Source organism: Microcebus murinus, chromosome 3 (assembly GCF_040939455.1).
Source record: "Microcebus murinus isolate Inina chromosome 3, M.murinus_Inina_mat1.0, whole genome shotgun sequence".
Taxonomy (NCBI): Eukaryota; Metazoa; Chordata; class Mammalia; order Primates; family Cheirogaleidae; genus Microcebus; species Microcebus murinus.
Genome location: NC_134106.1, coordinates 90,295,456 through 90,367,544, shown reverse-complemented (window position 1 = coordinate 90,367,544; position 72,089 = coordinate 90,295,456). Strand labels below are relative to the sequence as shown.

Below are 72,089 nucleotides of genomic sequence, written 5' to 3'. Positions count from 1 at the left end.
GAGAAAGGTATGACGCGGGTTCACTGTGCACTGGTTGCCCACTTGTCTGAGTCCAGTGAGACAGAACACATTTATACATAAGTTACATGCAGCCAGCAGGTTTATTACCTACACATAGACAACAAGGGACAACTGAAGCCTGGGATGCATGGCAAGCTGTTCCCCTGTGGGTCAGGAAAGCTGCCTGGAGTGGACAGAGTCTCACCTGTATATGCTGCACCTGCACCGCAGCCCAAGGACCCCAGAAAGCAGCCCACCCTGGGTTTTATTCCCCATGGTCACATGACATGCCAAGCTAAAGCGTTGAAGGACACCCTATTTCTTGGGATGGGTTTGCTGGGACAGAGCTCAGGATGTTCCCGCCATCTCCTCCTTAACTCAAGGTGCCTCATTCCTAGCACATTCTACAGGTATTCCTGAGAACAAGGGGAGAACTGGGTTGGTGCAAGGCCACCTGGAGCATTGTCCTGCCAATAGTAATTCATTCCTCTCCGGTTTGCTGGAAGGATGCAAGACATAACACATGTAAAAGTGCCTACTGCTATCCTTATGCTCGATAGCTATCCGTTTCTTCTAGTCAGATTTCACACTCTAATAGTTCTGACTTCCCCAAAGCAGAGCCTGTGCCAGTGATGGCAAATGTGTGACATTTGTGTTCCCCGCTGCCCCTTCCTGAGCCTTGGCAGACATAGCTAATCAACTGTGACACCCTTCCCTGCTGACCCTTAAAATCCATCTCAATGCAGCACTCCCTAAGGCTACACCACTCCATGAGAGTTGGCACATCAAAGAAAACTTATTTGCCATCCTGACCTATGTCATATTCATCTTTGCCTTGTCTGTAGTATCTAGAGCAAGCACTTGTCAAGCTTGCAAAAAAATAAAAAAAGAACTGATATTTATTTAGCATCTAAAACTCAACACACTCAGGCTCAGGATTTTTTTTTTTTTATGTTGCCTCAAATCCTCACCAAAAAATCCTGGAGGAAAAAGCATAATTCTTGTTGAGCTATCAAAGACTCGAGCTTACTTAAGTCAGAAACACCTGTCCACAGATCACAGGTGGCTAAGCTGTTGAAATCCAGGTGTGTCTGCCCCAACGTCCAAGGTCTGTCCACCATGGCTTGCCATGCTTCATCAATTATGGACACTGAATGCAAATCTAACATTAGATAATATTAATAGATACACAATACCTGTGTACCAATACACAATACCTCCCTCAACAATCATGGACAAATTAACCAGAACAAGGAAAACAGACATGTGTCATCCTATTAGGAGGGAGTTAAAAAGAGAATATAGGAAATGGTTTCGTGCCAAGAAGTAAATAAAAATAAGTGAAGTCTGATAGTTAAAAAGGAGCAAGACAATCAACAGTCTGCAAGTCTAACAATTTATTACCTGATAATCCTGCTGATTTGTTTTTTCAAACATGAGCACATTAGGTAATCTGCTAATGAAGCCAAAAGAGCCTTCTCTAATCCCAAATGAAGCAGATATGCACTCTGCATAGCCTTGTTTTTCTTACTTTCGTTTTGGTTTGCTTCCTGCTGGTTCCGTGTACCTCATCAGAAACTGGAGGCAGAAAAATGGAGCTTCCTCCTGACAAAATAGAGCTCTCTTGTGGGGAGCAGCAAGAGAACACCCTGTGTGCAGATTCTGTGCTTGTCGGGGCCACTGTTTTGAATCTGAAAGTACACATAGTGGTAGTAATGCCCTTTCTCCTGAGGAGGACACAACCACAGAGATGAAACAGGAGCAGGAGGAGAAGAAATGCTTGAATATCAGAGCCAGGAGGGCCTGTGAAGATCACTTTGCCCATTCTCCCAAATGTCAATCACGTTGGCCATATTCCTACACCATCTGCCCTATTATTTACTTATTCTCTTCCTTCAAATAAGCCCACTTATTTAATTACATTTAGCCCCATCCTAAGCAATATATCAATGAAATCATACTAATGTGCTAGTTATACTTTTCCCTGGTAGACATTAAAATACATATGGTAACTATGAAGATTAAAAATGCCTCATCAGGCTGGGTGCTGTGGCTCACACCTGTAATCCCAACACTCTGGGAGGCCAAGCTGGGAGGATAGCTCAAGATCAGGAGTTCGAAACCAGCCTGAGCAAGAGCAAGACACCATATCTGCTAAAAATAAAAAGAAATCAATTGGCCAACTAAAAAACAATATATGGAAAAAATTAGCCGGGCATGATGTCACATGCCTGTAGTCCCAGTTACTCGGTGGGCTGAGGCAGGAGGATTGCTTGAGCCCAGTAGTTTGAGGTTGTTGTGAGCTAGGCTGATGCCAGGGCACTCTAGCCTGGGCAACAGAGTGAGACTTTGTCTCAAAAAAAATAATATAAAATAAATAAAATATAAATGCCTCATTCACGTATCACATATCCATATTACACATTGAAAAAGGCTGGATTCAATGGATTCCTGGCTTCTATTTTTAGCAGTGGGAATATAGTGGTAATAGGGGTTTTAAAGGAACCCCAATCTATCTAATAGATAAACTGCTCTGACAAAAGCTGGCCACAGTGGCTTGGCAATCCAGGCTCTTACCATCTGCATTGCTACCCACACCACCCGTGCCCCCAGAGGTCCCTTGGCTCAAGGTTCAACAAGAAGCATTTGGAACTGTTTTTGAGCTCCAGCTCTTGTTTTATAGGGAAAAATAACTAAAGCACAAAGAAGAGAAATGATGACAAGAGGTTACACAGGAAGTTATTGTGGAAATAGATCTAGAACCCAGCGCCTCTGAGGTACATCTGAAGATCTTTGTACTTTGCTGTGCCCTGGGAAACTTTTGACCTGGACCAAAAAGATGGCATGTAGTTGCCCTCCTCCTCTCTCCCTCTGCACCTGCTGGTTCAGAGCAATGTTTGAGGTGAGAGAAGAGAAAAATCTGTGGCTAGGAAGGAAAGCAATGAAGTGAAATCTGGGCAATTACAGCTAGGGTGCTACTTGGCATGAAAGATCTTTGCACGGAGAGTATAAGACCCTTGCAGGGGAACCTCAGTGGGATAGACATGACTCAAATGCACATGGACTATCTGGGCCCCTTTGTTTTCCCTTGAAGGAAATTTCAATAGGTCGAAGCATCTAGAAGCATATCCCACATACCCACATCTTGCCCCAGAAGCAATGGAGAATAATTTGAGACAACTTCCACACCGCTGGCCCCACCCATCCTCGCCTGCAGCTCCTCTCTCATACCACCCTGTCCAGTCATGCCCCACTGGCACCCCTTCTTGGGATATTTCTCTCTAGGGGCACCCAGAGTGTGTCCCCACATATCTCACACTGATCCACACACCACAGGCAGCACGGCCCACCTGCCGGCAATGAAGGCTGAAGAAGGAGGCATAAATAATAAAACTTCAGTGGTTTTTCTTGTCCACCATATTTTACCTTGATGTAAGGAATCACGGAATCACTTTCCAAGAGCTAGAATGTCCCACAGAAAGGTGAGTGGGCCACTTCAGGCAATGGGGTGCCTCCACCACTAGGGGATTATTTGAGGAGGTGTCATGGGGATATTCCGGTCCCAGATGAGGAATTGCACTGCCTGCCCATGAATACCCACTTCCAACCCTCATGTTCTCTGATTCCACAGTGAGGAGAATAATGAAAGTTGGGGAAGTTTTGGGAAGCATCTTTGACTCAAGAGCAGGAATCAGGAAACTTTTTCTATAACGAGCCAGACAGTACAAATATGTTCTCCATTGCAATTATCCCATTCTGTCGCCGTAGCATGAAAGCAGCCATAGACAATATGTAAAGAAATAAGTGCAGTTATGCTGCAATAAAATGTCATTTCCAAACAAGTGGCAGTTGAGTCGAATTATTTCAAAATAAAAGTTAAAAACAATTGCTGTTGGCAGGCTAATTTTGACCTGCTGTCTGTAGTTGGCCAACCCTTGCTCTAGAGGAAGCCTGTCAACCTGGATACCTCCCTCTTCCTCCCTGCTTCATCCAGCCAACCACTGAGCCTAGTCAGCACCATCTCCTGACTATTTCTCGTGACCACCCATAAGAGAGACAAGCCAATGGGTCCCCTTGGGTAATCAAACCTATGTCATCCACGTTTGGCAACTGAGAAATCTCAAAACTGACCTTCCCTTTGAGGGACATGCACAAATATCTTAAAATGTCAATGCTCATTTAAATCCCAAGGTGGAAGTGTTTTAGGCTTTCAATCAAGAGAACTGTTGTAGGTTCAGGGGTACTAAGTGCAAGACTCCTTCCTTCCAGATTCCTGAATAATTGAGACCAGTCCCAAGGAACCACACGAGAATCAAGACACAGCTTTCCTAAGGGGAGACAAGTACCAAATAATTCTAATGTTTGGTGCTTTGTCTTTATTATGTTGGAGAACATGGATTAATATATATCTTTCCCTTTTATTCCTAAATCCATGGAGACCTTTAGGTCTGTCTGGAGAAAAACCAAAGCTCAAGAACCAACCTGAAGTCCCCCTAATCAAGAGCTACTCTCTTGAGTTGCTCTCATAACCAGAGCAGGAGAGAGAAAGAGAGAAAATAATTCCACAGCCCTGGATTTCAATGCACAGTCCTCATTATCCTAGTTAATGTGACTTATCTTATTGGTGATACAGTGAGAACCTGGAATCAAATGGATTGCATTGACTGTATTCAGCATAGGACCACTACACTGTACACAGTACTGGTGCAGAAGGATATTTCCAGCCCAAAGGGACAACTCTAATTAGATGCTGATTAGCATAACTAATTAGTAACAGTGACAATAATAAGCTATTACAAAATGATCTTTCCGCATCTTATCTCATTTATTATTTTCAACAACCTTGTGAGATTGGCATTCATATCACCCCCATTTATATGTAATGAACTGACCAGTGGAGATTAAATCCTAAAATCTGTTGAAACTAACAAAACTTGAGTGTTTTATGTGTTCATGGTGAAAACATAAATGTATCTTTGGAGCAAGTTGTCCCATTGTTCTGGAAATAATCTCTTCAGTAGTCCCTTTGGGTTATACCTATGCAAAGTAAGTTTCTTCCTACCCATTGGTTTTGTAACAGGGACTTTTTATTGGAGACAGAGCTTGGAAAGAGCCTGGGTTCAGAAGAGGCTGATAGGTAAATGGATCATAGATCCTCTCTCATATACCTTTTTTTAACATATGAACCTACACATGTATGTAGAAGGAACCAAGGAGTCTTCTGAGAGAAGAGGGTTTTGTATTTATCTATTTATTACATTTAACATATCTGATGGATGGGGTGAACCTACATGAAGACAGGTGGTGAGAAGAAGTAGAAGAATGTCCAAGAAGAAAATCCAAAAGGAAGGAATGTGGACTGGGTAACCCAGGCTTAGGTTGTTAGAGCAGGGTGCTGGTTCTGGGTGGTAAGTAGATCATGCTATATAACTCATTGTGATGCTGCTCCCTGGGTTCCAGGCTGTGCCTTGGGAAGCATGGTTGCACTTGTGTGAAATGGAAGAGTTGACCCTCTTATGGGCTGTGGCCTTGGCAACCCAGGCCCACTGTGGAGGAGAGTATCCTTAACCAAGGATAACCCAAGAGAAAGACAAGTGTCTAATATTCTCTGAGAAAACTCTGCAAGGGCTGGCATTCCTGCAGACCACCAGGGCTGCCCAGCTTCAGCAGGGGGACAAGGACCCCAGGAATTGTTCTCATCTGTAGAGTACCAATGGGGGTTCTTAGGCATTTCATGAAAGGGCTCCTGAAGACAAAGGATAAAGGGTACCTGTTAATCTGAGCAGGTGGAAGATTGGAGTCACAAAGTGGCTGACAGCAAAGGAGACTCATTTTGTATTTATGTGAACTGTTGAAGTCCAAGGACTTCCAGGAAATGAGCATGTGGGCCAACTGAGGGTCAGACAGGCTTAATAAGAGGAGCTTACCAGTTCTTAACTTTCAGTATACAGAGATCTTCTAAAACAGATTAATGTTTGAGCTAAAACCTAGTCCAATTGGATCAGTCTTTTGGAGTGGAGCCCAGAAATTAACTATTTCTGAAAAGCTATCCCAAGTGAATACAATGTGTAGCCAGGTTGTGAAGTATAGGACTAGCCTGTGATAGATCGATTAGAATTGGTTGGGGAGGGGGGGCGATTTTGTGTATTAGGAAGCTGAGGATTGGAAATTCAAATGACTCTCCCAAGAACCAATCAGCTGATAAGTAGCAGAATCAAATGTCAAATCCAGATCTGTTTGATTTCTAATCTCTTATTGATTTTACCCTATGATGTCTTCAGGATTCTGGAGAATGAGAAAGAGGAAACAAGATGGACAAAAAAGAACAGAAAGACAATCCCCTCCCCTTCCAAAGACCTCAGCTTCTTGCCTGTTAAAAACATCCTTGTGGCTGGGTGTGGTGGCTGACACCTATAATCCTAGCACTCTGAAAGGCCAAGGTGGGAGGATCACTTGAGCTTAGGAGTTCGAGACCAGCCTGAGCAAGAGCAAGACCCCATCTCCACTAAAAATAGAAAGAAATTAGCTGGACAACTAAAAATACATAGAAAAAATGAGCCGGTCGTGGTGGCACATGCCTGTAGTCCCAGCTACTCAGGAGGCTGAGGCAGTAGGATTGCTTGAGCCCAGGAATTGAGGTTGCTGTGAGCTAGGCTGACACCATGGCACTCTAGCCCAGGCAACCGAGTGAGACTCTGTCTCAAAAATAAATAAATAAAAACATCCTTGCAGTGAATAAAAGTGGAATCTTGCACAAAGACACAAAATTACTCTTTCTGCATCTCAATAAAAAGCCATTCAGGCCAAATCAATATATTTTAAGGAAGGTTTCTTCCCTTACCAGCACTTTTTGTTGTTGTTGTTAATTTGGAAAATTGCATTCTTTTTTTTATTTCTGCATATTATGGGGGTACAAATGTTTCACTGATTAACACCTAAGTGCACATATAGGAATAACATTTATCAGGCATCAGGCAGATGGGAGGGGGAGGAGGGGATGGATATATACATACATGATGAGCATGATTCTCACCATCTGGGGGATGGACATGCTTAAAGCCCACCACTTCTTTCTAGCTGCAAAAGTTGTCAAGCTTTGGTGGGGTGGTGGGGGAGACTGTGGGGGGTGGGGTGGAGAATGGTGTCTCAGCCTATAATCCCAGTACTTTGATGAGGTCAAGGTAGGAGGATTGCCTGATTCCAGGAGTTCAAGACTATCTGAGGCAACATAGCAAGACCCTGTCTCTACAAAAACGCAGTGAGCTATGATGATGCCACTGCATGAGCCTGGGCAACAGAGTGAGACCCTGTCTCAAAAAAAAATAAAATTTGTTAAGCTTGATACACTTGGGGTATCACTGGAAGCCAGGCACTGAGTGAAAAGGAGAAAAGCCACACTGGCTGCTTGGCGGGAGTGGCTTAGACTGTACTGAAATCGCACGTGCCAGGACTCCCAGCCCACCTGAGAGAGAGAGTCTATGACCACTTAAAAATTATAATTACAGGTACCATTTATGAGTGCTTGTACACCAAGTCCTAAGCAAAGGCTTTAATGGGAATCATCATTTACATACAATGAGGCTGGCGGTATTATCCTCATTGTAGTAACAAGGAAACTGAGGTCTAGAGACACTGGTAATTGACCAGCCCAAGTCCCAGAACAGGAGTGATGGCTCTGGGATTCAACCCCGGGGGCAAATGATAGTGAACTGCATTTGCTACTGGGAACGTGGGGTCTGTTTGACTACGGAAGTCTGGAAGTTGGTGACTGGATCAGCCAGGTGTGGGGGTGGAGAGTTGATGCAGGTGGGAAACTGATACCAGCCAAAAGCCTGTCCAGTAGCCTCCTCTGTCTTCCCCTGTCCACTCTTTGCTCTGTAACTAGGAGGAAAACAGGGAGAATCTGAGGGGCACTTGCAGTGGTGCACTACTAAGTGTCTAAAACCTAATTATATGGGAAAAGAAAATCCTGATTTGTGACATTTGCTAGTTTCTGTGATACAAATATGCCCATGGTGACCATTTGAAGCTACCAGGTTGGCATCAACTACTTCACAAATTTCCTTAAAATATAACATGAGTTGATTGAACTGGCTCTAGTACATCTATGGAACCAACTCCATTGCAGGAAAATAATGGTTGTTAGTTAGAAGTAGGGACTCCTCCCATCCTCCCATTCAAAACAATCCAGATCGTTCTAGCATCCCTCAGTGATCTCATTCAGGTTGTTTCTCTCAAAGGCTAATGAGTAATTTAGTTCAGCACAGCAGACCTACACGGTCTGGTTGACTTGATTGGCATGAGTCACAGACACGAAGGAATTAAAGCTCCGGGCCTGATGGACTAAAGTTCCAAGTAATCGACATCCTAGATCATAAGAATAGGTTTAATAGATCTTAATAACCTAGAGAAGAGGTCCACTTAAGTTAGGATTGAGTTCAATGAATAGAAAGAGAAAATTAGGACTTTTAAAAATCAAAAAGCAGTGAGAATGGAGACAAGCTACATATATATATCCTGGGGGGAAAACAAGGAGGCCTTAATAGATCATAGAATACCAGTCTTCACAAATCAATATAAAATAAAAGAGATAATAATGAGATTGTAGTAAAAGAAGGGTGTGATTGCTGGGGATTAAGGCCTCTTGGGTTCAGATTTGCTGTTGCTTCTTAGAATGTTGGGTTAAATTTGGTTTTGGGGTGGGGGAAGTACAGTGGAGTGCTGACATGCAACAGCTTTGGATGAAAATCTGTGTCATGGATCAACTTCCTTAACATTTCTAAGCCTCGGTTTCCTTGTCTGTGTAATGGTGATAATGATAGTGTCAAAGCAGTTTCTCAGATCAATTGCATGGGAACATTTATCCACATTTTATTTCAAGCTTGTTGTAAGGGAAAAGACTTCAAAAAAACGTAGTTCAAAGATTTTCTTTTGGGAGAAAAACAGAAGTGACTTAACAAATACTACTCAACTAGAGTTTAAAAAGAGGAATGTCTGGTTTAAAGATTATTAGGATAGCCTAAGGCTTAAAAAGTATTGTACCTTTGAATGTCTGGTTAAAGGTTATTGGACACATTTAAAGAATAACAGCAGAGTGGAACCATCTAACTTCCCAGGAGGATTCAAAATCTCATTAAAGTTTATCAGAAAAATACTCCAGTGCTTTATCAGGAATGCAAGATCTTTCCCAAAGGGGCTGCAAATCATGTCAGCCCACTTAGTTCTCCTTTAGCTAAGGTTTGGGATGATTTCCTTTCATAGTAACCATCACATAGGGCTGGTGTGAGGATTAAATGTAATGGCAACAATAGCCAACATACACTGAGTGTTTTATCTTGTGCCAGGACAGGTGGTGAGCACTTTACATCTGTTATAAAGTCATGTCATTCACCAGTTTAAAATTCTCTAGTGGCTTTGCGTTGTACATAGAAAAAAAACCCCACATTTCCTATCCTTGTTTTGAAACCACTACATCTAATTCCATCTGCTACCACTCTATCCCTTGCTCAATATCCCTGAGCAACGACCTTATTGCTGTTCCTTAAACATATAAAGATGATTCCTGCCCCAGGACCTTAGCACTCGCTCTTCTCCCCATCAGGGCTGTTCCCCAGACTTCACCTATTCATCTTCATGCCTGTAAAAACAAACTTCATTCACCCCCCCTGCTTTATATATTTCACATTTCATCTGAGAAATGAAAATAATTCTAACTTTGCTTTAGAATTCATTTAAATTGATTCTTCTGCCATTCATTAATCAAAGAGCTAGCTAATGTGTTCTGCAAATTGAAATTAAGAAAACGGTCCACTTAAGGAATAAATATACCTATGAATGTATGAATGTATCTTTTCTATGGATGATCTTGAAAATTAAGCTGCTTATAAATTGTGTATGCCTTCCATCCCCTCTGCCCATCCAGTGTCCATCATCTCTTTCAAAAGCAGATTAAAGGCCACCTTCCTGAAGAGGGCATCACTACTTAATTTGGCACATGTCAGCCACCCTTCCATATATGTATGCACACATCATTTTCTACCACTTGGTCCTCATTTCTACTTATCCAACCAATCCTGTTTTATTTCATTTATATTGTATGTGTAACAAGCATGTTTTACCCTGATAATTAGCATGTTGGCTCCCTGAGACTGGGGTCCATGCTCATTGGGCTTTCTATCCTAGGGAAACTTACGTGGGGCCAACAAGATGGTATAGAATTTCTGTACAGCTGCCTATTAACAGAAAATGTGAGGCCGGGCATGGTGGCTCATGCTTGTGATGCTAGCACTTTGGGAGGCCGAGGAGGGAGGATTGCTTGAAGTCAGGAGTTTGTGAGACCAGCCTGAGCGACAGCGAGACCCTGTCTCTATAAAAAAATAGAAAAATTGCCAGGGCATAGTGGGGCATGCCCGTAGTTCTAGCTACTCAGGAGGATGAGGCAGAAGAATTGCTTGAGCCCAAGAACTGGAGGTTGCAGTGAATGTTGCTGCCACTACACTCCAGCCCAGGTGACAGGGCAAGACCCTGTCTCAAAACAAAAAAAAAAATGTGAATATATAAACAAAAGTGCATTTTCTTCTCCCTTCCTTCATTGTTGAAATGCTTTTTTTATGCAAAACTGTTTAACCACCATTGTAATTTGTTCAATATACTTACCATAAATTCAAATTATGTTCAATCAGGAAGAATCTTGGCTGTTAGCCTTTTACTTTTTTTTTTTTAAAACTTTTTTGGCTTTTGATTTCAATAGATTTAAGAATACAAGTATTTTTGTTACATGGATGGATTGTATAATGCTGAAGTCATGGCTTTTACTGTACCCATCAACAGAATAGTGTACATAGTATCTGATAGGTAATTTTTTATACTTCACCCCTCCTTCTCAGTTTCCAATGTCCATCACACCACTTTATGACCATGTATACTCATCAGTTAGCTCCCACTTACAAGTGAGAAGATGTGGAGCTTGTTTATCTAATGCTGAGCTACTTCACTTAGAATAATGGTCTCTAGTTCCATCCAACTGGCTGCAAAGACATTACTCATTTCTTTATATGGCTATGTAGTACTCCATGATGTGTATGTGTGCGTGCGTGTGCGTGTGTGTGTGTGCGTGTGTGTAAGCATCTTCTTTATCTACTCATCAGTTAATGGGCACTTAAGTTGATTCCATATATTTGCAATCATGAATCGTGCTGTGATAAATATTTGGGCACAGGTGTTTTGACATAATGACTTCTTTTCCTTTGGGTAGATATCCAATAGTGGGACTGTTGGATCAACTGCTGGATCTACTTTCAGTTCCTTGAGAAATTTCCATCTGTTTTCCATACAGGCTATACTAATTTACATTCCCACCAACAGTATATAACCATTCCCTTTTCTCTGCATCCAAACCAACATCTATTATTTTTTGACCTATTAATAATGGTCATTCTGGCAGGGGTAAGGTGGTATCTCACTGTGGTTTCTTTTTTTTTTTTTTTATTTCGGCGTATCATGGGGGTACAGATTTTAAGGTTTCAATAAATGCCCTTTCCCCCCCTCCCCCCACAAGTCTGAGTCTCCAGCATGACCATCCCCCAGATGGTGCATTTCTTTAAAGATTAGTGATGTTGAGCTCTGTTTCATGTTTCTTGGTCCTTTGTATATCTTCTTTCAAGAAAAACCTGTTCATGTCCGCCTTTTTAATGGTTATCTGAATCTCTTAATCATAGTCTTTTACTCTTGTCCCAGAAAGAGTGGTGAAAAACATTTAAACACAATCTCCTTACTTAAATCCAGAAAAGTACAATTGTCAATTTAGTGTTTATGGTCTAAAATAATTACTTTACTGATGAATATTTTTATTCAATTTTCTTTCAAGAAGTAGGCATATCTTCTCTTTTTCCAACTAACTCTACTACCTCTGGAGGCATACAACTCCATGGAAATTATTCTTGAATCAAATCTTCCTAGCAAGAAAGTTCTTGTTTTTAAACAGTTGTCTTCTCTATTCCATGGCCTCTCTGGAGTAACTGAGGTATAAATATGAAAAGAGAAACCCATCTGGCTTGAAGAATATCAGATTTGTATTTACGCTCTGACACATGCCAGCATCAATTAGTAGGAAGTGCCAAACCAATGTTCAATTTGTTTGCAATGGGGTAAATGTTGGTATTCATTAGACTCCTGTGCATGCTGTATAATTTCTAACAATCCCTTCCCATTTGAATTTCCTCCAGTTACCATAAAAATGCACATTCCAAATTAAACAATAGGACTTTTACTAGTTTTGGAATTTGTTTCACATAAGCAAATGATGGGCTGGGCTGGGCGCAGTGGCTCAAGAACAAAAATAAAATAGCTACGACCTTGGAGTTTGCATTTGAAAGGTAAATAATACACCGTCTCTTCTCCTTCTCCTCTTATGAAAACTATTAATGGGGTGCTTTAAGCCCTGCCTCAGACTGTGTTCTGTTATCACTGAGAAAAATAAACTTTCACAGTTTCTACTAAGCTTTGGGCTGATGGACAGTCATTTAGGAAATATCCATTAGCCCTTTCATTATGAAAGGTCTGGGGAGAAGTGGCCTGACTAGCCCTGCCAAGGAGCGGGGATGCCATGGGGATGCAAGGGAAAGGAAACAAACAACTCTGCCTAATAATCAGATGAGCTCCCTGGGGATAGATAACCAATGCTTTACTTTCACTGGATAAGCCCCCAGAAACAGACTTTGAGGATTGGGTGGGGTAGGGGGCAGGCTAGACTATAGAAAAGAGAGGAAATCCCAGGGGCCAGCCACTTGGCAGGAATCTAGTGCCCAAGGATACAAATGGCTAACAGTAATGGCTGCCATAATAACCCACCATTGCTCTTCTCATTCCCAAAGTGGTTGTAAAATTTGTTTAATTGTCACCTTAACATCGGACTTGGGGAACAAAATGAGAGTCAATTATGTTGAGGGAGAAAGTATTTGACTTTTTTGGGGATGTTCTGAATTCAGATATATACACAATGGGGTAGAAGAGTGATGGTAATTTTTTCTTGAAGACCACACCTCTTCCATGTTCTAACTATTGTCAGCAACTATTATATATATTCTTTCTAGAGAGACAATCAGGAGGAGAAAACAAAGCAAAGAGGTCATTGGTAAAAAATGTTGACTCCTTAAAACAGCTTTTTAAAAAGACTTAAATGTATGCTTTTTGTTGTTGTTGTTCAGGTATTTGCAATACTCATCCTTAGGACCAGTCTTCAAATGGAAAGAAAATCACTTTTGCACAGCCAAAGCAGTAAAGATCAGCGACCCAGATTCTTTTTAATGTATCTAGAATGTTTTTCAAGGCTACAAAATTGTTCAAGTTACACTGTATCCAATATAATGTGGCTAGTTAGTATAACTTGAACTCAGGTATGCAAATATTATGTTATTTCTTTTAGATCAGATTCAATAAGGCAATTAGCAAACATTTTAGAAAATTGTGAATTATCTATTTAAATTATAGTCAATCTCCCCTTACTACATTAAAAAAAACTATTTAGGATTTTCTAAATGCTGTTCACAAAACAAAATTATTTATTAGCCACTGACCCAATTTCTTTTTAGCAGCAAATACCTTGTTTCATTAATTTATTTTACAATGTGATCATTATGTCTAATTAAATTTGTGGAGTTTTTCAGAGTTTTCATGGATGACTCTTAGTTCTTTCCAAAAAGGTGAATAAATTTGATAAACACATCCATATGTGTCAAAGAAAACCATGCCTTTTGCCATACTACTCACTTAATAATATAAATTTAGCAACATGTTGTATTGTATTGTTAATAATTAACAGAAACCTGTCATATTCTAATCTAGCTTTCATAACTCATTTTGAAAATGGATAAAACAATTATATTTTACACCATTTCAATTTTGACTGCTTTTAGTAATAAATCTTTTAAGAGTCATTGCATGACTTTTTTCTTTCTGCAGTCTTCATTAAATGCCTCAAAACACAGCACACTTTATTTAAATTGAAATAATGAAGTTAAACTGTTTCTGATGGAAAGTAAATCTGATTTGGCTAGTTTGACAATGAAAGTAGTTCTGTTAATTAGGTTATATGATAAACATTTTCCATACTTAACAAACATTTTCAACTTGAATGACCTACATCTGCAGTTGCAAAGTTTTTTTGTTTTTGTTTTTTTTTTTTGAGACAGAATTTCACTTTGTTGCCCAGGCTAGAGTGAGTGCCCGCGTCAGCCTGGCTCACAGCAACCTCAAACTCCGGGGCTCAGTGATCCTACTGCCTCAGCCTCCTGAGTAGCTGGGACTACAGGCATGCGCCACCATGCCCGGCTAATTTTTTTTTTTTTTGTATATATATTTTTAGTTGGTCAATTAATTTATTTCTATTTTTGGTAGAGACGGGGTCTCGCTCAAGCTGGTTTCGAACTCCTGACCTTGAGCAATCCGCCCGCCTCGGCCTCCCAAAGTGCTAGGATTACAGGCGTGAGCCACCGCGCCCGGCACAAAGTTTTGACAAAAATATAATTCAACCACTTGTTAATACTGGATTTAAAAAAATTTACCCAAAACTATTGATGAACAATGTTTAGATATTCCCCAAACTTTTTTTTTATATCCAGTTTAAACTACATCGCATTGGGGAAAAAAAAAAAAAACAGATCTAATTCATAGTCGCTTGATATCTTGATATTAAGCCTACCTGGTATATTTCCCAGAAACCGAAAAAGTAAACAAATAAGAACTAGGCAAATAAATTCTTTTGGCAAACAAGGTGGTTTTTAGTTCTTCGTTTTCAGTAAGATTAGAGGGGAGTTTAATTGAAGTCAGTTCATAGATCATCAAATCTAATTTTTTAAGGTCAAGAACTAAATGACACTTGCTACAGCAAAACTCCATTCTAAGGCACAGTGCTTTATACAAACAAAGTTCCTCAGGCCATACAGCTATAAAAAGAAACAGGAATACAATCGATGCTCAACCCTTCTCCTTCTCGTATTAAGACATTCACCCACAGATGTATGAATTTTAGAAAGCAACACTATCCATTCCCCTCAGATGCCTTTCCCAATAAAATTACATTCGATCTAATAATTGTGAAAATTTGTAATATTTATGTTGCTTTATGTACCAATAATAATCTTAAGGATAACGCAGTCCAAAGTCAGGCGATTTGCTGGCTGTATAACTTTACACAATTTACTTAATCTCTCTGGGCCTTAGTTCCCCGATTTGCAAATTGGGGCCAGTCGTCAGACCCAGCTCTAGTGTTCTTCAAAAGGTGGAATGTAAATACATGTAAATGTAACACATGTAAAAATCGCCATACCTGACACATCATGCACAATTCTATATAAGATTTACCTGCTATTATAGTACTCAATAGCAAAGCCCTTAAAACTAAAAGCCTGTTTCTCTTCACAGACAGGAAAAGGGGGTTGGAGGGAGCGGGGTCTAGTCCGCAGGCAGTCTGAGAGCAACAGGGATGCCCAAGGGAGAATGGGACGGGTGGGCAGAAGAGAGACAGGAGGGCCCTGGAGCTACCTCTGGGACGCAAACTGGACAAGATGATAGGCTGAGAGCGAAGAGGGCCGGCAGAGTTTAGAGTAAGCCGTTCCACGTACGGTTCACATTATAAACGTCTATGATCTCGACTGCTCCGTGAAACTGGAGCAAGGACGGGAGGCCTAAAACGCCCTCGCGAATGGAACCCGGCCAGCGCCTCACTCGCCCGCTCGGGCCTGCTCCGAAAAGGCGCCCAATCGGACCTAGGGCTCCGGGTATCGCGCGGGTCTCATTCCCCCACCTCCCGGACTCCAGACCCCGCAGCCCAACGCCCGCTCTGCCCTCTGGTCTCCTCAGCCGCCGCCGCTTCCGGCGCAGCCCGGCCTCGCGAGGGCGCCCGCGCCCGGCGGCGGCCGGAACTGGCCCCTCGCGGCCTCCGTTGCCGTACTTTCGTTGCTCTCGTCGCCGCCTTTTCCTCCCTTCCCCGGGTTCCCTTTCACATCCGGGGTTGCTTTGGATCCGCTGGTTCCGTAACAACATCCCGTTGGCTTCCCTCAGGCGGCGGGACTAGTGCAGCCGCCGCCTCCCAGGAGCGCCCGCCCGCGCGGGCCCGCGCCCTCCACGGCCCAGGCCACCATGGCCACCAACCCGCAGCCGCAGCCGCCTCCTCCGGCGCCGCCGCCTCCCCCGCCTCAGCCGCAGCCGCCACCGCCGCCGCCGGGCCCCGGGGCTGGCCCTGGCTCGGGCGGGGCGGGCGGCGCGGGGGCTGGCGCCGGGGACCCGCAGCTCGTGGCCATGATCGTGAACCACCTCAAGAGCCAGGGGCTCTTCGACCAGTTCCGCAGGGACTGCCTGGCAGACGTGGACACCAAGGTTCGGGGCGCGCGGGGCTGGGGGGTCTGCGGGGGAACGGGAGGACCTCAAGGGCGCTTCTCTCACCGGGGTCCTTTTGCGGCCGCTTCCTCTTTGAGCTGCAGCTATGTGCCATGCACTGTGCAAGGCACGGTGAGTTCATTCATTAGTCTGTCCTTTCGTTCGTTTAACCGATTAGTGCTTAAGTACCTACTACGTGCCAGGTACGGCTAAGGCGCTGGGGTCACACCGGTCTGGGAAACAAGGCTAAGTCATTGTTCTTAGGAAGACTGGTTTGGAAACAATAACGCTACCAGTGCCCAGTTTTGTATTCATTCTCATCTCTGATGATTTTTCCCCTGGTTTACTTTGTATCCAAGTTATTTTTGCTTTCTCTCTTCAAGGTTCCTTCCTGGGCGATAAGGGCAATGTCTTTGTCCTTTGGAGAAATCATTAAATGACAATTGAATCAACTCCTTTGCAGTGTGTTTTGCTGGACACTGCGGGGGTGGGTGGTGTGCAAAGATAAGGGCGCAAACCTGGGCAGTGGAAAGATGAGTTAAGAGATCGGGACTTGAGTTTGGTTTCTAGCAGTGACTGCCTGACTTAGGTAGCTTAGGCCAAGTCACTTTTCTGAGGTGGAAAGGGAGAGGGTGATGTGGGTAGAAGGAACTGCCATTCAGCGGGAAAGGTGGAGGAGAGGTGACGGCAGATACTGAAGTAGAGGAAGGACAGGAAAGTAGAGCTAGTTCAGGAGAGTAGTGAGGAGAGGAGTAAGGTCAGCAGCTAGATTCCCTGTTCATAAAGAGTTAGAAGCCAGAAAGCAGAAGGGGCATTAGCAGGAACAGGTAGACTTAGGCGGATTGGCAAAGAATGAAAAAAGGAAACCGAGAAGGAGCCCTGAGATGTATGGAAAACCAGTTGAGTCTGGAATTTTGGAAACAGGTGAAGCAGGAAGTATGTTAGAAAATTAATTGGCTTTTGTTCTGTTTTTGGTTTTGGCTTAGATCTGGGTGGGTCTATTGGATTGGAGTTTTGATAGAGTGAGGGTCTGTCTGTTTTCTCTACGTGGCTATTCTCAGGAGCCTTATATCTTTAAGAAAAAGTTGTTTGCAGCATTCACAGATTCTTCCCAGGCTTTGAGGTGAACTGCATACAGTTCCCCTGTCTCCTCTGGGGACACCCTCCTGAAAATCTGGGGACATCTTCCATTTTAAGGACTCTGATACTGGACCCACTATGTAGCATTTCCTTTTTCAGGTACTGGATTTTTTGCACCACAGAGAATTCAGTTTACTTGGGAGTGCTCTTCTATTTAGGAAGTATTAATATTATTTTTCTTACTTTGTTTTAGGCAATATGCACAGCCACCTTTTTAAAAAATAATGACTTATTACCCTATTTATTACTGTTATGTAATGGGAAAAGATTTGACATGGCCAGGTAAATGTTGCCGAAATAAAGCTGGTTATTTGTATCTAATAAGTAGAGATTTCACTTTGCCATTCTCAGAAATCCGTGAATCTGCGTGTTATCATTGTGTATGCAAATTGAAATTTTTAATATACTGATTGGGAGACTGCAATATCTAAGATTCAACTTTGTCTTAATCTCATCCCGACTGAATGTTATTGCTCTGTGTTGTAATATTCCTGCTAGACCCTCTCAAAGTGGAGTATTAAAACCTTTTTGGGGGAGAATGAGGGAAGCACAGTTGCTTTGACAGTCGAATGAAGGCTAGGACCTTCTCCCAAGAAAAATGCATGTATACGTGTTAACATGTTGTTTGTATTAGTTCAAAATGGTTGACTATAGACAATTTCTTATGGCTCTACCTAATACTATATATAATTTCAGGGAGTTCAGGTATCACAGAATAAGATTCCCTGTTTTAATGCTTGAGGCTAGAGAAAAGGAGAACTGAAATGGCATCCTCTTCCTAGACAGAAGAGAACACCTGGATATGGTTGCTCACTCAAACTCTCCCATGATATCTATCTCTATCCCCCACCCCCACCACTACCACCTCTGTACCTTCTTCTGGTTATGTTACAGGTTATGTTCCAGCCTCTCCCTTAACTAGCAATTATGTAGATTTTAATTTAATTTAAAATATTTGTTCTTATTGTGTAGCATTTTACATTCCATTTTCTTATTTAAAAAACAAAAACAAGAAACAGAGTAAGCCTAAAAGTCTCCAAAAAAAAAAAATACAAAAGCCAAAATTTTCTTCATAGGAGCTTAACATTCATATCAATGTAATGAGTGAGCCAAGTAGAAATAAGATTCCCTGTACATGCAAAGGAGCATCACTCTAATGTCCCTGGGTTTCATCTGCCACTTATGGTTTGGGTGCTTTGATACTTGAACCTCAAAGACTGACCTGCTCCCTGTTAAAAAGTCTTATCTGTAGCATATAGGATAGTAGCAGTGACTGGGTTATGTCAGTCGCATACATATTTAAGAATCAAGACATTTGATATCTCCTGGGTACTCTCCAAGAGCAAAACTGTCATCCAGCTTAGTGTGTTTGAACCAGGATGAGAAATACCAAACTCTGCTGCTACTCCTGAAGACCATAGAATCCCCCAACCCCCCCTGAGGTTATTGATGATCCTCAGCTAAGAGAAAGATATGACTATAGCAGACCAAGTCAGCCTTTCCCACCCAAAGAAATAGAACCTGGGGCAGCCCACAGATCCACCTACTGCCAAGCCTCCTCCAATGTAGACTACCAGTTCCTGCATCTCTGGAGTAGGCCCAGTAGTCACAAAAAGCCATTCTGCCTCCTTTGCACTGATTAGCCACTGGGGAGTGTGAGGAGGGAATATGAAGAGGCCCATCATTCTATCCCAGGCAGGGAGCTCACCAACTTAACAAATATGGTACCTCTCTTCCCAAGTAATAAAAGATGATTTGAGGACACTTACTTGCTCAGTTATAAATGGCTCCTGGTCAGTTTTATCACTCAGCAGACATTCACTGAGCAACTCTTATGTACCAGGCTGTTTTTTTTTTTAGGTGCCTGGGATATGGCAGTGAACCCTAGTTCCACTGTTATGGAGCTTACATCCTAGCAAGCAAAGACAACTAATATTGTTTCATGGGTTTTATGGGAAAAAATAAAGCAACATGGGGATGGAAAGGCCTACTGTTTTGTTTCAAGTAAGTTGCTCAGGGAAGGTTTAAAAAAGATGATACTTGAACCATCCATGAAAGAACTGAAGGAGCTGTGCAGCCAGCCGCAGCTCTTTGCGGCCTGAACATTCCAAGAAGAAAGCATAGCAAGTACAAAAGACCGGAGGCAGAACCTGCTAAAGGGAACATGGTAGGAGGTGCTATCAGAGTGCCCCTCTCTGCCTTCCCAGATCTGGCAGGCCTTGGGAGCCATTGGAAGAGTTTGGCTTTTACTCAAGCTCAGAAGCCATTGGCAGGTTGTAAGCAAAAAAAAAAAAAAAAAAAAAAAAAGACATAATCTGATTTCCATTTTATTAGATGAATTGACCATGTATAATTATTCTTTTTTACCATGCATAATTATTAATAGTGTCCCCTTTTCGTGCTCAGTTGTGATCTGATTTGGACAATAAATTATATATATGGGTGACCTGATTTTAGAAGATTTACTCTACCTATTCTGTTGGAAAATATAGACTTTGGGTGGGCAAGGGTGGAAGCAGGGAGGTCAGTTGCTATAATCTGGACAGGAGATGAGAATGCCTTGAGCCAGAGTAAGAGCAATAAAGGTAGTGAGAAGTCGTCAGTTTTGGGATGTATTTTGATGCTAGTGCAGACAGATGTGGGGTAGAAAAGGATGGGTCAAGGATGACTCCAAGGCACTTGACTAAAGCACTGGAAAAGGAAGAAAATATGTATGATATATATGTTCCTAAAAGAATATTTCACAATGAATTTTCAATGTTTCTCTAGTCACTTGACTTTTTACTGAAAGAAGAATTTGGAAACAAGGAAAGTTGCCTGTTGCATAGTTCAAATTTGAATTTGTTGTGGGATGACTAGACTAGAATACTAAATGCATTGTGATGTTTGAGCCTAATAAACGTTTGTTAGATTTGGGAATACTGGAAAGAAAAATTATGCTTTAGAATCATTGGGGAGAAAGAATTAGTTTTAGTTCCCATTGATTTTAGATAAATAGAGAGGAACATGAGAAATGTTCATGAGACTTCTTTGTAGGATAGAAAATAGGTATCAGCAAAAGTTTGAAAATTGGAAATGATGAAAGGACATTGCACAGGGATAAAGCTTTTACCATTCTGTGTTGGAGACAGTTACTCAGTCATCTGACAACTATTCTTTAAGTGCTTATCTGCCTGTGTCAAGCAGTATGATAGGCTTTGAAAAACAAGGTTAAGGGAGATACAGGCTTACACTTCTATGGGGAGATACATATCCCCCCTTCCCAAAATACAGTACAGTGCCAAAAAATGCTTGAATGGTAGTATGTTTAGGGCCTCATAAGCCTACCTTAGGTGTCAGGATGACTTCACAGATTAGGGTGAGCTCTGAGGGTGAGAAATTTGCCAGGGGAACAAGTAGGGGGAAAGGTGGGTGCAGAATATTAAAGGCATAAGAGTTTATATCACTGGAGTATAAACTTGGAAGGTAAAGGGGGACAAATGGCAGAAGGTGAGGCTGTATGGTTTTGCTTAAAATCTTTCAGGAACACTCAAATTCATCTACATTAAAAACTATATAAAAGAGGGGTAGAAAGATCACAAGGGGTAGGGGACAGCCTCTAGGAATAGAATGCAGTCCTGAGTAAATGGATGCACAGTACATTCCTTCCAGGCAGTGTCCTTTTAAGTAGCAGTGACATAGTATGTATCCATTTTCCCTGTTCCCCTATCGGGGGTTCTGAGCCTCAGCACTGTCGATATTTAGGGCTAGATAGTTCTTTGCTGTGGCACCTGTGGGGAGGGAGGCTGTCCTGTGCCTTGTGGGATGTTCAGCAACATCTGTACCTCTGTAGCCTCTACCCACTAGATGCCAGTAGCACTTCTCTCAGTTGTAACAACCAAAAATGTCTTCAGACATTGCCAGATATCCCTGGGTACGGGCAGGGGGAGGGGTTTGCTCTTGGTTGAGAACCACTGCCCTAGGTCAGTTTTAATGCTTAGTTCAAGTTGTGGTCCATCAATAATTTCTCTTTAGTCAATGCCTTTCAACTCATTGCTGCCACCCCAGTATAGACCTTCACTTTAGTTATTGCATTCTTTCCTAAGTGTATTTTGTGTCTGTTTACTCTTTCACTATAGGATGATTAATCATCACAAAGTTCAGTTGTCATATCACTCTGCTCACATGTGCAGTGGTTTCTCATTCTCAAACTCCTGGCCTCAAGTGATCCTCCCGCCGTGGCTTCCCAAAATGCGGGATTATAGGTGTCAGCCACCAAGTCTGCCAGGTTCTCATTCTCTACCTCATCATTCTAAACTTCTTGTACAGGTGCCCAAAGCCTTCTAGCACCTGTCTTCAGCTTCATTTGTCTATTTTTTTATATTTTCTCCTCCAACCAAATTGGACTTCCAACTTGGGGATTCTCCAAATGCTCCTGACCTCAAGTTTTCTCATCCACTCGTTCTTTGCTTGAATTGTTGGCTGTATCTGCAAAGCTGGCCATTCCCATTCCCAGATACATTTTGAAACTTCGAAACTGACTTTTCCAGTTCAAATGCAACATGCTCAATGTCAGATTCTCTCCTTTTCTTTATTCTAAATCATCCAACAGTAACATCTATTTGTGTTTTATTTTCTAGTCCTTTGTCTATAAATAAGTGGTGTTGTTTGTATTCCTCATGTTTCCAAACACCTGGTTCTGGGCAAAATAAGCAGAATTTGAATGAGTATAAGTTATCCTAAAGCAGATTGTCATAAACTATGAAACTTTGTTGCCACATTACTACATTAATATTGTAGTCTAAGAAATGGTAACACAAAGATACATTCCTGTGACTGTCAGCATTGATATTGTATAACATTGAAGCTTTTTAACATTTATGTTTGTTTTTTTTCTCTCTAGCCTGCCTATCAGAACCTGAGGCAGCGTGTTGACAACTTTGTTGCAAACCACTTGGCAACTCACACTTGGAGTCCCCATCTCAATAAAAACCAGCTAAGAAATAATATTAGACAACAAGTTCTCAAGTAAGTCTTAGAAAAAGTATTCCTAAACAGGTTTGAAAATGTCACAACCTACTTTGCCTGAAAGCAGAGACATTGCATGGAAGTTTGTTCATGTAATGATGTTGGCAGTTTTATGAGGTTTGGTGTGGCCACTCTTAGTGATACAGTATAATTTTGTAACGTGATCTAATCACTTCACACACACGCCGCCTCCCCCGCCCCCCCGAATTTTAGCAGTCTGATTTTCCCATAGACTTTTGGAAATATTTGAAGGAAGAAAATAACAACGTGACTTAGAAAAAAAAGAAAGAAAAAAAAAACCAGATATAATATTAATAGATGATAAATTCCATAATATCTCCTATACAGTTTTCAACTGTTTTCTTGACTCTGAAAGAACAGGCTTTATTATTCTTATTTGACAAATAAGGACATTAAAATCACTAAAAAGAAAATATTTTCGCTTGATTTGAGATCATGTCTTCTACCTTCTAATATGTTTCTCCCCCCATTTTATTTGTATTTTACTATGATTTTTAACTCTGTTATTTAGTGGTGACATACCAAAAAAATAAAGAAAGAAATAAAAACATGTCTGGACCTATCAGGGCCATTTTGAGTAAACATAAGATAAAAAGAATGAGAAGAGCTGGCATGTTTAGAGATGTCTAAAAAAATCATATTTACTCAAAAAAAAAAAAAAAAAAAAACTCTTCTAGTTGTTCTTGAATATAAATATTTGCCAAGACAAGAAACCTTCTGGCCCTGCTTCACGCCCCCATCCTAAAAGAGTGACTAAGTTATTTAAAGAACACCTGGTTTCCCTGTCTTAACAAATATTTATGGTCAAGTACATCTTTGAGATGAAATGTGGCTTTTAAACAGTTACATTTATTTTATACCTGCCACCTTAATTTCCTTTTGTCCTATAAGAACCTTGCTGCCTATCTACTGTGACAGTTTCAACCAACAGGAAATCCCACAAATAAAAATTCACACCCTGACTAAAAGACAGACCCATTTAGCCACTGGTAATTCTAGAAACCAGGAACCTGAAGGCCCAGACAAGTTCTCCTTGTGCATAAGACAAGAGGGAACTTAATAATAGCTTTGTTGTCTGCATTTTAGAGGATGTGTGAGGAGCCTAAACAGGAGTCCAGTTGAGATCAAAAGATACCATTAGAGGGCAGCATAATAATACCTGTTGGGGAAAGGTCTAAGCTGTTTTCAGAAAAAGTAGGGACACAAGAGGTGTGTTGGGTGACAGGCCCAGAGGGTTACTCATTTCTAATACTGTGTTCTACCCATCACATAGTGCATTCATTCTACAATTTGCATAGCCACCCCCTCTTTGTTTACAAATGATTGCATTGCTTTAAAAGCATGTTTTGGGGGGTCTTACATTCTTTTTCTTTATATGTTGAGAGACTCAAATGGAAGGCAAACTTCCTGGAATTCCATTTAGTTTGTTAACATACAAAATCTATAAGGTAAGGAAGCAGTTATTTATTCTGTTCTTTTATTTAAAGGAACTAAACTCAGTCTTGCACATGAGAAAATTAGGCACTTTAAATTCTTGTTGTACGGATACAATATATTGTTATCACGAAATCATGTTGGTGAGTTGTAGGCGATTCTTGTGACTATGTCAGTGACTAAATAAATACTGGAGTGATCTACCTATGAGTAATGAAGAATCCCTTATTCTAGAGACATTTTAAAAGAGGGAAAACAGCTGTCTTCTCTTGGATTATTTAGACATTGTTCTTCCTGAGACATTTGAAAATTTTCTTCTAGCTATATTATTTGTTTTTAAATGAACTATTTTCATTTAAGTACCATTAGTAGTTCTGTGTTACTTATAATAACACTTAAAGCTTCCTTAAAGAAAGGGATTATTTAGTTTTGTTCAAAATGATGGTATAGGATTGGACTAACCCCTATAAATATAATTTCAAGCGGTTTTTCATAGACTTTGAGAAATACTCAGTTGACTCAGGTAGAGCTATCTGCTAATATCAACAATTTCAGATGATTCAACTTAATAGCTAACTGCTGACTCAGTAGGAGGGAAAATTTTATTCTACTTAAGCATTCATTTGTACAACAGAATCTGAAAATTTTAGATAGCTCTGAATAATGGTCTTAACTAAACAGAATTTAAAAGGAAGACAAGGAAGTAATTTTAACCAGAAAAATGCCAGCTACTGGCATTTTGGCATTGCCCATGATCCTTGGCCTATGGCTCTTTCCAACTTTGGTGAGGCATCTGTGGCCACTAAGTGCAGTGTGATCATTGACATTGGACTTCATTTTTACTTAAGACCAGAGCTAACCTCCCTGTGAGAGAAGACTAAGGTAGAAGTGTTTCGTTTTTTCAAGATGAGGCTAGGACATAGGCAGACAGAGAAAGGGACTGAAGCAATAATTTGGTGGTTAGGTTTTATTTTTTCATTTTATACTTTTGTACTTGTGCCTTAAATGAAGACATTTTTAAGATTGCTTTTCCTTATGTCTTTTCTACCTCCTATATTTTAAAGACATCTCTAGGATGTAAGAATGTTTTTAGGATTTGCAGTTTTTTAATCTTAGAAATTTGAAAAACAGGTAACCTACTTTGGGCTGAGTTGGCTCATTTTTCTCTATGGCCCACATAAGTAGAATTATAGTTTCACAAGGTGACAAGGTGGCTCAGAAATGAAAATCTAATCCATCCTCTACTCCAGACAGAGTTACATTCAAAGATAGTCCTTGTAAAGTGCAAGGAGATATGCCTCCTCACTCATTCGATAGAGACTGATGCCTAGGAACCAGGAATGACTAGCACATCAGTCTTCTAGCACTATCCTGGGAACTTCAGCTCCTCCAGTTCTTTTATAGGAGAAAAGAAAGCTTAAGTATATTTTTCAAAATACATTTATGTTCTCATATTTTCTCAGACACCTTTGTGCAGAAGCACATTTCAGATATTGTCTGTCTGTCTCTTATATGTGATATTTCTTTAACCTAAAATACCTTTCTGCCCCTTACCTTCTGCAGACATCAAGACTTGGCTCAAATATCTTCTCTTTTATGAAGCATTGCTAAATTATGTTGTATAAGTCTAATAATTTCCTAATCCTCTCCTTTCCTACAGTTCATGGTGTATTCTAGTGCCTGTCATCTCATATTTTAACTGTTTGTGTCAGGCTGGACACCATGGCTCATGCCTATAATCCCAGCACTTTGGGAGGCTGAGGAGGGAGGATCACTTGAGGCCAGGAGTCCGAGACCAGCCTGGGCTCTTACTCGAGGGGGGCGGGGGGCATGGGCAATATATGCAACCTTAACACTAACCTTACATATAACAATATATGTAACCTTAACACATGGGCAATATATGTACCCCCATAATATGCTAAAAATAATAATAATAATGATACCCTATCTCTGAAAAAAATTAGCCAGGTGGTGATGTGTGCCTATAGTCTCAACTACTTAGGAGGCTGAGACAAGAGGATCACTTGAGCCCAGGGGCTGGAGGCTGCATTGAGCTATGACCATACCACTGCACTCTAGACTGGGTAACAGAGCAAGACTCTCTCTAAAAAATAAATAAATAAATGAAATAATTGTGTCTACCTCCCCAACCAGAACAGGAAACAAGTCTGATTTGTAGCTTCTCAGTGGCCAATATGGTACCTGTTAGGTAAAAGATATTCATAATTGTTGAATGAAACAAATCATCAGTTTTTATAGCAGGAAAATAATAAAAAGAAAGCCAGAAGTCTTGTTTTATTTTTGTTTTACTAAAGTTTTCTTTCTTTTGTTTTTAATTTGATGAAATTATACTTTGTGTGTGTTCTTCAGTTTTCCTGGAGACTCTAATGCTTACAAAAGGCTTACATTTTTCTGTTTAATAAAAAGAAAGGTTGCAGAGTCCACAGATCTATTTTATACTCAGAACTCAGCTTTAGTGTTCATATTCTTACATGCCACAGGCAGCATAGGGATGAGATAAGCATCACCTATACACCTGGAGTTTAGATAGTATACCGTGTTTATCTAGTTCTAAGGGTGTTTTGGTTTGTCTGTTTTAGTATTTCCACCAGTGACACAGTGGTAGAAAAGTTTATAGACTTTTTTTGTAGTATAGTATATCTGGATGCCACTATAGCCTGAAACTTCCTGCCTGTTCTTTCTGTATATCCAGATGAATGGATGGGACAGTTTAAAGTTGAACACATACATATAGCAGATGTAGTTTATTTAAAAGTAATTAATGTAAATAATATAAAATTATTTTTTCACTTTTATGTAAATTATCCTGTGTTTCAGATCAGGAATGTTGGAGTCTGGTATTGACCGAATTATTTCTCAGGTTGTGGATCCAAAGATCAACCACACATTTAGACCTCAGGTGGAGAAGGCTGTGCATGAGTTTTTGGCTACACTAAATCACAAAGAGGAAGCAAGTGGCAGCACAGTTCCTGATGATGAGAAACCAGACTCTTCCATCGTTATACAAGGTGCTTTGCTTTTATTCTTGGTTAGTTCCATTGTTTTTCTTCTTGAACTGAGTATCAAGTTAGGGATATTTGGTTCGTAAAAACATTTCTCTATTTGGATACTCTAATGAAATTGTATTTATTTTAAATATCACCCAGATTCCTCAACTGGCATAACATTTCTTTTTCTAGATTAGTAAAAATAATTCACATTTTAGTAATGGTGTGTGTGTGTGTGTATGTGTCATAATAGTGGGAGTAACTATAATAATTAGAAAATATAGTCTTTTTCTGGAAATTAGACTTTTCCCAGATTTTTATACCTTTGCTAAGAGAATGCATTAGAGAGGCAGAGAATTCAGAATATGGTATGTACTAGCACTGGTACCTGAAAGTCTAAAAGAATACAAATGGTCTGCATAGCATATGCATCATAAAAGGATGATAGTGCCATGTAGTATTGATTCACCAGAGGTGTTTGCCTTGTACATAAGATTATTCTAAAACTTATCTTTCCCTCTAAGGTGTTCCTGCTCCTGGGCCCAGTGCTAATGTAGCCAACGATGCCATGTCAATCTTGGAAACCATCACTTCTCTCAACCAAGAAGCTAATGCTGCCAGGGCTTCTACAGAAACATCAAATGCCAAGACAAGTGAAAGAGTATCAAAAAAACTCTCATCTCAGCCAAGTACTGACACTAGTACTGACAAAGAAAGAACTTCAGAGGATGTGGCTGATAAAGAAAAATCTACAGCTGATTCTGGAGGGGAAGGACTGGAAATAGCCCCAAAGTCTGAAGAATTTAGTGATCTCCCTTGTCCAGTTGAAGAAATTAAAAATCACACAAAAGAGACTAATAACTTAATTCTGATAAATAAGGATGTTCAACAGGAAAGCAGTGACCAAAAAATTAAATCAACAGACAAAGGTGAAAAGAAGCCAGACAGCAATGAAAAAGGAGAAAGAAAGAAGGAGAAGAAGGAAAAGACTGAAAAGAAGTTTGATCACTCGAAACGGAGTGAAGATACACAAAAAGTTTTTGAAAAACAAGCAAAGGAAAAAGAAGTCGAGAGTTCAAAACTTCCTTCAGAAAAGAATAGTAATAAAGCTAAAACTGTGGAAGGTACAAAAGAAGGTATATAAAAACTTGCAAAAATCTATGATAGTTTAAAGAACAAAAAGTGTCTATTTAGGGCGGGTATCAAATTTGCTTTCAAATTTTAGTAAATTTATTTGACACTTGTGTTTCAGAACACTGAAAACTTAAATTTGTATGTTTATTTTCCATATAATGTATCTATTCACAGAGTAAATTAATAGAAAAGCTGTGAAATTTGTAATTTGTCTTGTAATTTATTCATATATATTATTCCAAGCACGTTAATTCATAGCTCTATATCCTAATCTGTAAAATATTAGGTAATAAATATTTCATTTACTTAAAATTTATTTTTGGTTATATCATTAACATTGTAAATTAGTAGTTCAGTTATTTTTACAGGGTAGTTTTCCTTTGTATTTTTCTGGAAACAACTTTGCCTTCTTTGATAGTAGACTTTCTTTGATGTATGTTTAAAGCAGAAAATTTTAAATGTAATTTAGTAATTGAGCTCTGAGTATGTTCTTGTAATAAGATGATTTATTTTCTGTGTTTTATTTTCTTCTTGAAAAGATTCCTCTTTGATAGATTCTGATGTGGATGGACTTACAGACATCACAGTTAGTTCTGTCCATACCAGTGACCTTTCATCTTTTGAAGAAGATACCGAGGAGGAAGTTGTAATGTCTGATAGCATGGAAGAAGGAGAGATTACATCAGATGGTAAAGCATTTTACTTAATAATGCCTCTATGAAGCTCCCCATTGAGCATCATTTGCATATTCCTATGGTTATGTCCATAGGTATACCAGTTGTGGTATGGTAGCAAGAGCATGGGACTTTGTTGTTGGAAGATTTGTTTCTGAGTCCCAGCACCAAGGTTGTCTGAGCAAGTCTTGGTAAATTCCTAAATTTTAACAACCCTTGGTTCTTCATCTCTTAACTTCATCACCTAGGACTATTATAAGATTTAGATGAGATAATGTATATGAAGATGTTTTTTGTTTGTGTGTGTGTGACATTTGGAGGAAGCATAGTCCATAACACTGCCCTCACAGCACCAGTTGCAAGTTCAGGGGTCCCCAAGACCACCCTTAGATTTGATAATTCACCAGAAGGACTGACAGAACTCACTGAAAGCTGGTATACTCACAGTTATGGCAGTTACAGTTTATTATAGTTAAGGAACTCATGTTAAAATCAGTCAAGGGAAGAGGTCCATAGGGCAAAGTTCAGGAACATTCCAAACAAGGAGCTTCCAATTTTTCTTCCACCTAAATTTATGGGCAGCGTTACTTCCTCAGTGTTGATGTCTGACAACACACACAGAGTATTGCCAACCAGGGAACTTAACCAGAACCTTTGTGTCCAGAGTTCTTACTGGGTCTCCAGCTTGTAGTCAGAGTTGACCAACTATGTGGCTGATCTCAGTCTCTAGCCCCTCTGAAAAACTGATACTACATGATGCAAAGCCCCTACCCTAAGTCACATTGTTAGACTATTTAGCTTGCCTCAAGACTCCTAGGCAAACAAAAAAACTCCAGTCAAGCGTGGCATTCTAAAGGCTTAGAGATGGCCTCCAGGAAGTTAAGGGCAAAGGCCAAACCTCTTCCGGGTAAGGCCAAATTCTTTATGAAATAGTTTGTTTTTCAGCTAACCCTTCCTAAGCACTTGATGGTGTTCCAGGCAATATGCTAAGTATTTTCTATGTAATAACTCCTGTAACCATCAGAACAACCCCGGGAGGTAGGTGCAAGTGAGGAAACAAAGTCACAGAAAGATGTGTCTTGTGCAAAGTAACTACAAGTTAGTGAACACAAATGCAGATTTCAAACCTGAATCTGTGCCTCTAACTAATGCAGATTCAGCATCTTATGCTGCTCTTTACCACATGACTAAATTCTGTTTATGACTTTTTTAAAAAGTTAAAAATATTGAATTTTATTTGCTATTGCCTGAAGATAGCATCTTGTAAATTTGCCACTGGCTTTTGGCCAATTAATTTCTTTCTATTTATAGTAGAGACAGGGTCTCGCTCTTGCTCAGGCTGATTTCGAACTCCTGACCTCGAGCAATCCGCCCGCCTTGGCCTCCCAGAGTGCTAGAATGACAGGCTGCCACTGGCTTTTGAATAGGATACCTAGGTAGAAAACCATAGGGGAGAAAAAGTAGAAGCTTTTAACCCCCTTAGATGTACTTCTCAGTCCCTCACATCTTTTATTTTTTTCTTCGTTTTCATGAAAAGCTAAATTACTTACCCAAAAAAGCAATAGCAACACTTCTTAGTTGTCATATCTGTCCTCATGAGGTCAGTTCTGTATTACCTATGTAGGAAGAATGCTCCTTATCCTGTGAACACTCCACTTTCTCTACCCTAATGAATTCTAATTCCTGATGCTTTTTGGGTCTTGTAAAGTTTTTTCCTAGACAGTAAATACATTTTATAAAGTAAGAAGATGCTATTTTAAGAATACTAAGTGGTAGGAAACGAAAACTTTGTTTACTTCTTGGTGTGTCAAAGGAAAACAAATTACCTTCCTAATTAATGTAGAGGGGTTTTAGTATATACTTGGTGTAGACCAGTTATTGATTCCTGCCTCTTCCCTAAATGATAAACTTAGCAGTATTCATTAAAATCTCGAGTTTATTTGAAAGTACAGCATCAAGTGAATTTGTTCAACTTAACAGGGCTAGAGCATTCATATCAAGTTCATTAGCAAACAAATAAGAATTAGCTATTTGTCAGGAGAACATCCTATGAGGTGGGGGACAGTTGGAGGCCTTAGGCTGAGATAGCTCCAGTGCCTAGGGTTCTTACATAATCAAATTGAAGTAAGTGTAAATAGAAAAATAAAATTTCAGCTATAGCCAGTCAGAAACCACCTATTAACCTCTAACTAGAGACTTTCCTTCAGATTGTACCCAAATAAGACAAACATCTAGCTATTGCCAATCTAGTAATTTATTTACTTTGCTTTCGTGTTCAGCTTATAAAATACTGCTATTCACGCTGCTAAATCAGAGCTCTCTGAATCTCTCCTGATTCTGAGTGATGCCTGATTCATGAATTATTTTGCTCAAGTAAACTCTGTTAAACATAATTTTATCTACGGTTTTTCTTTTAACAACATAAATAACTATAATGTCTTATTTTTATTTGCATTCATCCTTTTGTATGAGATACTGATTATTAAGAAATAAATGACGCCTGTAATCCTAGCTCTTGGGAGGCCGAGGCGGGCGGATTGCTCAAGGTCAGGAGTTCAAAACCAGCCTGAGCGAGACCCCGTCTCTACTATAAATAGAAAGAAATTAATTGGCCAACTGATATATATATAAAAAAAATTAGCCGGGCATGGTGGCACATGCCTGTAGTCCCAGCTACCCGGGAGGCTGAGGCAGAAGGATCACTCGAGCCCAGGAGTTTGAGGTTGCTGTGAGCTAGGCTGACGCCACGGCACTCACTCTAGCCCGGGCAACAAAGCGAGACTCTGTCTCAAAAAAAAAAAAAAAAAAAAAAAGAAATAAATGAGCATATGGATTGTAGCTTTTAAAAATGTCAGTTTCTATAATTTTCACATATTGATATTTCCCCTTTTGGACCTACAAATAAACGTAAACTACATTGATACAGCTTTTGCTACTTGTACAGAATAATATTGATTTTATTGCTATTTCACAGGAGCACTCCTCTTTCTATTAACTTTCTTCCAGATGAAGAGAAGAACAAACAGAATAAAACAAAAACTCAAACTAGTGATTCTAGTGAAGGAAAAGCAAAAAGTGTACGACATGCTTATGTTCACAAACCGTATCTTTACTCAAAGTACTACAGTGATTCTGATGATGAACTTACTGTAGAACAACGGCGACAGTCTATTGTAAGTCCAATTTGATCTGTTATTTTTAGCCTACTTCATCAGGTTGACAAACTTGGATAGTCTGTGTGCAAGTTATTGGTATGCATATGAAACAGAGAAATCCTGTCATTTAGGTATAATAGATAAAAAAACATGTGACAGGTATTTGTGTCATCATTACTAATATAGGAGTATCTCTTATCTGAAATGCTTGGGACCAGAAGTGTTTTGTATTTTGGAATATTTGCATATATATAATGAGATATCTTGGAAATGGGACCCAAATCTAAGCCTGAAATTCATTTATGTTTCATGTACACCTTAGACGTGTAGCCTGAAGATTATTTTATACAATGTTTTTAATAATTTTGTGCATGAAATAAAGTTTGGACTGTGTTTTGACCACCACCTGTCACATGAGGTCAAGTGTGGAGTTTTCCACTTGTGATGCTCAAAAAGTTTCAGATTTTGGAGCAATTTGAATTTTCATATTAGGGATATTCAACCTGTAGTAGTAAAAAACTGATAACAACCTAAATGTTTCACAGTATAAAAATATTTGAATCAAGTGTAGATCCAATCATACAAAGATATAGTATGCAGCTATTAACATCATATTGAGAGAGAAATGCAGTTCACATGTTGCTAGATTTGAAAATGTTTCCAATTATAACACATGCCATTGAATTAATGACAGCTTTTTAGAGAAAATCGCAACCTCATTATATGTATACACCAGTTTTAATATGGGTTATAATTTCAGAAACATTAAAATCTGAAAAGTTGTATATATTCCAGAATCAGGAAATATTATTACCTAGAAAAATGATTTGAAGGAACCACACCAAAGTGCTAATACTGGTCAGCCCTCCTTCCAGACTTGTCTCTTCAAAAGCTTACTTGGTTAGGGGTTATGCATCTGCTTAGGATTTTTTGGTGCTTAGACTTTGAGCTGGGCCAGAACAGGGTACTGGGAGTAGCATAACTATTGTGCATTCTCCCTGGTTTAATACAACAGCAGAAAGTCCCAAGTCCAAAGCCTAGGTCCCAAAAATATAACCAGCAAATCAAATTTATTGTAGGGTTAGCTTATCACTTGCATCTGCATTTCAGCTTTTTCATTGAAGAATAATTGAAAAGTTACGGAGCCCTAACTGTATATACTTGGTGTTCATAGATATTTTCATAGCTGTCTTTTTAATTGAAACAACCAGTTTATTTAACCACTTTTTCCCAAAATAATATTTCTCCCATCCTTTAAACTAATGGCATTCTAAAAAAGTAATGGAAAATTTTCACATCTATCTCTTTTATTCTGGTAGCTTCTAAATTGAAACACACATACATATATACATAAATACATAAATACAGATATGTGTGTGTAACATATATATATATAGTGTATATGCACTTTTGCAGAGCCCATTAATTTGTAAGAACATCTGAAGGGCAAACCAAGAATTTGTTTTATATATTATTTTTCAGAGTGTTTTTGCTTTTGACTGATAATCTGACAGAGTATATTTTGTGGTTTCAGGCTAAAGAAAAAGAAGAGAGGCTTTTAAGACGGCAAATTAATAGAGAGAAACTTGAAGAAAAACGAAAACAGAAAGCAGAAAAGACAAAGTCTTCAAAAGCCAAGAGTCAGGGTATAGGAGATGTTAACTTTTAATATTTAAATTATCTTATATATTCCATTATTTTCTAGATATTCTTATATTACCTATGAGATATGAATATAAAATAAAATGATGTATTCTCAAATATGGATATGGAAGAGTTCCTTACTTGTTAATCTCATTTTTTTAGTAATTTTTCTTTTTTATTTTATTGGTATATCTAAATTAAACATTTTGTCAGGTACCAGCATATGCAGCTCATTTGTTAACAGTTTATTTTCCAGTAATGGTTGAATGAATTATCACTGGAAATTGGATTTTTAACACATAAGTAATCAAGCCTTGCTGGTAATATGACATGGAATTAATCTATGCTATGTTAACTAAAATGTCAGGCATTTTTCTAGAATATTGCATCCAGCAAAATTGCATTCCCTGTGGGCGGTAATCCTGTGTAATATGTGAGTTCATGCACACACATACTTTTATGACTATTTGAAATAGAAAAGATAAGACTTCCCCATCTAAAATAATTACGTTTATTCTAGCACAACTTAATGATATTAAAGCCATTTTGCCTTTTTACAATGATTAGAAAAATCTTTAAAAAATAAGTATTATACTATATATAAATCTCTTTTCTAAAATACATTTTATTGATTGTTTCTTTCCCAGGCAAAAATAGTGTGGACTTAGAAGAATCATCAACAAAGAGTTTGGAACCTAAAACCCCGAGAATTAAAGAAGTCCTTAAAGAACGGAAAGTGTTAGAGAAAAAAGTAGCCTTGAGCAAAAAAAGAAAAAAAGATTCCAGGTATATATTTTATCTGTTCATATTCCCATTATAACACTCCCCTGGATTACTTTCAGAAAGAAGCATGGCAGTAAAGATTTATACCTTGAACATGTATGTTACTACATGTTTATAAAGAACCTTAATTTGAGTTTCTTTTTTTTTTTTAGACAGAGTCTTGCTCTGTTGCCCCGGGTAGAGTACAGTGGCATCATTATAGCTCACTGCAACCTCAAACTCCTGGGTTCAAGCAATCGTCCTGCCTTAACCTCCAGAGTAGCTGGGACTACAGTCATGTGCCACCATGCTGAGTTAATTTTTTCTATGTTTAGTAAACACTGAGTCTCACTCTTGCTTAGGCTGTTCTCAAACTCCTGAGCTCAAGTGATCCTCCCACCTTGGCCTCCCAGAGTTGCCAGGATTATAGACATGACTCACTGTGCCCATTGGGTTTCATTTTTAGTATCATAATTCATTATGTTAATATCTAACATTTCTAAGTAATGCATGATCTTTTTGTGGTCCCAGATCTTTTTGATAATCTGATAGGATATTTGGACCCTCTTCCTAGAAAAAGTACATGCATAAATACACAATAATCTCTAGAATTTCAGAAAGTATATGGACCCTGTAGGAGTACTCCGTAAGTATTCTTGTTCTAAGTATTCAATAAACACTTACAATGATTGTGTCCTTCCTCCAGTCTTTCCATGCAGTCTTTTTACTGGTATTCCATGTTTCTCCCCTCAACCCAGAATCTGAGCCAGATTCCTTGTTAATACTGCATTATCATTGTTAATTCCTGAAGAATTAGAAAGCCTTAGAGAGTGGCTATGAAGTCATGTGGGCCATGGCCTACAATTTTGCTGTTATATCAAATTGCAATTATGTGAATTTTTCACAGACTTCAAGATAACCGAATCAATAATTTGTAGAACTCAGAGAGGTCAGCTCTCACATTTCTTATTAGGTCTTATTCCTATTGATCTGAATAAATAAGAATGCTCTCTTTCCTCAAAAGATAATAATTTCAAAGTGTAATTATACCCCATAAAATATTCATCTTCAGGCAACAAATCAGGAATTTTGTTTCATCTACTTTCCTTTACCACCAAGAGTAGTTCATGCCACATTTGGGATTGTGTTCTCCTCTGTTAACTAAGAATAGGATTAAAATTGAAATGTAACAACTCTCCATTTATGGATCAAGTGTCTATAGTAAAGGAAAGCTTTTTATTTTTTAACCTTCCTGAAAAAATCTTACATTTGTTTCAAAGTTTATATTTGACTCTCTCCCCCTTAGGAATGTTGAAGAGAATTCCAAAAAGAAACAGCAATCTGAAGAAGATTCCAAAGAAACCCTCAAAACAAGTGAGGTGTGTCCTAATCAATGAAACCTCATTTCAAATGCTCTTTTGCTAGATATAGGCCATTTAGTACTTTGGAGTAAAACTTAGAATGCATTTTGATTTTTTTCAAATTAAATTTAAAAATCCTTCATGTCATTTTTGAACTCCCATTCTATTATGATATGACATCCTCATTTTGGTGAGTTGATTTATATGATCTTTTATCTAAGTAATAACTACTTTTCTTCTCTTCCTTCCTCTTCTCCCCCTATTTCTCGTATTTACAATAACAAAATTCTCAGTAATAATGAAAAAGGAAAAGGGGGAAAAACTTAAAATCCCTCCACCATAACAAATTATCCCTTTTATTCGCTTTCATTCCTTGTCCACATGTGTACATAATTTTTTAGAGTGGAAGTAACCTGGAAAAATGTTAAAAACATTTTATTCATTTCATGTTACCTTGTAAGCCTCCTCATTTAAAGATTGCATAGTGCTATATTAAATGGATATACCACAATTTATTTAAGCATTTTCTTATATTTCATCACTTAGGTCATTTCCAAGATTTGATCATTTTAAATGGTAAAAATATATGCAATGAATATGTTTATTCCCTTTTTAGGATTATTTTCATAGGACAGATTTTTGCTTTCACTGGCTTCTTATATTCTTATTTACAAAACCACATCTCTAATTCTGTAGCTGAAGTATCTTAATATTTTCAGAGGAAAAAACTAATAATTTAGAGATTCATAGTTCATAGTCAGCAAATATCTTTAATTTTTTTATTCAAAAATTAAGAGCATATTTAGAAGTATATCCTGATGTTTTAATGGCATATTTAAAACATTTAACTTTATTTTGTGATAAATTTCTATGAGAAATGATCTCATAAAATTTTAAAGTATTATGTTCTGATCTCAGTATTTGTAGAAGTATATTAACCTTTGTGTTGAAATTTAAGGATATTCAGTATTGAGCTAACAAAGCAACACAATGGTCTTTCTCAGGACTTCTTTTGAATAAGAATAATTATAGCTAGTAGTTAGCAAGTCTTTATTGAAGTAGATTTAGTCAACATCAACTCATTAATATTAATAATATTGTTAGTGCCAAACCATGGGGTGGGGAGGAAGGTTTAGATGCTGTATGTCTCAGCATCTTCCTTTTAATATATAAGTATATACAGTTGTTATATATGATATTGTTATTATAGTTATTGTGTGCATCTGAAATTTCATATGTAAAATATTATACAAGTGGCCTAAATTCATGAGATTTCCATAAATGATTTTATGGAAATAAAAACTTCCTAAGTTAAATATAGGAAGTCTTTATTTCGGTATGAAAATTGTAAATTGTCTTCATCATCAGGTATTATGTTTTTAGACTAAAAAAAACATTGGACTGTCATTCATTCAGCTTGTTTATTGATTACTGCTGGACCTTAGTGGGCTCTAGTGATTCAAAGTTGAGGAATGCATAGGTGAATTTCAGGAGAAATCACTTGTCTCTGCAGAGTGCTAGCAATGTAGTGGGAGGAGTACTAGACTTAGAATGAGATCATCTAAATTCAATCTAACACACCTACTTGTTGCCTGGGTGTCACGTTATTAAACCACACTCGGGTTCAATTTTCTGATGCATCAAATGAGGTTAGTCATACCTACCACCGGCTGCTTACAAGAATTAAGTGAGATGTAACATATGTGACAGCACTCAACATATTAAAGGCACCCAAATGTTAAATTTGAACCTAAAAATTGATTGTGGCATTTCTCATATTTCAACCTTTATTTTCTTCCAGCATTGTGAAAAAGAAAAGGTGTCTTCTTCAAAGGAACTGAAGCATATTCATGCAAAAAGTGAACCAAGTAAACCTGCCCGGAGACTTTCAGAGTCTTTACATTCAGTTGATGAAAACAAAAATGAATCCAAAATAGAAAGAGAACACAAAAGACGAACATCTACCCCTGTAGTGGTGGAAGGGGCACAGGAAGAGACTGACACAAAAGATGGAAAAAGGCAAGTAGAACGCTCTGAAATTGGCACTGATGAACCCCAGAAACAGAAAGGCACGTTTAAAAATGAAAAACATCTAAAGAAAGATGATTCTGAAGTATCACATTTGAAAAGCCTACCTAAGAAAGAGGTGAAATCTTCCAAGGAGAAGCCTGAAAAAGAGAAAACTCTGTCGGAAGACAAATTGTCTGTGAAACATAAATATAAAGGTGACAGTATACATAAAGTGGGTGATGATACTGAACTTCACTCTTCTGAGAAAGGTTTAAAAGTAGAAGAAAATATTCCAAAGCAAAGTCAACAAACAAAGCCTTCTTCAGATGATAAAGCTGAACGAAAAAGCAAACATAGAAATGAAAGGAAATTATCAGTTTTAGGCAAAGATGGGAAGCCAGTTTCTGAATATATTATAAAAACAGATGAGAATGTTCGTAAAGAAAACAACAAAAAAGAGAGACACTTGTCAACCGAAAAACCTAAGGCAGAGCACAAATCAAGAAGATCAAGTGATTCTAAAATTCAGAAAGATTCTCTGAGTTCCAAGCAACATGGTATCACACCACAGAGAAGAAGTGAAAGTTATTCAGAAGATAAATGTGATACGGACTTGACTAATTTAGATAGTAATTTTAAACCAGAAGAGGTTGGTCACAAGGAGAAACGAAGATCAAAGAGCTTGTTAGAAGAGAAACTTGTGTTGAAGTCTAAATCAAAAAGTCAAGGCAAACAGTTAAAAAGTGTAGAAACAGAATTACAAGAAAGTATCACAAAACAGGCAACCACTCCAAAACAAGATAAAGAGAAGAACACAGAAGATAATGACTCAGAAAAACAGCGAAAGTCAAAAGTTGAAGACAAACCTCCTGAAGAAACTGGTGTTGAAACTGTATTAGAGACTTCTGCTTCTTCCACACATAGCACACAGAAAGATTCCAGTCATAGAACTAAGTTACCATTAGCAAAGGAGAAATCGAAGGGTGATAAAGATTCAAGCTCCAGGCTTGAGAGAAAGTTATCAGATGGACATAAAAGCAGAAGCTTGAAGCATAGTAGTAAAGATGTGAAAAAGAAGGAAGAAAACAAGTCAGATGAAAAGGATAGTAAAGAAATTGATAGTAATCACGAAAAGGCCAGAGGAAATAGCTCAGTCATAGAAAAGAAATTAAATAGAAGATTGTGTGAAAATCGAAGAGTAAGCTTATCACAAGAGATGACCAAAGGAGAAGAAAAATTAACAGCAAATACTTTGGGCACTCCCAGTAGCTCCTCCCTTCAAAGACCAAAAAAAAGTGGTGATACCACATTGATCCCTGATCAAGAGCCAATGGAAATTGATTCTGAGCCAGGTGTTGAAAATGTATTTGAAGTTTCTAAAATTCAAGACAGCAACAATAGTAGTTCTCAACAAGATACTGACTCTGAAAGTGTTATGAAACAAAAAACTACTGCCACAGTTCTAAAGGATGAATTACGAACTCATACAATAGATTTAAAAACAACAGCTCCAGCCTGTAAATCAGGGCGTGGAACAGGAGTTACTAGTAATTCTGAAAAGCATGCTGACCATAGAAGCACGCTGACCAAGAAAGTGCACATCCAAAGTGTTGTGTCCAAACTGAATCCTGGGGAAAAGGAACCTATTCAACAAGGAACTCATGAAGTGAATGTAGACTCTGAAACTGTTCATAGAATGTTACCTAGTGCCCTGTCAGAAAATGATAGGGTGCAAAAGAATTTGAAAAGCACAACCAAACCCACTGAAGAACGTGTTGCTCAAGGAGATACTGCTCTTGAACATTCCACAAATATAGCCCCCTCTCCATCCTTAAGTTCAGTGACTGTTCTGTCTCAGAAAGAATCTCATGATTCAGATGTAACTCCTCTAGCTAACAAAAGAACTGTTTTAGAAGGTGGCACAGCCAGCACCTCCCCTGTGGATCACTGTGCTATCCCTAACCAAAGTTTGACTGTTAAGGAATCAGAAGTCCCTAGGACAAGTGACAGCAAAGAAGGTGGTGAAGGTTCCCCATTAAATACACCAGCAAAAGCCAACATCACTAGCAGAAGACACATTCCAGAAGGTTACCAGGCCACTTTATTGGACGGTAAGCAAGGAAAAGTCATCATGCCTCTTGGGAGCAAGTTAACAGGCATGACTGCGGAAAATCAGAATGTTAACAAAGAAGGTAGCTTGGTGGACGTGGCCCAGAAAGAAAGTGACGTAAGGGCAGAGCCCAGTTTAAAGCAGACAACTAGAGCAACAGTAGAAAATGGCAAGAAGGATGGCATTACTGTTGATCATATGGTAGGCATGAGTACAAGAAAAGATACTGAAGCTGTCAGACTTAAGCATGATCGAGGCCCAGGTGAAATAAAAGACCCATCAATTGATGTTGAAGGAAGGAATGAAAACAGTGAAGTAGACACCAGTGCTAATGGTGGCTCTGCATCCTCCGTTTTGCACCAAAAGAATAGAAAAACTGAGGATGTGGCAGCTGGACCTGGTAGAACAGAAAAGCCTTCTGTTGCCACTAGTACTGAAAGGAGCACCAAAAGTGTCACTGTAAGCCCAGTGAAGGCTGGGGCTGCCACAACCACTTCTTCAGAAACCAGAGATAGTGAGGTGGCTTTGCCTTGCACCAGCATTGAGGCAGATGAAGGCTTCATAATAGGTACAAACCCCAGAAACCATCCTCGTCATGCAGGCGTAGAAGCCAGTGAATGTACTGTTTTTGCTGCAGCTGAGGAAGGTGGAGCTGTTGTCACAGAAGGATTTGCTGAAAGTGAAACCTTCCTCACAAGCACCAAGGAAGGAGAAAGTGGGGAGTGTGCTGTGGCTGAATCGGGGGAAAGAGCAGCAGACCTAGTGGCTTCTCGTGCAGTTAAAACCGAAGCCAATGTGAATAGTGTTGTGACTGAGGAAAAGGATGATGCTGTAACCAGTGCAGGCTCTGAAGAAAAATGTGACGGTTCTTCCTGTAGAGACTCAGAAATAGTCGAAGGAACTGTTACTTTTATTAGTGAAGTTGAAAGCGATGGAGCAGTTACAAGTGCTGGGACAGAAATAAGAGCAGGATCCCTAAGCAGTGAAGAGGTCGATGGGTTCCAGGGAAATATGACAAGATTGGGCCCCAAAAAAGAAACAGAGGGCACTGTGACATGTACAGGAGCAGAAGGCAGGAGTGATAACTTTGTAATCTGCTCAGTAACCAGGGCAGGGCCCCGAGAGGAGCGCATGGTTACAGGTGCACATGTGGCCCTGGTAGATAATGACACACCACCAGGAACAAGTGCCAGCCAGGAAGGAGACGGTTCTGTAAATGATGGTATAGAAGGTGAGAGTGCAGTCACCAGCACGGGGATAACAGAAGAAGATGGAGAGGGGCCAGCAAGTTGTACAGGTTCAGAAGACAGCAGTGAAGGCTTTGCTATAAGTTCTGAATCAGAGGAAAGTGGAGAGAATGCCATGGACAGCACAGTAGCCAAAGAAGTCACCAATATACCATTAGTTGCTGCTGGTCCATGTGATGATGAAGGCATTGTGACCAGCACAGGCGCAAAAGAGGAGGACGAGGAAGGGGAGGGCGTTGTGACTAGTACTGGAAGAGGAAATGAAATTGGGCATGCTTCAACTTGCACAGGGATGGGAGAGGAAGGTGAAGGGGTATTGATTTGTGAAAGTGCAGAAGGGGACAGCCAGATTGGCACTGCAGTGGAGCACGTGGAGGCTGAGGCTGGAGCAGCCATCATGAATACAAATGAAAGTAATGTTGATAGCATGAGTGGTGCAGAGAAGGAAATCAAGGACACAGAGATCTGCTCTAGTGCAAAAGGGATAGTAGAAAGCAGTGTGACCAGCGCAGCTTCAGGAAAGGAAGAAGTGACACCAGTTCCAGAAGGTTGTGAGGGTCCCATGACTAGTGCTGCTTCTGATCAAAGTGACAGTCAGCTCACCAGGAAAGAAAAAGTTGAAGATACCACTATTTCCACTGGCCTGGTGGGGGGCAGTTATGACGTTCTTGTATCCGGAGCAGTTCCAGAATGTGAAGTTGCCCACACGTCACCAAGTGAAAAAGAAGATGAGGGTATCATCACCTCTGTAGAAAATGAAGAGTGTGATGGCCTTATGGCCACTATGGCCGATGGTGAGATCACCAACCAAAATAGCCTCGCTGGGGGCACAAGTCAAGGCAAAGGCTTGATGATTTCCACCAGCACAACAAATGATGATGCCCCTCAGGTAAGCACGATGATAACTACAGGAGAAGGTCATTCAAGTGCTCTGAGAACTGAAGAAAATGTAGAAGGCACCAGAGTAAACATGGAAGAATTTGAGGCCCCCATGCCCAGTGCAGTTTCAGAGGAGAGCCAGCTCACCCCTGGCAGAAATGAGGAGAAAGATGAATGTGCCATGATTTCCACAAGCATAGGGGAAGAGTTTGAAGTGCCCATTTCCAGTGCATCAACCACCAAGTGTGCTGAAAGTCTGCAGCCAGTTGCAACCATGGAAGAAAGAGTTAAAGGTCCAATCTCGGTAAGCACTGCTGACTTTGAGATGCCTATGCCCAGTGCACCCCCAGGAGTCGAGAGTCCCCTTGCCTCAACCAGCAAGGAGGAAAAGGATGAATGTGCTCTCATTTCTACCAGCATAGCAGAGGAGTGTGAAGCCTCTGTTTCTGGAGTAGTTGTTGAAAGTGGAAATGAGCAAGCTGGGACAGTCATGGAAGAAAAAGACGGAAGTGCTATCATCTCCACAAGCTCGGTGGAAGACTGTGAGGGCCCAGTGTCCAGTGCTGCCCCTCAGGAGGGTGTCCATCCCTCAGTCACACCAGTGGAGGAGATGAGTGACACTGCCATGATTTCCACAAGCACCTCTGAAGGATGCGAAGCAGTCATGATTGGTGCTGTACCTCAAGATGAAGATCGGCCTGCCATTGCCAGAGTGGAAGACTTGAGTGATGCTGCCATCATCTCTACCAGCACAGCAGAATGTGTGCCAGTTGTCAGCATCCACAAACAAGAAGAGAATCAGCTGACTGCAAACAACTCAGGAGGAAATGGTGACCTGTCAGCCGCAAATGTGAACAAGTGTGAGGTGCCCATGCCCAGCCTAATTGCTGAGAATAATTGTCATTGTCCTAGGCCATTCACAGGAGGCAAAGAAGTGATGGCAGCGAGCACTAAGGAAGCGCATGACGGGCTGTCAGTCCAAGAGCCCTCTGCAGGACAAGGCCATCCAAGTGCTATGTGTGCACAAGAAGAGGGACATGGCAAGGAGTGCCCTGGCAAAGGGCCGCTTTCAGGAAGAGGACAGAAAGAGAGTGCTTTGCACCTCATAAATGCAGAAGAACAGGGTATGTTATTGAGCTCTGTACAAAGAGAAGAGATAAGCCCAGAGGCAGGGGTAACAGGGGCCAGTAGCACAGCAAGTTGTTCAGCAGGAAGGATTTTGGAGAGTAGTGCTGGCTCACCTGTCCCTGTGAGAGGACCAGGACAGATTATAGAGTATCCCTCTGTCAGTATTTTCTATTTGGCAGCAGTAAATACCGGTGCTAAAAAAGCTGGCAACATGCCACCTGTCAAAGACTCTGCAGCTGAGCATTCCTCTGTTCCTCCTGATCAGCAGGGGCCTGAACACAACCTGAAAACCACTACCACCAAATGTATTACTGGCCAAGAATCAAAAATTGTTCCTTCCCACACAACGATCCTTCCAGCTGCCCACCATGTAGCTCTGTCAGCTCCTAAACGTGAGCAGGACTTGACTACAAAGAGTAATCATAGTGGCGGACGGACCGATCAAGCATCCACTGAGAAAACAAGAGGCGGTAATGGCATGAGGAAATCATTCCCTGAGGAAGGAGACTTCTCAGTCACTGTTTCTTCCAAAGTAAATTTGTGTGACATAGGTGAGAATCTTTTCCTAATTGCAATATTAGCGTTTTACAAAGATGATTACAACAGAGTACGTTTAGGACAATCCTCTAAAAGATGGTTTTGGTTCCAGAGTGATAAATGTATATTTTTTTCTCGTATCATAATGTTGCAAAATGACTCTTTATCAAATTTGAAGGTCAAGCTTCTCTAAAAGATACCTGTGTTTAAAGGTTTAAAACCTTGGACCTCTTTTTTGTGTGTGAGAAGAGGCAGGAGGCTGAGGCATATCAAGTCAGCTACCTGTATGACTGTTGCAGGTCACTAACGCTCTTTGACCTTCAGGTTTCTTGTCAATCAAAATGAAGAATACCTTACCACAACCCTGTGAAATGATTATGTTTTCTCACCTTGATTTTACAAATGAAAAAATAGGGTCAGAGAATTTAACTAACTTGCATGTTCTTCGCTGTATCTTAGGGAAAAATAACTTCCGATCCTCAGTTTCCTGTTGTATAAATTGAGGCTAATGGGGGATAATAGAATGAAAGCAAATATCATTCCAACCCTCATCTAACTTATTATAGGTTTGCAGTATGTATCAATTCAGTCCACTGGCTACTTCTAATCAAGGGAGAACATTATTTTTTTTAACTGAATTTATTGTTCAGGTAAAACAAGTTTCTGGCTAGAACATGAAAGAAAGGAAACATGTTCCCTACTGACAGATTTCAGAGAGTGCTGGTCTTTTAGCAATATATGATAATTTTCAAAGATTATACCATCCAACTTCAGATATTAATACTTTATACCAGGTACTAGGGATTCAAAGATAAATAGTCAAGATGGGAAGACAGCTGTGAATCCAGCCATGTGTTATAAGTGGGCAGTGGCACTCTGGTGTGACAAGTGCTTAGGATGGTGTTAAGCACAGGAAGCTGTGAGAACTCAAAGGGAGCACATGGGCTGGGCTTGATGGGATCAGAGGATGTTGACTTCTTTTCCACTCTGGCTATATAAATTGTGATATCCTAGACTTTTAAACTGGAACAGACCTTAGCCATCATCTACTCCAGCCTCAGGAAGCTGAGGCCAGTAATTTAGTCCTGTTCATTATAAGGGCTTAGATAGAAGACATTAGGAAATGTTCCAAGGGTTGAAATAAGTAACTTTAAGAATTTTCCATTGAATTTAGCCTGGAGTAAATTGAATGCTCCAGAAGTTTTTATGACTTAATCGTTGCTACAGTCTATTATTCCTCCCTCCTTCTTTTCCCCTGGAGAAGCAAAAATAGAAGGACTTTTAACAAGGAAAAGCCTGCTGACTCTTGGAGAAAGGAAGGCTTTTTGGGCAAGTGAGGGAAACTAGAGAAGCCACTGGCTGCAGGACGATAAGGAAAACAAAGAAAGAGGCAAGACCCAAGTAGAATTGAGTCTTCAGCTGAGAAAATTCCATTTGCTTTCTGTCTACCTCACAGTTTTCTAACTTTATGTTCAATTTTGCTGTCAGTGTGAAGCAAGTAAAATAATTCTTCATAAATCACACTCTTTATTGAGAATATACCTGTGACCTAGAATATTTTCTTTTAAGGACAAACTTGATGAAGATCACTGCAGAAAAATATTTGTAAATAAGACGTCTCCACAAATAATGTTTATTGTTCTTTGTGGGCAGCCATCTTACTGTGCAAGAAAGAAACAATTTCACTCCCCCAAAATGAGTAGACGATGCCTTTCATCCAGATCCTTTTCCTACAACATACTCCTTTCGATTGTTTTCTACTGACAGCAAAATAAACTAGCAAAGGAAAGTGGCATGGTGTGCCAGATAACCACATTCCATTATTTTTTGATCCTGCATGTATTGTGCAAGCAAATTCTTAAAATGTATTAATGGGTTGAATTTCATTAGGCAATGAAGAGTCTCCATCAAATGCTTTGGGAGGATTGGAACAGAAAACCAACTTGAAAACTGAGGTATGGCTTGTAATTCAGCTACGTTGAGCTGTAAGTGCTTAAATACCATTTTGCCATTGTTTATACCTGCATGTTCTTAATCAGGATATAGTTCCTTTTCTCATTGTCCCTATGACACTTAGTGTTGTTATTGTCATAACCTGTGCTGGGGGTGGGGTGGGGGCTGAGAACCTCAATAATCCTTGTAAATAGTGCCTTTATCGCTTCCATTGTCTGCCTGTCACCTTATATTTAATCCATTGCCATTCTTACAGGTTTTGTTTCCAAAATATAACAGGAATCCATTTATTTCAACTTCTATAGCCACCAGCCTAGTCTGAGCCACTGCCTCAGTAGCATTCCCATTAGAGTTCCTCTGCTCCAGCCCTGTGGGCTGTGATTCACACAGCCATGCAGGTAGTCTCTTAAAACGTAAATTAGGTCCTGCCGTTGTTCTGCTGAAAATTTCCTGCGGCTTTTATCACTTAGAATAAAATCTACTTTTTAAAAAAAAAAATCATGGCCTGTGTGCCTTACACGATTTAGTCTCTATGCCTCCTTTCCAGCCCCATTTCACAGCACCCTCTGAGTACCAATGACAAGATAGCAGTGAACTTGACTTATGAATAGTGCGGAAGAAGTACAACTTGCCCAGCAGGAGCAATGAGCAGGCAAACAGGAGGGCTTGCAAGGAGAACACTAGAGTGGATTTGAAAGTTGAGTGGAAGTTTACTAGAAAAGGAAGGAAAAAAGAGTCTTCCATGCAAAGGCAGTGGTATGTTCTAGACCCAGAGAGGAGAAGGCTCATGGTGTGCCTCATGCACTACAGTGGTTCACAGTGAGCTGTGGTGAGACCTAAGCCTGGCAAAGGAATGGGTCCCCATCAGGAAGAGCCATGTGCATTGTGCCAAGTTGGAGTTTTACTTTTAAAACAGTAAGAGAGCCATTGATGGATAAAATACAAAATTAAATTCATTTTTTTTCTTGTGTTTTATTTTGTTTTTAAAGGCTAATATGTTCATTTTTAAATTTTGTATGGACTTAAAAGTAGACTTTTAAGATGCTGGGGTTTTTCATTTAGTTCACTTGAGGTTAGTCTTTCCTTCATGTTGTAAAAACCTTAGTTCGCTTATTTTTATGATGCTTTGGATTTTTTAGACAAATGTGCCTTCAGAGAAAGAGAAAAATCGTGACATTCTAGCACCGCCAGAAAGCCCAAGTGAAGAACAGCCGAGTGAAATAGGTAAGCTTCTTCTAGCAGTTGTTCACATTTTTTCCTTGCATGTGTTTCTCCCTTTCATGGCAGCTTAAAATCAATAGCTGATTCATAATAAAACACTAACAGGCTATATGAATTTCCCTCTCACTTTTTAAAGTAGATTAGAGGTAATTCTTTACTGTTTCATTTTTAACACATACTTTTTTCTCATTAAACATTTTTCTCATTAAATTGAATCAGCTTTATCTAAGGTAATTGCTTAAATTTGATATCTCCAAATAATAGTGACATAAAAGAAAGTTGTTTGAAAGCAAACACTTGCTGTATCCTAAAAATGTTTCAGCTCATTTGCAAAAAGCTGGTCTGAGCCACATGCCCACCATTCGTTCTTGGCCTTTGCTCTAGTGACTATACTGCAACTGCTCTCAGCTTGAATAAACTCTTCTCAATCTCTGTGCCTCTTCTCAATGAGTATTCTTCATTGTCACCCACAGATTTTTAGGGGAAAGCCTCAATAGCAGAAAGGGTAAAGCCTACAGCTCTCAAACATTTTGGTCCTGGGGATCACTTTCCAGTCTGAATTATTGAGGACCCCAAAGAGCTATTGTTATAGCGTTATACCTGTTGACATTTACCAAATGAGAAATTAAAACTGAGAGAATTATAAAACATATTAATTCAATATCATTAACTCACCACAAGTTGACATAAATAGCTTTTTTCATGAAAAATAGCTAGCTTTTTCAAAACAACAAAATTTAGTGAGAAGTGACATTGTGTGATTTACAGTTTTGCAAATCTCTTTAAGTCTGGCTTAATAGAAAACAGATGATTTCTCATTTCTGTTTCCACATTCAGTCTATTGCTGTTTATTGTTTTATTTGAAGTATATGAAGAAAATCCAACATTATAGATATACGGTTAGATTTTAATAGCCTTTTCAGATAGTGGTGGATATACCATATGGCCTCTAAAAAAACTCCCTTGTGCAATCATGAGTCTATAGGGCAAATAATATCTTAGTGAGTACTAGGAACTATAGAATATGTGTCCAAATTTAAGCCAGTTTCTTTTTTTTTAAACAATGTTGAAATGTTCATGCAAAGTCATGATTCAGCATGATTTTGGCTGCAAATACTTATAACAGAAAATTCTACAAGTGTTTATTTAAAGGGACTTTATTAGCTCACAAAACTGGAAAATTCAAGCAAAGCATAATTCAAGAGAGTGCTGATATCCCCAAAGACATACCCAGTAGAAACCCAACTTCTTATCTTCTCCCTCATCCCACAAAGGTCTTTGTTGTCTCACTCTTGGCCTCGAGGAAAATAGCTTTATCCTGTCATTCCTGGCCAAATCCTGAGATAGTCTCATTTAGCTTAAGTATGTGTGTCCACCCTAAGCTAATTACTGTGACCGGAGGAATATATTAAATAGCTTGCTAATTTACTTAAATTAAGTCAAATGTTTTGTTCCTGGAACCACATGGTGTTTTAGACCATAGTCTGGGCTCTTGGGAAGTGTGCCAGGAGGGTAGCTGTAATGTCTACTGCAGTCAGCTCACTCTTTAAATCATTAAGCCAGGTACTTGTGAGTACTAGGGAAATCATGATGGAAATGACTAATGGAAAGAAAGCATTCATTCAAAGAGATGGATATGCAAATGGGTAAGGTGCTTTAGTAAAGACAGATACATATGTGTCTATGGGAGTCAGCTTTCCTGGGTTGGGCCTTGGGGAAGACTTGTGTTGGCTAAACCTGTCTCTCTCTCTTTCTCTCTGGCTGAACCAATCTCTCTCTATCTCTATCTCCCCCTTTTAATTATAGAAAGTAAGATATATAAAAGTACATAATAAAGCTTCCCACTTCCTTCAATACAATTATGTACTTTGACACATTGACTGCCACACTAGAGGAAAAAATTTTCCTTGAGGCCATGGTATTTTATTACGAAAATAGAATAAAAACTTTGAAAACAAAATGATCCTTTCTAATTTAATGAAAAATTTGTTATTTTTTATTGTATTCTGTGTGTGAGTTATATGCAACTTAAAAAATAGTTCACATAGCTCCCAAGGTGAAGAGATGTGTATGTTGTATACACTTCACGAGGACGAGGGCCCACGCTTAAAACTATCATGACTTAAATGCAACTCACGTTAAATAAGAATAAAATTGTATTTTTATTCTATAATTTTTTCCCCCTTGGCCATATATTGTGGGCATCCTTTGTTACTATGTCAGCATATACAAACCCACTTCCTTTGTTTTCATAGCTAAATAGTTACTAGTCCGTAACACCAATTTTAGATCTTTTAGTGGTTGCCATTTTTTACTGTTATAAATAGAGCTGCAATGAACTTCTGTGTGCACATCACTAAATGTTTTCCCAAGTATTTCCATAAAAGGGAATTGAGGGAGTTAAAGAATATACAGGTCGAATAACCCTTATCCAAAATGCTTGGGACCAGAAATGTTTGGAATTTGGGATTTTTTTTAGATAAATGTTTTGAATTTGGGAATTTTTTTTTTAGATTTTGGAATATTTGCATTATACCTCATCAAGGATCCTAAATCTAAAAATTCAAAATCCAGACTGTTCCAGTGAGCATTTCCTTTGTGTCATACCAGCACTCAAAAATTTTCAAATTTTGGATTTTTGAATTTAGGATACTCAACCTGTATAAATTTTGAATTTTCATAAGTATTTGTCACTCCCTTTATTGGGGGCTGAAAATTAAAGGATAAGTAGGTGTGCATTAGATGGAAAAGACTAAAAAAGGGCAGTGGAGGTAGAGTTGTTCAAATTCAGAGAGAGTGTTGGCCAGGCGCTGTGGCTCACACCTGTAATCCTAGCACTCTGGGAGGCCAAGGCGGGCGGATCGCTCAAGGTCAGGAGTTCGAAACCAGCCTGAGCAAGAGCGAGTCCCTGTCTCTACTGAAAATAGAAAGAAAATAATTGGCCAACTAAAAATACATAGAAAAAATTAGCTGACATGGTGGCACATGCCTATAGTCCCAGCTACTCAAGAGGCAGAGGCAGAAGGATAGCTTGAGCCCAGGAGTTTGAGGTTGCTGTGAGCTAGGCTGATGCCACAGCACTCTAGCCAGGGCAACAGAGTGAGACTCTGCCTCAAAAAAAAAAAAAAAAAAAATTCAGAGAGAATGTGTATAAATCCTTACCCATAATATTAAAAGCTAGAGGTTTGAAGAATAGGGCAGTTAAGAATCTTCTTAGACAAAATCCTCAAGAGTCTTGTAAGTAAAATATCAGCCAGTCCTGGGAGACCGTACCAAGACTTGGTAAGTCATCCTTGCTAACATGTTAAAACCCTGAAGATAACTAATCTATCCCAAACTTGGACAGATACATTAGTTAATATGTGTATGAGTGTTTCATAGCATGAGTAATTAACATCTCCTTTGTTAATTGCCAAGAAGGTAACATGCTGGAATTGTGAAGTCCTTTGTTCTCATAGTTATATTTCACATTGTTTTACTGTGTTTAGGTCCAATTCAATAAGAGATCTACTTACGTAAAAGGAAGTTGTTTAAAAGAAAAATGTGTGTTCTGTCATTGTTGAGGAGAAACAGTAGACCTTGTACTTCAAGTTTCCAAAGAAAATAAACAGACCCTTGCTGTTTGAGGGGATAGGCTCTAGTTTTTCATTTGATGGCATTATTTTAAATGAGCCAGTGTTACGCTGCAGCTTAACAGTTGCATTAAGGTCTTCCACCTTTTTTCTAAGTTTCAGATCACCAATATAGTTAAAATGTGGTTATTATAAAAATGTGGGCAACACTAATTTCTATTGTTCTTCTGGCAGTACAACATGGATTATAAAACTAATTGGTCAGAATTTTATAATTCACGAAGTTAGCTAAGCCACTTATCCTAGGATAATCCTATTTAACTATCCCCAAAACCTTTAAATTTGTTTCTCTGTAATTCAGAAACAATCTTTAGTTTATGTTTCATTTTTGTTTTTGAACAGCTGAGCTACAGAGGAAGCCTTTGTTGGTGAATGAGTCACTAAATGTAAGTCACTTAATGGTTTCGATGTTGTTGTTGGGTTTTTTGTTTTATTTTGACTTTTGGAAAACGATTGGGGAGGAAACATCTAGTGGAGGGGTTGTCTGTACCTTTCTTTAGGAGCCAGGAGGCACTTAGTTAGCATGCTCTCCACTGAGTTCAGCATACTGACAGCAGCTTTTGCTTGTTCTTTTCCATGTTCACCTATAGCCATTGATGAAGAAATCCGAACTGTCTATATTTTATTACTCTAATGGGATTGAAAATTGGATTTTGGTGTCTTAAATCATTGTGGTGCTATAAACAAACTAGATTTCAGTTTGAGAATTAAAGTTCACTTTATGTTTTTTTTTTTTTTTTGAGACAGAGTCTCCGCTTTGTTGTCCAGGCTAGAGTGAGTGCCGTGGCGTCAGCCTAGCTCACAGCAACCTCAAACTCCTGGGCTCAAGCGATCCTCCTGCCTCAGCCTCCCAAGTAGCTGGGACTACAGGCATGTGCCACCATGCCCGGCTAATTTTTTATATATATATCAGTTGGCCAATTAATTTCTTTCTATTTTTATAGTAGAGACGGGGTCTCGCTCTTGCTCAGGCTGGTTTTGAACTCCTGACCTTGAGCAATCCGCCCGCCTCGGCCTCCCAAGAGCTAGGATTACAGGCGTGAGCCACAGCGCCCGGCCTCACTTTATGTTTTTAGAAAGCATTTCTGAAGATACTAAGCTGTAATTGCCATGTATATGTATTTTTTCCCAGATGTGACTCTCATAATCCCTTTTGTGCTTGAAAGAGTTTTTTTGTTTTTTGGTTTTTTGTATTAATGTATTTATAGGATACTTAATATCAACCAAGAGTGAACATTTTATAAATTGCTTACAAATTTGCAGACGGCTGCATTCTTTCCAGTGCCCCTAGAGGAGTTGGGATGCTATCAGATACCTGTGGGATTAGAGTGCTTATCTCACCGAAAACACCCCTTTTTGTAGCTACTAACTCATACACAGTGTGCTGAATAAGAAGAGAGAGAAAAGCTCCTTTGGTGTGATTCAGGTTTGCCCTCCAAGAGTTAAAAAATTGTAACTGGGTGTGGGGCACTGCCTAGAGTCCCACCTACTCGGGAGGATGAATCGAGAGGACTGCTTGAGCTCAGAAGTTCGAGGCTAGCCCAGGCAACATAATGAGACCTTCATCTCTAAAAAAGAAAAAAATTTTAAATAAAATCAAGAAATACTTAAAAGCATTCTAAATGGGGCTGAAGCCACAGAACCAGCTGGTGTGTGATCTATCCTAACTCCTGTCTCATTCCCCCAAGTCCCTAGCAGCTGCCTTTTCCCCAACTGAGCATAAACGTCCTTTCCAAATGTGCACAAAAGTTGTAGCTAGGACTTAGAGTATTATAGGGTATACTGAAAGTTTCCTATCAGTTTAAAAAAAAAAAAAAAAAAAAAACTAGAATTGACAAGATTTGCCAAACAGGAACTCTATGACAGAATCCTATAGAGTCTTTAAATAAACAAGACAGAAAATCATGCAAGATCTTTAGATGGAAAGAGAAATTCATCGGATTCAGAAAATTTTATTTCTCTTATTTCTTACTCTTTCTCCATAATGGTCTTAAAGACAAGGAGAATGAGTACAATTTAACAATAATTTGTGAAACTGAAACTTTTTCAAAAAGAAGATGCTCTATGCTCTTGAGCTTTTGGGTGGAATTAAAAAGAACATGTCCCCTTGGCATTTGTACAAACAGCCAGGTTATATAAATTATCTTTTTTTTCCTTTTTTTTTCTTTAAGCTTTTTGTGAGACTATCCGTAAATAACTGTTTATATTGTATATTTAGGATGAAAATTCAGGCTCTGAAACAATTGAGGAAATTCATGGCAAATCTTATAACAAAGGAGGTAAGTTAATGAATTTTATAGTAGTAATTTTAATATTAACTATAATTACCATCTGTTGAGTGCCTTCTATGTACCAGACCCTGTGCCAGTTACTTTGCACATTTTCTCTCATTTAATCCAGTAAAGTGAATGTGAACAGCATCACATCTGTGGTTGAAAGTGAGACTTCAAGAGGCTGGGTGATTCTTTCTGGGCCATCCAGCTGCTCATAAGAGGTCCCATCCCTTAAATAGCTACTAGAATTGTGCCATTAACCTCACAGTGGACTTAGTCCAATGTGAGTACAAAATGCATAGTCCCTCTGGTTTGTATACTCATCTGTAACATGTGTTAACTTCTGACGGGCAGTGTCAGGATGGTATAGGAGATCTGGGATGTCTCATTATTTGAGTCTTACCCCAGGGGTCAGTTCTGGTGGCCATGCAACCTATGCAGGCTGCCAACTCCAGACGGATAATTCTCTTCTCAAACAGAAGGTAAAATTTTGTTGCTACCTACTAATTTGTTTGATTCCTTATTCCAGGAATAAGGAAAGATATTCTGTTCCATATATAGTTATTTTTATAACATATTACACCACATTTCAAACAGAAGTAAAGCAATGGTAATTATAAATACCCATGTACCCATCACCGAGTTTTGTTTTGTTTATCTTAAAATTTAGTATATTTGCTTCATATGTCTTTTTTAAAAAGTTTCAGATATAGTTGAATCCCAATTTAACCCTACCCAATTCCAGTCTTTTTCCCTTTTATCCCACTCCAAAAGGAATCCACTGTTCTGCTTGATATATATATTTCCATAAACAATATGTAGCATATATTGCCTGCTTTAGGAAGTGGTCTCACATTATTGTATAAACCATCTCCACCTTATTTGCTCATTCAGCAATATATTCTGAGATTTGGTCCTATCAATTGGTATAACTCCATTTATAACTCTGTTTTAATTGCTATTCCATTATGTGACTATACCACAGTTATTATTTTTTGTTTCTTTTATTGGTGCCTATTTAGGTTTTTTGCAACTTTTCCCAATGGCAAAGAGTGCTACTATGTATGCTTTTGTAGCTGTTTCTTAGTGCATATGTAGTGTACTTGTATGTCTAGGTGTGGAATTGCTCAGTGATAGGTAGTTCTTTAACTTTACTGAATGTGCCATTTTGACCCCAAGTAGTATACCAGTTGTCACTCCATACCATCTCCAGTATTTGGTATTGTTACACTGGTGAATGTTTGCTAATCTGATTACTATGAAAATTGTTTTCATTGACATTTCTTAATATGATATTGCTATATGAACTGGGGGGAAAGGGCCTTGAAGTCTGTTGTGTGAAGTTCAGTGTTGTGAACTAGACATGTTACTTCCCTCCTTGAACCCCATTTATTCTAATCTAAAAATGGAAAAAGTAGAACTTAACTGTTGGAAGAATCCCATCATAAATCATTTGCAAACTATCTACTGCAGTGCTTCATATGTAACTAGTACTCGATAAAATTGCTAATTCAGTTTTCTTCCCCCCTCTACACACACCTAAAATAAGCTTTGGAATAGAAAAATATTTAAGTTTTTTTTTTTCTTTGATATTTACTACTCAGAGATATCCAGTGGTCAAAAAGATGACATGGAAGCTGTAAGAGGTCACAATATTGAAGCAAATCCTAAAGAGGTACGTTTTTATGAAGAACTCAAGCATTTCATGTTTTATGTATAGTATTTTCACCTGTGCACAAAGAAAAGCTTTAGAAAGGCTTTACTTCTCTGTATATATTATATTAAGTAATTAAATGAATATACTAAGAGTTCTGCATGTCATTTTTACCTGTTTATGCCCTTGTACTATTTAGGTAATTTGGCAGGTACCAGGATTATTTGGAAGTTTCTGTTGTATAGTCAGAATGTTTTTTTATGTTCTACTTTTGATCAACCATAAGAAGCCCATTTTTTAATGGGCCACTAAAAGAGTAGAAAAATACTACCAATTAAATTACAACATGCCATTAGTTATAAGATATAACTTGACTTCAGGGATTATAAAATGAGAAATAATTGTTTAAAAACATGTGGTTTTAAGTTGTTAAAATGCAGTATGTAACAGAAATAGATTTTAATGTTTTGTATGGATTTACATTCAAATCCAAAAAAAGAGACTCAAGCTTATAAAATTAGTCTAATCTAAACCTAGATGCCAAAAGTGTTATTCTAGATTTTTTTTAAATTTATATATCAATTTTTTGAAAAGGCTAGAAGCTAATACATGGTGCCCCATTTCAACTGGTTTGGGTTCAGATTCTATTTCCTTTAATGTAGTCATTTTTAATTCCAGGTTGAAGAAGAAGAAAGGCATATGTCTAAACGAAAAAGAAAGAAGCATTATGCCTCTTCAGAAGATGAACTGGGTATTTAGAATATATTTGTTTCTGCTTTAGACATCTTTGAAAATCATATTTTTTATGTCCCAAAGTGTGTGCCAATAACATGGAGAATTCTTTAGGATAGTAACTATTTGTTTCACAACTCTTGAGGCTAATTGATTTCTAAATTGGTATGACACCTCCAGGGACTTTTCTGGACCTCTTTCTGGAAACTAGATTATTTCCTGTGGAACACCCAACCCCTGGAACTCACACAAACCCAGGCTCCCTCTGTAACGTAGGCCTGGGGCCCAGCCAGGTGCCCCACTGAATTCTGTATTTTATATCATATGCGAATGCCCAACAGAGCTAGTAAAGCACTTTAGTCAAGGTGCATCTAATACCCCTCGTGCTTCATGCTGTTGATTTTCTCATGGTCCATAACAGTGTCATCCAGTAGAATGTTCTGTAGTGATGGGAATGTTGTATATTTATTTTGTCTAGTAGAGTAGCTACGATCCAGCTGTGGCTGTTGAGCACTTGATTGTGTGGTCAGTATGAATGAGAAATTGAATTTTTAATTGTATTTCATTTTAATTATTTTAAGTTTCAATTAGCCACATGTGGCTAGTGACTACCATATTAGACATTGCTACTTTTAATACCTTACACAAAGTAGAAAGGCAATAAATACTTAATGAATGACTATATGAGAAAGAATGGAAAGTTAAATACTTTCCTTTCTTGGTTAGAAGCATGTGATTATTTTGTAAAAATTTATTGAGTTCATATATTCAGGTACTATCCATGGTGCATTATATGTACATTCACAGTCTTCACAATAACCTTTGAGTTAGGTATTGTTACCATTTTCTACATAAAAAAATTAGGGTTCTGAGAAATTATGGCTTTACCTTACCAAATAAATCTGATTCCAAAGCCCATCACCAAGCTGTACCCCTTAGGTGGTAATTTATTCAGGAAGTTAAAGTTGAAGTACATCTGGGAACTCTGAATGCACTAAGACTTCTCCATAGAACCTGCTACTTTATTGATAACCATGTGAGCATTAGAGGATTTTTTATACTGTTTCATATTTTTGACTTTGCCAGGGCCAAAAGCTAGTGTTCAGTGCTTAAATCACATGACATTATAAATACATTTAGAAAAACTTTCAGCTTCACTGTATCACAGGCCTCAGAAAGAAGACTCAAACTGTCTTAAAATAGAACTATGCATTTCATTTTTCATTTAGCTTTTATTTTTTTGTAATTCTGTCCAAACTGATTTACAGATGATAATCCAGATGTCCTGGATTCCAGAATAGAAACAGCACAGAGGCAGTGTTCTGAAACTGAGCCACATGATACAAAGGTATTTTTTCCACATATTCATTTTAAGTTTTGGGAGTAACCTAATTATATCATTATGAATACTTATGATAATATTTATTTTCCATTTTAGTGTTCCTGTTGATATATTCTAATAATCACTTTATTATAAAAAGTGTATAATTTCTAGTCTCCCTCCTATAAAATCAAATGTTATACTTTATAATTCTTAAACTGCAAGACTATATTAATATCACAGTTTAGATATAATCATTGCTTAGGTTTTTGTTCAGTAGTAATATTGAGTTATTAAGGTTTCTAAGATACTGTCTTTCAAAGTGTAACATGCTTAATCATAGATATATTTGCACCAAAATATTGAAATACAGTGATAAATATTACTTTAAAATTTAAATACTCTACCTTCCCCTCAGCTTTCCTCTTACTCCTCAAATCTAGGTAGTCCAAGGATTGGCCTCCTTCCTTGGCTTTTTTCCTGTGGTCTTATTTTTGTCATTTGACTCAAGGAAGAAGCTCACAGATTTTTATTTCTGCCTTGTGCTGTCTTTTGCAGGCCCAGATTTCCCCATTTCCTACTAGATAACCTATTCTTGAGTGTTCTTCCATTTCTAAGACTCAGTACCATAAAATTTGTCATTGTCTATCCAGACTAGCTCCGTCTCCTCCTTTCTCTTTTGCTAATTAATTTTTTTTCCACCTTGTTCTAAAAGTATTTAAGTCAGGTTACAAAAATATTTGAACTTGACTTCCAGCTCACTGAAACCATTGAGTCTCTTTTCCCTCAATAACTGATAAGCTAAATAAAAAATGGGGCAAGACTTAACAACCAAAGAGGGAAAGTGATATATTATCAGGAATTTCAATTGGTTGTGGCCAAGGAAAGAAACCGGCTTTTAACCCATCCCTTACTCTACTCTGTACAGAACAAGAAATCCTGAGACAATACTTGTAAAACTGAAGAGAAGCCAGTTGAGGGGTTTCTTTTTATTTTCCCCTCGATTTCATGTTTTTAATGTTAAATAAAATCTAACTTAACTATTTTCATTAAGAAATTTTATATACAAATAATATTTTCGATATTATAAAAGAATCTTTTCTTACATGGAAATCTATCTGTAATCGCATTTATTGAATATCACATTTTATATTAATGGTAATTTTTGGACAGTAGATAGGGAATGAGTTTATCTTTCCTATTGCATTTTTCTGTATAATAAGCACGTATCACTTTTTAAAAGCAATAAAGGCATTGTTCTAAAATGTGTATGGCAAGACTAAAAGACCAAAATTGAGTAAGTGGAAAAATCCAGGCACTGGAAAAATAGAAGCAGGGAGTAAAAAATGAGTTGTGTGTATGTCATCAGGATCTGATTAAGTGTATATGGGACTAAATGTTGGCTCTGAAAGAATCAGCTCAAAAACAGAAATGCAGTTCATCCAGTGGTTCGAAAATGTTTGGGCAGTGCATCTTTTAACCTACCACATAAAACAGATAAAAGCGTAGATGTTCTGGCCAAAATGAGGGAGGGGGGCTCCAAAACTCTTGCCTGCTTTCAAACCTGTCCCACTCCCCAAGAAACACACACTCATCCTCTCCTACATTTAGCACTTAAAGAGGTTCCCAGCTGAAAAATCACAGCTCAGCATGACTCTCAGTGTTAAGGTCAGAGCAAATGCTCTTTGGCACTCCCAAATGGATCTAAAACAGTAACCTCCCAAATTGGGTGTAGGACAAGCCATTGAGATATGAGAAGAAGTGATAGAACCACTGCTTATATCTATAGCCTTTTATCTAAAAATTTAAAAAATTTGTTTAGTATATACATTGGCCCTGGTGCCCTCACTAAAAGTGAGCTTACCTCTGACATTATGCCTCACAATTGCATATCTCAGTCCTGGTCACATAGTATTTTCAGGGTACCTTAAGTAAAGCTGGGAGTCCCACAGCACAGAGAACTTGAGAACAACCCCCTCATTTGTTCACTTTCAGCATTTTATGATGTAATAGTTTACCGACATGTAATTAAATGATTTTCCAGAGTCTCTTAACCTAGTTTTAATTGACCCTTCAAAAACAGATACTGGTTTAAGATTCCTGCAGAAAAAAAAATCATAAGACAAAGATAATATTGAAAATGCAGGTATAAGTATTAATAATAAGAGAAATCACTGAGCTGATTAGGAAGTTACAGAAGCTGTTTGTCATCCTCAATACTTAGTAAAAAGAAGGAAGATCTAATCATATCTGAATGAAGTAGTTGAAAAACTTAAAGACTGTGTGAAATGTTGATATTATGTGGATATATTTGCTTTTATATATTCACCCCTCTTCAAATCCCTGAAAGGCTACATCAGAAACCCAGTGACATTAAAATGCCTCTGAGAAGGGAAGTCAGGGAGTAGGGAGTAGGGACATTTCATTTTAGACCATTTTGAATTTTGAACTAGGAGAATATGAATCTATTCAAAAATAATTAAATTAAAAATAATAGAAATGAGGATTATAATTTTTAGGGTGGGCCATCAAAGAAATAATTTAAGTAAAACTTAAAAATAAAGGGATTTATAATTATAATAGGCCATTAAAAAGTAAAATTAAAACTTTATTTTGTCTTGTTCTCATCCTATTTTATGTGTTTTTGTTCATATACTATATTAGTATTTCATGCTCAAAAGTTTTGTGACTAAGGGTGAATAATTAAATAGTTGAGAGATTCACTGCTCCACATCAGCCCTTCTGAATACCCAAAAATTCTGTCTCAATTTGCCCCTTCACCCCAACCCTCCCCTCCACGACTCCACAAAGAAAAAAATCTGTTGTCAGTATCTGTCAATTCTTCCTTTGGAATTTCTCTCAAAAAGACAAAATCTAGGCTGAGGGAAAAGAAGAATAATTTCCATTTTGCAGGAAAATAAAATAGCCTTGCTTTTTTTATGGTTGAACCTTACCTCATGATTTTCTACGTTCAGAATTTTTATTTTTTTAATAGTCTCAATAGCAGCAATAATAGTTACTTTTTAAAAGACATTTCCCAACAAATTATAATAAGAGACAGCTAGGAAATTGTTTTTGAAATAGAAAGGAAAGCTTTGGGGAGGGTAAATGGAGGCAGGGTTGAGTTTGAAAAAGAAGTTTCTTGTCTTGTTCAATTTCTCTATAGGAAGAGAACTCTGGAGATTTAGAAGAATTATCTAAAACAAGTTCAAAGACAAACAGCACTGTTTTAAGGGTCATGGAAGAAAAAGGTGAGTAAAACATCTGAGCTTCAAAGCAGTCAGCATCACTCATTGTGCTTCACCAGCTGAAACTTCTGTATTGCTCCTTTGCTTTCCCTGTGTGATACAGTACCTCATGCTTAAGATGAATAGGGCTTGGGAATCATTTTTTTTTTTTTTTTTTTTTTTTTAGACAGAGTCTCGCTTTGTTTCCCAGGCTAGAGTGAGTGCCGTGGCGTCAGCCTAGCTCACAGCAACCTCAAACTCCTGGGCTTGAGTGATCCTTCTGCCTCAGCCTCCCGGGTAGCTGGGACTACAGGCATGCGCCACCATGCCCGGCTAGTTTTTTATATATATATCAGTTGGCCAATTAATTTCTTTCTATTTATAGTAGAGACGGGGTCTCGCTCTTGCTCAGGCTGGTTTTGAACTCCTGACTTTGAGCAATCCGCCCGCCTCGGCCTCCCAAGAGCTAGGATTACAGGCGTGAGCCACAGCGCCCGGCCTGGGAATCATTTTTAATTTGGATTCTACTCTACCCAAAGTGTACCGCTTATCAGTTAGCCAAATTCAGGCTTATTAATTTTGATGGTGGAAGCATGAAAATAGAGTATGTGTACCTGTGTGGCTGTGACTACAGGTCACCTGGGTACCATGTCTTAGCGGTGAAGGCTGACCATGGTCACCAACAGTGAACTGAGCTCTGCCTTTTCTGCAGATGAATACAGCAGCAGCGAAGCTACTGGCGAAAAGGCAGAGCAGAATGACGATGACAACATAAAATGTCAAGAGGTGAGAAATGTTTTTCATATTTATTTGTTCAGAATTATTTAAATACTAAAACCAAATTAAATGTGTCAAATACTGTTACCTAAAGTTTTTCTTAAATACTTTTGAAAGAGTTTTTGGGGTTTTGGGGCTTTTTTTAGTGTACTGGGACACCATTTCATACAGTGCATTTTATCACTGTCATTATGATTAATTTTGTTCTTTTCATCTTTGTTTCATAAAATCATTTGTATGGGACCTACTTATGTCATGGCCAGATAGGACCAGCCCAACACTCTACATCAGTAGCAATGTCAGGTTCTTGGCCTTGTAGCTCAGCACTACCAGGCTAGGCACCAAGACAGGGCAGCAAACAGGAGGCTGCCTGAGCTGTGGAGTCCAGCCAGGATGAAATGGGAGCAGCAAGCAGGTGTGCAGGAAGTGTGCAGGAGTGCCTGAAGGGACCCAGTTTCATGAGACAAGGTCATAGATTCCTGTGAGACTGCAGGAGCAGACAGCTCTGCCCATTCTAGGCCCATTTGGATTTTCAAAGAGCCCAAGTCTGAGTCCTATAAACCAAGAGTTTACAGTATGCACTAGTCGGAACTTCTAGATAACCATTGCCAAGTTTGCCAATATTTTGTGTTTGTTTTCTCACACTTCTATATGAGAAATTCAGTGGATTCCTTTATTATTTATAAGGGATAACATTTGGTTGCAAGTAACTTGGACTAAAATCCCAGTTTAAACATACATATTTATTAAACAAGTTAAAGGTAACACTGAGCACTTAACTTTCATTACCTCACAACTCGTAATCTCATAATCCTCACGACTCCATGAATTCATGTGACAGTTTTCATTATTTATCAGGCAAAGGAACTGCAGTGAGAGCAATAAACACTGAGCCCAAGTTCACATATTTTTTAAGTGACAAAGCTGGGATTTGAGCCCTCTCAGGAAGGAACTCTAAATCTCATTTTGAGAAAACAATCTATATGTATAATAGAAAATAAATTTTTTTTATTTTATTTTTTTTTTTCATTTTCCTCTTAGGAAGATCAGCCGATAATTATTAAAAGGAAAAGAGGAAGACCTCGCAAATACCCTGCAGAAACAGCATTAAAAATAAGTAGGTATTTGGTGTGTTTTCAGTTCACACAAGAAATTTTCAAACTGATTTTCTAAGTGAGATTTTTTTTTTTTTTAGAAGATGACGACTCCAAAACAGATACTGGCATTGTCACTGTAAGTAATTGCAAAAGATGACAGCTTCAAATATTTGCTCTTGATTTGGAAAGGGTATACTGTACTATCTAGCATTTTGAACTATATTATTTTTTAAGTATTTGAAAAGCTTTAAAAGACTTTCTTAAGTAAAACATTGAGTAACCATTCAAATATTTTGATTAATAGTATCTTCATATAAACAGAATTATATTAGTTGTTCAGTCTCATTCCATCCTCACTTATGAGTTTGATAATTTAAAAATTATCAAACTAGGGACTTACCTTCTGGTGGTCACCCTTGGTTTAAATATAGAAATTAGCTGTTTGATGTGATTTTGAGACAACAGCTTCTTTATGGAGACCTCTGAGGTGTCCTGCCATCTTAATACTTTTTTTTTGTACTAAAATGTACACTGATTTCAGTGCAGGAAAATCCTCAGTGATATTTTATCTTTTTGAACATTTTTATCTTTGACTCTAAATTATATGCCCAATGAAAAATCATTGTGTCAAGATTTCATTGCATGCATTTCAGTGACAATATTATAAGAAGGACAAACTTATGTCCACTGACCTTACAGAAGCACATGGGATTCAAGCCTCAGCTTTGCCACTTAATAGACAGACCTGTGACTCGGGGCCAGTCATGTGACCCTGGAGAGACTCAGTTTCCTTGGTATAGTGATACCTTTGTACTTATTTCATAGAATTATTATAAGACAACAAAACTAGAGAACTACATGTGAATGCATGTAAAGTGGTTTGCATTAAGGAGTATTAATAACATCATGACCACACTGTGTTGCCTCTAGTGCTTACCCTGCAGCATCCCAGGAAGGTGGTTGGGCAAGAGGCCTGTTGGAAAGAATGTATTCAGAAGCATAAGCATCCACATTTGCTAGGTACACTTAATAAACTACAGAAAAAGAGGACCCAAATAATTCTGCCTCCCTAAATAAATAGAGATCCCAAAACTTCTTTATATTATTGATTGCATTTCTATGTGATGATAATAAATTGCCAATTTCAATTTTTTATTTGTTTGTTTAAACTTAGGTAGAACAATCTCCACCCAGTAGCAAACTGAAAGTAATGCAAACAGGTATGTCCCTACAGCATTCTAATGTGTATGAGCTGATGAAGGGGCTGGGGAGGCTGGCTGTTGGAGAAGGTTTTGGATATCGTTCTGTTTCTCATTGAAATGGGTGGCCTCCTCTGTAAAAACTGTTCTCCTTAACAACCATGAGAGACTATACCTATTGGCTCACAGAGCCCAGGACTCAAGAGGTGAAATTGTTTTGAGTATTTTTATCTTTATTCCCAGGGGGAAAAAAATTCCAAAGTGTTGATAATAATTAACTCTGGCTGGTAGAATAATGGGAGCATTCCAAATTATTTATTACTATTGTATGCATTTTCCATATTTTTTACAATGTATACATATTAATTTCATGGTTTAAAATGTTTTACATCAAAGGAAGAGGAGCCACTGGTGAGCTTTAAAGGATCGATATAAGCCAAAAAGATGAATGGAACACCTGTTTGTATTAAATAAATAGCATGAGTAGATTAGGAAAGTACATGTTCTGATGAGCAAGATAAAGCGCAAATATATAAGATTTTTCATACATTACCTGAATGTAATAATGTGATCACACGTCAGTTTTTCTTGTCTCTTGGTAAATTAAGGTTTGTTTAATTTTAAAAAGTGAGGAGATTCTGCATGTTGGGTGTTTAACGAGATGTTATATGATTTTTAAAATCTATACAAGAACTCTTTATAACTTCAGTGTCCTTTAAAGACTCCAATTTAATCTGTGTGGTTATCTTTTGGGATTAGTATTTGACAGTAGTTTTCTATATCTGAGTAACGATGACCAGACTTCTTTGTTGGCCTATGGGGTTAACTTTTCCGTCCTCATTAGTATATTGAACTTGTAGGAAAAAAGCAACTACTATGGTCTTTATCACTAATAAGGAAGTACCTTTGAGTTTTTTAATGTCTAATAAGCATTCTCATAATTTTAGCTTCAAATAGTACATTGAACTAATCTTCATTTTTCTTACCAAGATATATTTTCAGAAAGTTGTAACATCTACAGAAAGCAAATACATAAAGAATAGGATACACAATGTACAAACAGGCATATAATGTGCACTTTTTTAGTAGCCATGATGTAAGTGTTTGGAGTCAAAAGAATTCTGACTATCACTGTACTTGTTAGTAATGTGACTCTGAACAAATTATGTAAATCAAGTTAGTCCTAAATATTCCAAACTATGAGATTGTAATATTTAGTACAACTACAGTGAGCTTTAAAAGTACAGGTTGAGTGTCCCTTATCCAAAATGCTTGGGACCAGAAGTATTTTGGATTTCACGTCTTTTTAGATTTTGGAATATTTGCATTTACCAGTTGAGCATCCCTAATCCAAAAATTGGATGAGCATTTCCTTTGAGCATTAAGTCAGCACTCAAAAAGTTTTGGATTTTAGAGCATTTGGATTTCTGATTTTTGGATTAGGGATGCTCAACCTGTGTTATCTTCCTGACTTGCAGTTACTGGTATGTCTTATGGGCTCCCTACACCGCCTTTCCTCCTCCTTTCCTGGGATCACAGCATTTGAACTGAAAGGAACCATAAAGGTGGTCTAACCCAACTCCTTATCTTACAAATAAAAAATTCAGGGAGTTTAAATAATTTGCACAGATCACGAAGCTTATTGCAAGTCTGAAATGAAAGTTTCAATTTCTGACTTATATTCTGATGTGCTCTGTGCTAGGTGTTCTGAGTCCATCTTTGCTTGACTGATAGAAAATAATGGTAAATTGTGTAACATTGCATTAATTAGCACTGGTACATTGACAGACAAGCCAGACAGTTAAAATTTAATTTTATAGTAATAAAGTATTAATGTAGAGATTTTCCTTTTTCTTAAAGATGAGTCCAATAAAGAGGCAGCTAACCTGCAAGAAAAAAATATAAGCAATGTAAGTGATACTTTTCTTATTAAGGTTTATCCTTTAGAAATAAACTTCATAAATGCTCAATTGTCTACCCTTTCAACTTTAATTTTATTGTTTCTAGGATGATGGTGAAGAAAAAATAGTAGCAAGTATACGTCGGAGAGGGAGAAAACCCAAACGTTCACTCACTCTATCAGATGATGCTGGTATGTTTCTAGCAGATTCTTAATTACAGAGTCTTATTATTTCAAAATCACCTTTTTAAGAGTTTTTCTTTGGATGAGGAAAACTCCAGTGGAATATGCTAGTATTAATATTACATAAATATGTGTGAAATAGCTCTAATCCTGTGTCAGAAATGGTACATCCCAGATGCTTTTCTGAGTACATGTGAATTTTTCATGAATGCTGGCTGTGAACTGCCTAAGTAAACTATCCCAAATGTGTTTGAGATTAAGTTAAACAGTTGTGAATTGCAAGTGCTAAAGCAAAAAGGAAGTGGAAAACCACTTCTCTGCCTCCAAGTCCCTAATATCCTAAGTTCCAAACTCCATGACTCCTTTGGAGTGTCTTTGGGAATTGTATAGTCCAGGTGTTACCCTTCTATTTGAACAGAATCCTCAGAACCAGAAAGAAAACGCCAGAAATCAGTATCTGAATCAACTGAGGACAAGAAAGACCAGGAGTCTGATGAGGAAGAGGAAGAAGAGGAAGAGGATGAGCCCTGCGGAGCCACCACAAGATCCACCACCAGATCAGAGGCTCAGAGGTAATGGGGCCACACAGGGCCAATAAAGACCTTCACCAGCTTCTCCGTCAGAAAAGCGGCTTTGGGCTTTATGGGATTCTCTTTGAACTGAATTGCTCATGCCACACTGGAAGTTCTTTCCTTTGGTTTTATCTTCAGTGGAGGCCACATGCTCTCAGCCCTCTGCCATTCTGATTCTTCTTGGAGAACCCATTTTCTGTCTCAAATCATTTTGGGGGATCAGTTCAGAGTCTTTACCAGGTTTTATATGACTGTTTGGTGGAACCCATTCAATTCTTTTAGACATATTTTTTGAGCATCTGTTATGTCTCAGACATTATGCTGAGCACTGTGAGTGAATGCTGAGCTTCATAAAACACAGTCCCTGCTCTCAGCACGCTTAACACTAATGAGCGGGAGAAACCAAGCCCGCACACCATTGTCATCACATGCCTCTCACCAGTGCTATGCAATAGTTGGATCAGAGGAAATTGCCCAGATTTGACCATTTTGATTTACATAATTTCTTATATTTTCGCAAGCATATTCTCTCAAACCCTAGTAGAGCCAGAAGCCTCTGGGGAAAAGAGTATCATGTCAAGTGAGTTTGGGAATGCCAGTGAATCCCCTTCTTGTCTGTCACAATGTTCATTAAAATTGTTAAGGATTTAGCAAAGTCCAAAAGGAAAGAAACCTGTTTAACCCTATTTAAGCAAGCATTTATCTACTTACCATACCCTCTGTCCTGGCATCTGCCTGTGTCATTACACCTGTTAACATATCCAGTGTTCCTTTCCCAACAGCACATTTTGAGAAATGGTACATAAATACGTAGTGTCATCCTAATGGTTAATAACTTTTTCCAAAGCAAGAATATTTTCTGTTTTTAATGTGATCTATAAGCTATGAATTTGGTATCACCTCATACAATTTCATTATCAAAGATTAATCAAAAAAGTTCAGGAACATTTCAAAAGTACCACTTATTAACATTATAACATAAAAATGCTGTCTTATATTTCCATAAAGTCAACAAATTTCTAATTCCTCCAGACTTGCACATTATTAGGTATTCATGTCATAGTTTGATTTCTCAAAGACTCCAAGAGATCACGGGCTAAAGGTAAGGTAGTCTCATATTTATTTTTTAGGTGGGGCTTCTCAGATAAATAGAAGTCACAGAATTAAGGTAGGGGTGCTGGGGCCCAGCACCCTTGCATTTGGTACAGCACATCCCACCAGTACCACCACCTCCGTCTTAAATAGTTGTGGGGAGATCATCCAGTACAGTAGGGCTCAACTCAGAAAGTTCCATAGGCCTTCTAGCTGTCTTCAAGTGAGTGTTTAGAAATAGCTCTCAGATATTTTTTAAAAATAAATCCTATTTGGTGCAATAATTGCCTGGATTATTGATGCTCTTACTTAATGTACTTTAGGAACATTTGATTTACAAATATATCCTCTTCTCTTTAGTTTAGACTCCTTGGCATTGTTTGATTGGTCCCAGGGCTATGGCATCTTCATAATTTTACAGATTCTCTGGGTTAGATGGGCTCTCAGTGGTCATCTAGTACTACTAGCCAGCCCATCAATGCCCAAATTACTGTACCAGCAGCTCCTCTGAAATGGTCTTTTTGCTTTTGCATGTACCTCCATGACAGGGAAAAACCACCTCTGCCTTGGCATTCTCTTCCTTATATTCAGTAGAAGCTGGCTTCCCTGTAGCTTCTACTCTTGGTTCAAGTTCTACTTTGGGGGCCTTCTGTATACTTTTCCCTTAAATATCTGGGAGCAGCTTCTAGGTCTTCTCTTCTTGCTTTGAGCTCCCTCATCATCCCTGTTTGTTCTCCTCAGTTTATCTATATCCTCTTTATGAAGCAGTCTGTTCTATACCAAGTGTGAGCTATTGATTCCAGAAGAGGGTTGTCCCACCTTATTTTCTGGATACTATTCTTCAAAATGTATCCACTTCACTGAGTTGCCTCAAATTGAGCCATACACCAGCTAAATAAGTCCTTTTTTAAAAGATATTTTGCTGGTAAGTCAGATCTTTCCTTATCTTGCTCTTGTGCAGTTGACTGTTGGGCCTTAACATTTAGCTCAGTGTTATGAGTTGTACTTGCATTACTCTTGGCCTCTTATTCTACTCTGTGGAGCTTTTTTAGGATCTTTATTTTGTTAGCAAATATATTTTCTGTTTTTCACAGATTCGTCTTCTCCTAAATCAGGATAAAATACCATGCAAAGTAAGAGCAAGGTTAGAGTCATGCAAGCAGAGTTAGTTATGGGTGACATTAAGATCTACTTACTAGCAATGGTCAAGAAAGAAAACCATTTTCCTGCTTTTAGTCCCCATTGTTCTGACTTTCCCATGAGGAATCTCATCCTTTCTAAATAGTCCCAGGGACTGGAAGATTCAGTGCTACCATTGTCCAGTGTTTCTATAATTTGTTTCAGAAAGCATCATAGCAAGCCATCTACACGTGCAACATCCAAACTTGGCAGCCCAGAAACAGTTTCTCCTAGAAATCGCCAAACATTAGCAAAAGAGAAGTTATCTACCAGCGAAAAAGTTAGTAAATCTCCCCCATTAGGAAGGTAAGTCCCTGCTTACACTTCACGTCATTTTTAAACTCCCTCAGACTAATTTTGGTACAGTAATGCTTTCTTCCTAATTTCCTTTAAGATTTCTTTCTCACCGAATAACTGTCTTTGGGGATCATGGGTTTCCAAGATGAATAGGAAGGGCTGCAGAACTCGCCAGTCTGGCCTTGCCACATGGACCTGCCACACAGGCTTGTCCTTGACACCTGTGGGCCTTATCTGCTGACTCCCATCCACCAAGACCAAAGGCAAGGCAGTGTGGTAAAGCCTTTAACAGCCCAGAATCCTTTGTTTCGGCCAGGGCATTGGAGAGGTGATAAGGTAGCAAAGGAAAGCACAGCCCCCACCAGCTCGCACCTGCCACTGCAGCCTGACTCATCTTCCTGCTTGCCACTGGTGGTGCCGAGTCTTCCATCCTTGCTTTTGCTTGTGCTAGTGAGGAGTGCCCTTGCCACCAGCACCCTGGTAAGCCAGGCCCTTCCCATCCTTCAAGCCCCCCTTCTTCAGGACGCCTTCCCCACCTGCTTCAGCCCATTCTCTTCTTTCCTTCCTGCTGCACTTCCAGCAGTCAAGATGCCATGTTCTGTTCGTTTCAGTAAATTAGCTTTGTCTTTCCCTCTGAGCTGAAAGCTTCCTCCTTGAGATTAGGAACTTGTCTTACTTTCTGTACACTGTAGCATTCAAAAATAAAAGACTCTTCACTATATACAAAAACTCTTTTGACATCTCTTATTACATTTTGATCTTCACAGCATATTTGTAATGTATATATGCACTATTATCCCCATGTTATAGAAAGGAAAGCAAACTATCCTCACTGAGTGCAGTGTAGCATTTATCCTTATTTTATATGTGAGGGGAAGAATCTCAGGAAGGTCTGGATGCATACTTCTTAAAATTAAATGTGCAGACCAATCACTTGAGACTCTTGTTAAAATGCAGATTCTGAGTCTGTGGGTCTAGGGTAGGGCCTGAGAGTCTGCATTTCTAACAAGCTCTCAGGTGACCAACACCGCTGGTCACAGACCACACCCTGGGTGAAATGGAAGGGCCTGGACAACCTACCAAGCTCACACAGCTAGGAGGAAGCAATCTGACTCAAAAGCTTTGGCTCCTGCCCATGGCTTCCAGTACGATGCCACACAAAGCAACTCGTCAGTGAAAAGGTGTTCACTGAGTGGCTGATGCCTTTCTATGGACACAGTTGAAATGAATTATTAACAAACACTGCTTTTAAGCCATTGTCAACACATATAACACAGTAACATGTCACAACCATGTCATCTGCAACAAATTTTGACTCAAATTGAGTTTATTTACTTATGCTGTCAAAGGAACAATAAGCAAAAGTTGTCAGGATATCAATAAAGTCCCATTTCTCCATCTCCTGCAATTTCAGTTTTGTAAGTCTTTTCATTCATTGATATGATATTTACATTTACTGCTTGCTTGCTATGTGTTGGGCATTATATTAAGCACTGGAGTTAGAAAAATGAGCAAATCTCAGCAGCTGCCCTAGAAACATCTTGTCTAATGGGAGAGATATATGTGTATAAGACTTTCAAACTTTTTTTTTTTTTTTTTTTTTTGAGACAGAGTCTCACTTTATTGCCCAGGCTAGAGTGAGTGCCGTGGCGTCAGTCTAGCTCACAGCAACCTCAAACTCCTGGCTCAAGCAATCCTGCTGCCTCAGCCTCCCAAGTAGCTGGGACTACAGGCATTCACCACCATGCCTGGCTAATTTTTTGTATATATATATATTAGTTGGCCAATTAATTTCTTTCTATTTATAGTAGAGACGGGGTCTCGCTCTTGCTCAGGCTGGTTTCGAACTTCTGACCTCGAGCAATCCGCCCGCCTCGGCCTCCCAGAGAGCTAGGATTACAGGCATGAGCCACCGCGCCCGGCCAGACTTTCAAACTTTTAAACAGCAACTCAAGAATATATTTTGCAATACAACTAGTACTACTCACATTCCTGCTGCTGTAACTGAAACAAAAATTTCATGAATGAAACTTAATAGATGTGATACCAGTGGTATTTTCTATTGTGTTCTAGTAATATAATGTTTTAAAATAACTACCTGTAATCTGCAGTTTGAAAAACACAGTGGATAAATTACAATGGTAAGTGTTGTAAAGATCCAAAGTACCGTGGGATTTCCAAAGAAGGAGCAGCTTCCTCTTTGATGTGGAAAGCTCTCCAAAGAAGTGACTTGTGAATTGGGGAATGTTTCTCATTTTTAGAAATAAGAAAGTTGATCATATGGGTGGTGTTGGATAATTTTAAAAAATCACATACCAAAGCATGAAGATGTAAAAGACATTATATGTTTGGGAATGGGAAGAATTTGGCGGGACTGTATTTGTGTGCTATGCTCTGGATGGCTTTATCCTGAAAGCATCAGAGACCCAAGAGGGACTTTGTATATCTCCAGAACAAGGATCAAGATTAGAATTTCCAGCAAAGAATTCTAATTGCAGACTGGAGAACAGGGATAAGCTGGTGACAGGAAGATTGGTTAGAATGCTCTTCTAAAATATCTGTGCCTTTTCTAACATTGTCAGCAATATTGTAATGTGAAACATGACTCTGCACTTGATCAGACCTAGGTTGCAGTCCTGCTGTGTTCTTGCTAGTTGTTTGAACTTGGAACAGTTTCTGTATTGGTAGGACCAGCAGTTCATTTCTTTGTTTTGTAGGTTGAAAGACTAGGGCCCAGAGAAGGAGGTTGACTTGATCAAGGTCAAGACCTAGAGCAGGCTTCCCAAACTACGGCCCGCAGGCCACATGCCACCTGTCAAGGACATTTATCCGGCCCGCCGGGTATTTTTGCCACTGCTGCCTGTTCTGCTTAATAGCCGACTTGTCCCGGGCCTACAGTGTGCACTCTCCAACAGTCTGAGGGACAGTGAACTGGCCCCCTGTTTAAAAAGTTTGAGGACCCCTGACCTAGAGTGTAATAGAGCTGGGACCAGACACAGGCTTCCCACATCCTTCTTCAGCACCCTGTGTTCGTGTGTAAGTTGCCAGCAAATAGTCAGTTACCTCAAGCTCTTTGATAGCTCCCTTTCCTGTATAAATGTTACTGGGGCTTTCTCTTCTTAGCTGAAAAGTTCAAAACTCTTCTGTTTTTTAAGGAACTCCCCAATTATTTGAAGCAGCTGCTTTTTTAACTCTCACTCTTGCCTTGACTTTTGTTTAATGCAGATCAAAGACACAGCTCTCCCCTTCTACCAAGCGCAAGAGAGAAGTCAGCCCTCCTGGGGCCCGGACAAGAGGCCAGCAGAGGGTGGAGGAAGCCCCTGTGAAAAAGGCGAAGCGATAATCCCTACCCCGGTGCCCCTGGCTTGTCGAGGAACACAGTGAAGAGAAAAGGGACGAGCCTCTATGGCCATAGACTTCTTTTTTTTTTTAACCAGAAAAAGGATATGCATGTGCTGTCAGTTCCTAGGTGCAAGCTTTTTCTTGTTATGTTTTAAACAGCTTTATAAACTATTGTTCATAGAAGATATTATGTACATTTATTTCAGATAAAGGAAAATAAGTTTACTTTGTATCTGAACTCAAAACAAAGTAGTTGTATATTTTAACATTTGAAATTGGGATTTCCCAATGTGACACATCATTAATACAAATCCTTCCAACCCATCAGACACCAGGCTGCCTACTGGTAATCTGTGTATAGTATATAAACATGTAAAAATAGGTTGTATTTTACTCTATGTATGATGCTAATCAATGAACACTTTATTTATTTTACAGAGAAAACTTATCTGTGAACTTTACTATATATCTGTTTATTTTATTTTATTATTTTTTTTTTAATAAAAAAGGGTTTTAAATGCTATGCAGTCATTAGTAGAAAGTTTTCTAGAACTCTGCCTGCCCTGTAACTATCTGAATATGATCTGGCAGAAACTCTCGCATGTATTCAAGTAAAGTAGTTTAGCTAAAGAAAGGTTCTCCATTGCTTTTCTGTTCACAGTTGTGACTGTTTTTAAGAATGTAACCTGTTTTTAGATTATACTTGCATATGTAACTTTACTGCCAGCCCCACCAACGTGAGAGGTTCTGTGTCAGGTAAAGTTACATCTGATCACCTGCAGCAAAAACCCCTCAGTTGATGTTCATTCC

The 72,089-nt window shown here is 38.7% G+C and overlaps 1 protein-coding gene across 1 annotated transcript; it reads left to right on the top strand.

The window, feature by feature from the left end:
- Positions 1-15,906: 15,906 nt before the first annotated feature.
- Positions 15,907-71,777, top strand: BOD1L1 (biorientation of chromosomes in cell division 1 like 1). The gene is made up of 26 exons (XM_012737583.2): positions 15,907-16,374; positions 22,397-22,521; positions 26,818-27,008; positions 27,512-28,123; positions 28,661-28,810; positions 31,802-31,968; positions 33,485-33,596; positions 34,242-34,380; positions 35,663-35,735; positions 37,519-43,642; positions 45,519-45,583; positions 46,721-46,805; positions 50,777-50,820; positions 52,653-52,713; positions 54,312-54,382; positions 55,040-55,112; positions 56,362-56,441; positions 59,581-59,665; positions 60,354-60,427; positions 61,460-61,535; positions 61,617-61,651; positions 62,690-62,735; positions 64,575-64,624; positions 64,722-64,806; positions 65,216-65,369; positions 71,163-71,777. Exons 1-26 carry the CDS (start codon positions 16,138-16,140, stop codon positions 71,278-71,280), a joined length of 9,132 nt encoding a protein of 3,043 aa, XP_012593037.2. The 5' UTR covers positions 15,907-16,137; the 3' UTR covers positions 71,281-71,777.
- Positions 71,778-72,089: the final 312 nt, after the last annotated feature.

Coding starts and splice junctions, on each gene's coding strand:
- BOD1L1 (XM_012737583.2), top strand. CDS start 16,138: ATGGCCACCAACCCGCAGCCGCAGCCGCCTCCTCCGGCGCCGCCGCCT. Junction 52,714..54,311: donor CAAATCTTATAACAAAGGAG/GTAAGTTAATGA, acceptor TTTACTACTCAG/AGATATCCAGTGGTCAAAAA. Junction 65,370..71,162: donor ACCAGATCAGAGGCTCAGAG/GTAATGGGGCCA, acceptor TGTTTAATGCAG/ATCAAAGACACAGCTCTCCC.